At 37.0% G+C, this 72089-nt stretch overlaps 1 protein-coding gene and 1 long non-coding RNA gene across 4 annotated transcripts; one reads left to right on the top strand and one right to left on the bottom strand.

The window, feature by feature from the left end:
• Positions 1-15414: 15414 nt before the first annotated feature.
• Positions 15415-17792, bottom strand: LOC140015675 (uncharacterized). The gene is made up of 2 exons (XR_011822306.1): positions 17339-17792; positions 15415-17179 (listed from the first exon to the last, which is right to left on the bottom strand). It is a non-coding gene; the product is annotated as an uncharacterized lncRNA (long non-coding RNA).
• A 30854-nt stretch (positions 17793-48646) lies between these two features.
• LOC113713833 (probable ubiquitin-like-specific protease 2B) lies at positions 48647-70292 on the top strand. Of its 3 annotated transcripts, none has more exons than XM_027237632.2 (16): positions 48647-48864; positions 49110-49327; positions 49415-49493; positions 49583-49629; positions 49918-50115; positions 50228-50300; positions 55671-55779; positions 57631-57702; positions 59177-59305; positions 59831-60031; positions 60125-60180; positions 60323-60416; positions 61087-61177; positions 67217-67336; positions 68802-69221; positions 69533-70292. In XM_027237632.2, exons 2-16 carry the CDS (start codon positions 49133-49135, stop codon positions 70097-70099), a joined length of 2451 nt encoding a protein of 816 aa, XP_027093433.2. In that variant the 5' UTR covers positions 48647-48864; positions 49110-49132; the 3' UTR covers positions 70100-70292. The 3 variants fall into 3 exon arrangements, with proteins under 3 accessions (XP_027093433.2, XP_027093431.2, XP_027093432.2); XM_027237630.2 differs by having other exon boundaries at positions 48691-48864; positions 69524-70292; XM_027237631.2 differs by having other exon boundaries at positions 48737-48872; positions 69524-70292.
• Positions 70293-72089: the final 1797 nt, after the last annotated feature.

The following is a 72089-nucleotide window of genomic DNA, read 5'->3' as shown; positions in this document are numbered from 1 at the left end:
CAAGTACAGGGTTGTCTAAGCCCTCGGTCACGGTCCCCTTTTCTCGTTCCTGCTACCCTACTTAAGAAAAGTCTATAAGCACAGGAAAAGGCATAACTAAGCATAAAGAGCACATTGCGTATACAAGTTGCAAACACATTTAAAATCAGGTCATGATTCATTACATGTATCAAAAGTTATAGCACGGTTAGAAGTTACAAAACAAGACCAATATGTCCAATATTGCACATAGGCAATTAAGTGCCACAAAAGTATAGAAGTACATACAAGCAGGATACAAAAGGCCTCACAGCGTGCACTACCCCTTTCTAGGTCCATAGTTAAACCAAAGGGGTCCAGACATCACTAATTTCAATCAGATCACACGCCTTTACGAAATTAGATCCAATAAAGCCATAACGCAAGCTAAAACCAAGATTATCCATTCGGAGTTCAAAATCTTTAATAACCAGCCACCAGTCGGAACACCATTATCTCCAAAAATAACCAGTCTTAGGGTTTTGTAATTAAAGTTTCAAGCTCCAAATTCAAACCCAAGAATAAGTACAACTTGCTACCTTACGTGTCAAATGGAAACCAAATCAATTCACACTAACTTGTACTCTTGAATGCAGTTGCTCTATATCTCAAAGTTGCCTCAGTCCGTACATTTAAAATTGGCTCACTCTTCTTGAAAGTCAAGAATTTTAAAACATAAGAAGAGTATTTCAAGTAATCAGAAATCTTATCAAGTTCAGGATTCACATTATTAAACATAAGCTTGCCATTCTTTCGAAAACTCAGGATATATTTATATATATATTTTTCTTCGTGTAAAGCATGGACAAATTCAAGTGTGAGATTACACCAATATACAATCAAGGGAAAAACTTAGTTTAGAAAATGTAAATCTTGTATTAACCCATCATATACAAAGTTCAACAACTCATTAGTCATTCACAAATTTTCAAATTTGAAATTCAAGTAAAACTCACCTTTTTACCAAAATCGGAAAATTACACATATTTAAAGCATATATATCTTATTTCCACTCATCGCTTACAAATAAAACTAGTACATCCTAGTTTTTCTTTAAATTTTCAAAGCAGAATTTCTTTAGAAGATATGTGGGCGGAAAATGCATTTTATTCCTTTGTACTTTTATCTTGGTTCAAAATCATCACACATGGAGTTTGACTATCAAATCTCGGTCTCTTATCCTCCATAGCCAGTACTAATAATTATCTCAATTCTTTCCACACTTACAAATATAATGATAATTCAAATTCATCCAATCTTTCACTTCAAATCTCTCTTCCCATATCTTCCTTCAATATAACATCACCTAATTCCTCAGTTTCTTCTGCAAGTCCCAAATAAGAACTCCCGAATAATCAATTTCTTTAACCCCTAAGATACAATAGATCCTTGTTCACATAATATCCAAATTAATCCCACAGTCAAGCATCCTAAACTTTAAGCCTAGGATACGCTACAGAGATCTGAAGCCTAAGCTCTGATACCAACTGTGACGCCCCACATCTCCCTAAGGCGGACCAAAGGGTATCCGCGGACGCCTGCCCAGCTCACGCCAGGACTCAAGCAATTCCATTCAATTTCAAACCGAACTAAACACTTCGATGAGAGCAACATGAATACAATAATGCGGAAGCGTTCAAACTTAACAAGTCATTTAATGTATCACCAGTACATCGGTAGTCATGAAACGACTTAAATTCAAAGTACACATCAGGCCCCAAACTTTTCAAGTTTACAATTTCCAAAAGTACAACCCAAACCAGGGCCTAGTCAAAATGTATAACAGGAGTCTTAGCAAAATTTCAACGGATAGTTTCTCCATATTTCTCCAAGAGTCGGTCCTGTTAAGGAAAACAAAACTATAGGGTGAGCTAACGCTCGTGAGGCCAAGAACACACATGCAAGCACTTAGTCAAATAACAATCCCAAATTTAATAAATAAAGCCATGTCTTTTCAATAATCAATCAATCAAACATGAAAGGTAATCAGAAACAATTCAAGGATATAGTAGCTCTCAGGAGCTAAGTTCCACTCGATCTGCCGTTGTCATTCGTATACCTTCCCGCATTGACCCTCCTGTCAACCGGGTCGGTATTTCCATTTCCGTAGATCACCACTTACTTTCCTCCGTCCACCGTACACCCCAAGGGCCCACAAGTCTATTATTGGGCGATACTCTACGAGTATGCCAAGCAAGACCTCTTATTAGGTCGAGCTTATGTGTATCTCATGGCTCGTCCAAATCCCCGACCAAGCCCATTGCTGGCTCGAGTCTAAGGACGGCCTATGAGTTTGGGCGTCCCCCCATTCATTTGAAGGTCGAGGAGGTTCACTCCAACGACACAAGCATTCATGACATATCATTGCATTTCATTCATTCATTCAATACATTTCATTCATTCATTTGAAATTAGAACGAGTGCGATAAAGTACGCACCCGCCCTTATTTTTAAAACTTCCAACAATTACCACAAATAAGCAAGTATCAAATTCATACACTTGACACTCACCGAGCAATTCAATAAGAATTATTTTCTGGGAGTTCAAGTGTCCACTGTGAGATCCTCTTGAAGGTCTCCTTGTGCGCCTGGCAATTAACAGTGGATAATCACACAATTAATCCACTTATCAAGAAGATTGTACACTAGTACAATCTAAGGATTATTTCGCAAAAAGAAAGCTCAATTACACGTAAATCGAGGTTCAACTTGCCTTTTATTATGTACAATATTATTTGAGTTTTTATCATGAAAATCGTAAGCAAAACGTTTAAGAATATCAAAAGAATAAGGAGTTTTTGAAAAACTCTATTTCTTTGAAATTGAAAAATTTTCCAGTTTTATGATGAATCTTTGAAAAATCGTAACTCGCTCGGTATAAGTCGAGAATTGGAAAACTTTATACCGTTGGAAACCTCTTAGAGAGTACTATAAGTTCCTAGAGGACACTTTTCCATGAATCGAAGTGAAAAGTGGTAAAAAATGAGCTTGAAGACGCAGGATTGGTTTTCATGGCAAAATTAAGTTGGATTTCGGCCAACTTTGAAAATTCGGCACGATTCACACGTTGCAAACCGGCCTCTGAAATTTGCAGCTCAATTAGTGTTGCAAGTGAAGTTTATAACAAAACAAGCGGATCAAGAATCGGAGTTTCGAGTACCAAGATACGGTAGCTCAAAGTTGAGCAAATTCAAGACTGGATGAGAATTTTCCAGATTTGAACCTCTAACTTTAGTAATTTAATTGGGTATCGAAACGAACTTGAATTGGCACCAAAATTGGCAGTATTTCAATACTATATGGAAAGTATCTCTCTATCGAATTTCGGGGAAAAATACCTTCGGCAAGGTAGTTAACTAGCCAACCAAAGTTCAAGAAAAATCCTAAGGCAATCTGCCTTTGACTTTCATTTTCCAAATTTCCAATCGTTTAACCAAGAAAGTTATCCAACCATGGTTCATTTGTGAAATAAGGGTCTAAGATACATCCATGATACCTTTGGTAAGTGTTTAATATCAAGAACATCAACTAACAAGTTCACTCCCAAAATTTTGTTCCAAACCAGTCCAAACATTAGGGTTTTTCAAAACAGAGCAGTCCACTTGTTTCAGTCACAAATCAGTCAATATAGCTCGAAATCGAGCATGGCTTATGCCGTTGGAAAATACATTCATAGAGTTAAAATATCACAGAAGAAATCGTTTCCAAATTCGGCACCCATCTGGTTCAAATTCGGGCATCAAGTTACTGCCTGAACACCTCATTCCAGATGAACAGAGTAACAGGACAGCGAACTTAAAACATTTCGTTCGGCTTGCTCACAAAGAATCAGAACGTGCATTATATACCAAATTAAAGCTAGGAATGTCTAGTTTCAAACGCCACTGACGGCACATGATTTCGACATCCGAGGACAGAGTTATAGCCAAAATACTACTGCTGGTCAGAGCATACGCGAATCAGTTTTCCAGATTTGCTGGTTTAAAAAAAAAAATTCATTTGCCCATTCAAACCTCATTATTTTTAAATGAAATTTTCCACACCTCTAATACATCATATAAGCATCCAGTTCAAGCCATTAGTTCATTAAAAACTGGCCTTAAAATGGCCGAATAAAACAGGGGTAGAATCGGAAGTTTTTGCTTCTTGCACCCAATGAAGTTCCTACTAATTACCCACCACTAATGCATCATTATAATCACTAAACCAACAATATAATCACCATTAATTATCACATCAGCAACAACAACCCAAGTGTGGGAATTCCAAGAGCCCACAATCACATTTTTACACCATAATCAAGTAACTAAGTGCATGCATGAGCTTAATCTTGCCATATAATCTCCAAAAGATAAGAATCCATGGGTTGATCATTACCTACTCCTTTGGTTTGCAAGGTCAGAATTTTCGGCCCTCTTGAAGCTCCAAGAAACCGTGATTTCCAGCCCTTGTTTGCAGCTCAAGATGATCCTCAAGTGTCAAGCTAGGTGTGGTGCAAGTTTGGTTAAATTTGGAGATGATTTGGGGTGGTTTTGAGTGAGATTAGTGAGCAGAATTTTTGAAGCAATTGTGTTAGAGAGAGGAGGGAGTTTGGTCGGCTGTGAGGAGAGAGAAAATGGAGGGAAATCTGACTTCCTTTAGCTTCCAAGAGAAGGTGAAATAAGTGGTGGTAATTCACCCAAAAGTCAACTCTCATTAGGGGCCGTTTGGTGCGATTACGGCTCGATTTTCTCGCGCGTTTGGTTCACTAGTGCACTAAACCTCCAAGGCATATATATTCATGTAAATATTATTCACTCTTAATTGTCCCGAAATAAGGGTCTAAAGTCCCTCAATTGAAGTCGCGCGCGTGAAAATGCGTACCGTCAAATTTAACGCTATAACGCGAAACTTTCGGAAAATTCTTATAACGATTGCACTACTAACTATCACTTGAATATTTATTCATTAAATTACCTATTTTAGGACCATAGTACAAGTCTCCAATATTCCAAGCTTATCGTGCTACTACGCGGATAAAATCTCCAAGTACTATTCACTATTTTTACTAAACGCGCTCTAGGAAATTAATTTTCGAGACGAATCATTCTAAAAATATAACGAAGTTATATTACCATGTATTTAGGTCTAATAAGACTACAAAATATTCCTTGGAAATAAAACCCAATTAAATAATTTATTAAGCCATAAATTAGGCATAAAATAATAGTTTTTGCGAGTTCTCACAATGAGTAATGTCAACCCCATACCCAAGCAATTCAGAAATACAGCTAAAATTTTCGGTTTCAGAAATTTTCTTGACAGGGCCATTGCAAAGAACGGAAGTCAGGACTTTCGGCTTTTGTAATGAGGTCAGGTGGGGTGCTTAGAAAAGTTAAGGCTTGAAAGCGGATTTCAAAAGTGGTTTGAAGAATCTGAGATCGCATTGTTGCACCAACCCTATTTTAGGGTTAAATCAGAATTTGCCCCAGAGTTTATGCTCAATTGAGGCTTGTCTCTTTCATTTTGTTTTTCCCTCGGCCTTTTGCCATTCCTTTGAAATTTTTCAAAAATTTGCCCCAGTTTATTTTGAACTGAGGTTCTCTTTTCTTTTGCTTTTGTTGTTGCCTTAGCACTTTTCACCTCTTGGGACTTTTCTTTTCTTTTCCAACTCAAAGTTACCCCAGTGTGGGGTTTGCGATTCTCAGGGGTTGCCAAACGAAGTAATTTATTCTGAAAGCTCAAAAGGGATAATTAGGGATAGAATGTTCGATTGGAAAAGAAGAGGGCCTGACTTTTAATCCGTTCCTTACATTAACTCTGAAAGGAAACTTTCGTGAATGCGAAATTTCTTGCCTGTATCTGAATTAATTGACTGAGGAAGACGTTCATGATCCGCCGGGCAAAACTCTTCTTTTTCTTCCTTTTTTTTCTTTCAAAATTGAAGCTCAAGTAGAATCAAATTCCTCCGATTTATGATTCCCTCTTTTCCCTTTTTAATTTTAGCATTTTTGCTTTTTCTCCTTTTGGAAAATTCTCCAATCTCCTTCCCCAATGTGGGGTGCGATCATTAGTGCTTTGAAAAGAACCACCGATTTTAGCTCAAATGAGGATGCAATGGATAAATTGTGTTTAGATTGTAGAAACGATGGCCAAAGTATCATTCTTACACTCCATGACAACCAAAGTAACGAATTGCTCATTGAAAATTCATTCCCTTTTTTGATATTTGAAAAATTTTCCCGTGTAGGGTAGTGATCATTAAGGCTCTTATTTGAAACGAAATTATTCTTTCAAAGGCTCAAATGGGAGAGCAAACGATAAAATGTGTATAGGTAGAGAAAAGAATACTCGAGGTATCATTCCAAATTTTCAAAACAAACAAGAATAACGCACATTTTTGCTTTCACTTAGATGTGAATTGAATCGGTTACCCAATGGACATTTTCAGGCAAAGATGGCCCCAATTTGCAATTTATCAATCAATGTGACTGATTTTATTTTGGGGTTAAGTGAAGGAGAAAAGGTATCTCATTGGGCCTTTCGAGTGACCTCTTACTTTTTTCCTGAGCACTCTTATTGTATAACTCGGATCACCAATCGAGTGTAAGGATCTTAGGAAGCATTCACTTGTGAACTTTCAGGCTGGAGATTAAAAATATCTCAATTTGGTCTTATTTCTCAAAATTCATCATGAAATCTCCAATGAGTAAGAATAAAGAATGAAATGTACATAAATATATACAAAACAATAATTGCCCAAAAATTTTATTGCTGAAAAACAATTTGAAACAAAATTTCTCGTTCAATTATGATACAAATGAGAAGAGAGAAACTTGTAAAGAGCTCCACATATACACTTTTTGTCTCCTTTTCTTTTGAAACAAAATGTATTAACAAATCAAATAAACAGAATTTCCCTTTGGAAAACAATTACGACATCTCTCAGAGGCTTTAGCGTAGAACTTCCAGATAGATCATTTATGTTTTCATTGTAGGATCTGCCCAAAAATCAAATAACACTTGTAATCTTCAAACTTTATTGGATTAAAATTAGCATCAGATATAGAAGAATATTTTCGTCTTATTGAAACATTTTTATGAATGCAGAAGAGGGGGAAAACAAAAGAAAAATACCCAAAGTTAGTAGGCAAAACTGCAAAATCGGTATGCATGTCCTATGGGGGGAGCCCTTTTTGTGCCAAGGGTAGGCCTAGCATGAAAATGCAATCCTCTGAGGTAGGCACTATACCATACCTGATGGATCTGATCAACTCATTGAGTGAAAATAATTTTTGAAAAATTTGGTCAATCGGAGTGACGAGAGTCACTTGTCAAAACGAGGACCTCGTCCGGAGGGATTGATCACTTTTGATTGATACAAGAATTTGCAAAAACGCACAGGTTTGACCTTGACGAACTTCCTATCGAAGAGATTGGAATTCGCTGACAAATTTTCTCAATGAAGCGCGGATCAAAATTCCAACTGATCAAATAGCTAGATGCAATGGATGTTTTTCTCAAAATTGATTAGGTTTCTCAATTCGAAATCCGACATTGAAACCCTAATTGGTCAAATGAAATTGACAATTTATTAAAAATCGACCGGATTACCCTAAAAAGGGAAACGGGTCAAATGAATTGAGTGAAATTTAAAACTTACTCAAAATTGACCGAATCATCCTAAAAAAGGAACTTGATCGGATGAACTGAATGAAATTGAGAATTTTATTCAAAATTGACCGGATCGTCCTAAAAAAAAAGAACTTGGTCAAATGAATTGAATGAAATTGAGAATTTATTCAAAATTGACCAGATCGCCCTAAAAGGGTAAATTGATCAAATGAATGAAATTGAATTAGTGATTTATTCAAAAATTGGCCGAATGACCCTAAAAAGGGTAAATTGGTCAAATGAATGAATTGGTCAAATGATGAATGAATTGACGATTTATTCAAAATCGACCAGGTGACCCTAAAAAGGGTAAATTGGTCAAAATAAATGGATGATTTTTCAAAAATCGACCTGATGACCCTAAAAAGGGTAAATTGGTCAAATGAATGAATTGGTCAAATGATGAATGAATTGACAAAATGGATTGGATAAAATGGATGATTTATTCAAAAATCGACCGAATCGCCTTCAAAAAGGGTAAAATGGTCAAATGCATTTATTCAAAATTGAATGGATAACCCTAAGAATGAATTAAACTAATCAAATGAATTGAATGAAGTCAATTGATCAAACAGATCGAGTGAAATGATGATTTGACCAACTCGCCCTAAAACTAGGCAAATCGGTCCAATGGATCGAATGATTGATTCAAAATTGACTAGATCACCCTAAAAAGGGTAAACTAGTCAAATAAAATCGGATGACTTATTCAAAATTGATTGAATTGACCTAAGAAATGAGTAAATTGGTCCAATGAATAAAATGGAGATTGATGATTTATGCAAAAATCGACCAAATCACCCTAAAAGGGTAAATTGGTCAAATGAATTGATTTATTCAAAATTGATTAGGAATTGACAAAATGGATCGATTGAATCGTTCGGCCATTGATGGTTTCAAAAAATTAGTCTATGAGCCTTCTAAAATCACGATTTGGCCTCAGTTTATTAACTGTCTCAATGATAAGGAATTATTTGTGAATTTCTTCAAATTAATGTCCTTTACGCAAGGAATTTTTACCAACTTTGATAAAAGGGCCAAAAAGTGATTATTAGACGTTCATATTCCAAAAATCACTCTATGAAAATGATTGGATCCTACCTTACCTTGTGCACTACCCCTTTGGATGGTACAAAATGTAAACGTGCAAGTCTCATTGGATTAAGTATCCGAGACACAAGGTGGCTTATCCCCTAGCACGGGATCGCCTAAATGGCATTCCCTTTCTAGGGTTTAATGCATGATGCCAGTTATTAAAACAGGAAAAAAATGCAATTCGAAATGAAACGTGACCTAAGGAACCCTTTATCTGCCAGGGTAGGCCTAGAATGATATGCAATCATTAATCTATGAATGCAATATACAAAAATCTTTAAACGTGCAATAGCCTATCTACAAGGGTAGGTTCTAAAAGAAAGTCATGCCAGACCTCTTATTTGCTAGGGTTTGTGAATGTAAAAGACAAGAGACAAGGAAACGTGAGTTCAACACATAACACATAACACATTTGGACAATTAGATAATATAAAGAGCAACAGAGACAGATAAGGAAAAAAGGATGGGACCCCTCCCCTCGTGAATAGTGTTTCCTAATTTAGGGTAAGGTCGACTCTACCCTAGGCAATTCTAATATGGATGCATGAGGTTGGGGTTCGCTAATGCATCTAGACTCGATAATCTTAGGTCCCCGAGCCTTCAGACTTAGAAACCAAGGGTCATCAATCCCAAGGTTCTTTGTCGGTGGCTCGAGCGATTCCCCAAACACCGCTACGCACACATCGTGTCGCGACTACGTGTTTGAGTGAATCTATCAAAATCCTCAACCTTCGACTAAAAGCTAAAGGCTATCAACCCATAGCTTAAAGCGGAAGATTGAGTGACCCATTGGATCATGCTACACACACATCGTGTCGTGATCACATGTCCAAGTGGATCACCTAAAATCCTAATAGGGTGGAGTGGCGTGACAAGCCACTAAGAGAAAAATAAATGAGGGGTAAAAATAATTAAAGCGTATGCACGTATGCTAGTGCTCGTTTGGAGGGGAGGGATCAAGAACCAACGTGAGGCTCTAAGGTGATGTCCCCCACCCAAATGCAATGCAAGCGCGAGATAAGCAAGTAAACATACATCCAATCAACCAAACATACATTCGCGAGCGAGGGAGTAGTTGGATACGCGTGAAATGCAAAAATCCTAAAAAATGGAAAAATGCAATCCTAAACACCCGAATGTGATATATGAAAAGATTAAAAGAAGAAAAAGATTGATTAAATCAAATTTGCTCGGACTCTCGAATATCCCCAGTGGAGTCGCCAACTGTCGCGCCCCATTTTTGATAAGAAAAATAAATGGTTTGAAAATGTGTTTTTTGATTGGAAGATGAATCGTGATTTAAAGAAAAATGGGTCTAAATGGGGTTTTGAGAATGCGACGATTTGACCCAAAATTATAGTTTAAAAAGGGTTTTTGAAATCAAAATTGGAGTCGCCACTTGGTAATGAGTTAAGGTGTACCAAGTCACCTAAAATGAATTTTTTAAAGGAAAAATAGGAAAAAGTAATAAGAAACCCCTTTTAAACGACTCCTAGTCCACGTAAACCAAAGAAAAAGGTTCGGGAGTCACATTTGACAAAGGGGAAGGCAAGGATAAAATCCAAGGCACCCCTTTGACCTAGCCAAGGCTAGTTGCATGATTTAATCAAAGATTTTCTTGTTTCAACCAAATAATTTATTACATTTGGATGCACTACATGAATGCAAACCCTAGACCTAGGGGGATTGGGGAAAATTTCCCTTCAAAGGTTGAGTGGTGCCAATCACATTAATCGTGAAAGCCCAATAATGATCTTTTAAAGAAGTCACGAATAATGCGAGTGCGATGTAAATGAATGGAATGCATGTATGCAATGTGAGGACATGAGTTTGAAAAAATAATAAAAGACAAGAATGTGTAAATGAAAACGTGCACGTGAGTGAGCAAGGTACGGTATGTGAAATGTGAAGTGTATGTGTGCAAGTGATGATAAAAGTGTTCGTGTGCAAGTGAACATATAAAGGTGTACGTGTGCAAAATGGGAGGAAAAAGTGTTAGTGTAGTGATAGAGTGGACTTAGGATGCATGAACCTAGGGAATTCATGCATATTGGGTACGGGGAGACCTAAATCGTGACTCAATTTGCCCTTTTATAGAGGGAATACAAGCGTGCTAAAGCTTATAAAAAGCCACACTCGTCTATATCCCATATTTAAGGGGACTCTCAAGCAAATGAACCCTATAACTAGTATGAAATGCAAAACCTAAAGTGAGAGGGAAGGGATTAGAGGGACATGCGAAATGATAAAACTAAAAAGAATGCATAACATGTAATGAATCATGCAAACATGTACTAACGAAAAGGGGAAATGGCTTATTGGGTCTAGCATTGGACTAGCCCTTTCTATGAATTTCTACTAGCATTGGACTAGTGAAAACGGAACAATGAACCACAACTAGCGTTGGACTAGTGTGGTGACGGGAAAGGGGGCCACAACTAGCATTGGACTAGTGTGGTGACGTCCATTCATCCATCACATTCATTCATGACTATAAAAAGCGAGTAGACATGCGAATCACTTATAAACACGTAGCACATAACACTTAGCATGCTTGACTAGATGCAAGGACCTAATAAAGCGATTAAACACGTAGCAACGAAAGCAAGCAATGAACTTATTGCATTTGCTAACTAAAACAAAGGGGGGAAAGGGAAATTGGACAAGAAAGCTCGCCAAGCCCTATCTATTACAAGCCAAGAGGTGTACACATACCCCATAAAGAATAACTTAAATAAAAAGCAAAAGTAAATGACATAAATAAAAGAAATTAAGGAAAGGCTAAGAAAGCAAAGTAGACATGTATTTCTCACGTAGCACGTTGATTCACATAGGAGAGACACAAAAAGATAAAAGAAATTATACCTCCCTTGAAATGAAGCTCTAATGGAGTGAAATCAACTTATTTATCCTCCAAAATAAAAGAAATGGTCAAGGTACCAGTTTATTTGGCAAATAATCACAAAGGATAAAAAAAATAAACATGAATTTGAATCAATTAAATCATGTCAACAACCCACATTTAAGAAGTCAAAAGAAGAAAGGACTTGATTGCAAAGATTGACAAAATTTTGGGGCCAAATTTAAAGAAAAAATAAAGTTCAAGGACTTATTTGCAATTAAAGTAAGGACCCAATTGAAAGAGGTTGAAAATATCCAGGGCCATATTACAATTAAAGAGAAATTCAGGGACTGATTCGCAAATCCAATTATCAGATTTTTAATCAAACAAACTGTTGGGCCATTTTAATTATTTCTTGGGCCAAAACCACTTGGCCCAATCTGAAGTTCAAAACAAAAAAGAATGGGCCATTTTTATTTGTTTGGGTCAGACTCACTTGGCCCAACAGAAATCCAAGCAAAACAAATGGGCTAGTCTAATATTCTGATCCTAAGAATGATCCAATTAAATCACAAACCCAATTCTAAAACCCAACCAAAAGTGTTGGGCTCTATCTTCCTAAACCCACGTCAGAAACCCAACAAAATAAACTAAAACCACTTGCTTGAGCCCAAACAAAAAAGTCCAAACCAAATCAAATTTTATTTTTATGAAAAGTCCAACAAGATAAAACCCAACTAAAAATCGCTAACCTCTGATTATGCATTAAACCCCAAAATTAATCTATCCAAAGTCACATAAAATCGCATCAAAGAAGGAAACATTTAAAAGGACAAAAATTGGTTAATTATCTAATTTTCTGGGCCAATGCAGAACAAAGGGCAACTTGAGGGGTTTAGATGTAACAAGAACAGGGACCCAATTGAATGAATTATAGCAGCTTGGGGGGCAAAATTCTGAAGTTCTGGAACTCTGGGGCGAAAACACAACACGAAACCAAAATGGAAGGATTGAAATCACAATTTTGACAAGTAATTGTCTTCTCCGCCGAGCTAACATCAATTAACATTCTGCAACCAGAAATCTGGTTTCAATTTCTAACCATTTCAACAAACAATGAGACTCTCAATGCTCCTTCTCATAACATCAATTCGAATTCAGCATAGAGGTATGAGACTAAAACATGAAAACTACAACGAATCAACACAGCTTTCTTCCATAAAAAAAATTAATCATCTTCAAGCAGAAGGTTCATTCGGGCATTTTAACTAACAGCAAATGGGCATGAAAAAACTCAACAGATTTCTGCTCAAATTACATTACAACCGGCCCCAAAATCATCAGAAAAACAAGGAATTCAATCCAACACACACACAGAAAACATATGCGAACAAAAAATTACAGACCCTCAACAGAAAAAAAAATCATGATGACAGACCCACGGCAGCCATGCTCTGAGAGCTTCCAGAACCCGTACTTGAAGGAAGACTGAAATGTAAAAGAGAAAGAAAAACTTACCTTGGCCTCTCACGGTGGTTTCTCCAATACAGATTGAGTGGTTTTGAGCAGCAGAGGTAGCGGTCGGAGCGCTAGGAAACGTCTGGTGGGCAGCAACCACCTGCCGCTGCCGCTAGACTAGGAGGTCGATGATGGCATGGTCGGTAGCAGCCGACAGCGGTGACTTTATTGACCTGAGCATCGGAGGATTTGGGTTGGGGCGATTGGCGGCCGGTGGTGAAGAAGCGGTCGGCGATGGCGATTGCAATTTCTCAGATTTTCCTAAGTCGACCTCTTTCCACTCTCTCTCTTTTCCGGATTTTCTTTCTCTATTTCTTGTTTCTTCCTTCCCCTTTTCACTTGCTTGCCCGACAGCTTTTCCTTTCTAATCACGGTCCGAACTCCAGAAACACCCCCTAGTTCTTCCTGCCGCCCCCTCTCTTTTTGTTTGTCCCTCTCGCTGTGTTTGTTTTCTTTTTCTTTTCCTTTCCAGATTTGCGGCCCCAACCTCTCCCTCAGCTTTCTCCGTAGCTTTTCTTTTCCTTTGCTGTTGTCGACCTTCACTCCCCCAGCTCTCTCTCTCTCCTCCTTTGCGGCTGTCCACCCTTTTTTATTTATATGGAAACCTCACAACCCTAAACACTCCCAGCCCTCTTCTGTATTTGCAGCCAAAGGAGCCGTCCCAAACTTTCCTTGCAAGCTGCTACAAATGCAGCTTGCCGCGGCTATCCTTCCCTTTTTTTCTTTTTTTTTTTTTTTAAAACAACTTGATAATTACAAAAATGATAAAATAAAAATAAAAATAATAAATTGACAAAAACCAGGTAATAATAATAATAATGAAAATAATTTAAAAACTAAACAACTAGAAACAACAAAAATGGCCATTTTTCCATCTTTTCCTACATTTTTCTTTTCCATAGTTTTTTCATTTTTCACCTTTTCTCTTTTTCCTTTTTCTCTAAAAATTCTACGCTAAACTTACAAAATAAAAACTACAAAAACAACTAAAAACTAAAAAGGGAATAAAACTAAAATAAAATAAACCTAAAAGGGCTAGACAAACAAATAATGAACTAAAACGCAACACAAAGCATTAATTCAAAATTTGGTGTCTACACAATGTGATAAATAAAAAGGTTTAAAAGAAGAAAAAGATTGATTAAATCAAATTTGCTCGGACTCTCGAATGTCCCCAGTGGAGTCGCCAACTGTCGCGCCCCATTTTTTGATAAATAAATAAATGGTTTGAAAAAATGTATTTTGTGATTGGAAAATGAATCGTGATTTAAAAGAAAAATGGGTCTAAATGGGGTTTTGAGAATGCGACGATTTGACCCAAAATTATAGTTTAAAAAGGATTTTTAAAACTAAATACGGAGTCGCCACTTGGTAATGAGTTAAGGTGTACCAAGTCACCTAAAAAATGTATTTTTTAAGAAAAATAGGAAAAAGTAGTGAGAAACCCTTTTTAAACGACTCCTAGTCTACGTAAACCAAAGAAAAAGGTTCGGGAGTCACATTTGACAAAGGGGAAGGCAAGGATAAAATCCAAGGCACCCATTTGACCTAGCCAAGGCTAGTTGCATGATTTAATCAAAGATTTTCTTGTTTTAACCAAAGAATTTATTACGTTTGGATGCACTACATGAATGCAAAATGAAGGAAAAATGCAAACCTAAATTCTAAAATGTCTCTTGTAAGGTTTTTGGTCCCAACCACATGAATTGTGGCGGCCAATAAAGGAAAACCTTATAGAGGTCGATTAATGCAAATGATGGCTAAAGTGCAAGTGTGCAAGTGTATAAAAAGGTGAACGTGTGAAATTGTATGAAAAATCCAAGTGTTTGTGTGCAAGTGTATGAAAATAGAATAATAGATATATAAGGTAAAGTGGAATTCCATTTGTGAGGTGAAAATGAGCGCGTGATAGGTAAAATGTAGTAAAAAGTATGGTTTGAGAAATGTGCAAAATTGTGGTTAAAAGTGTATGGATGTGATAAAATGAAAGTATGACCCTAGAGGAATGCAACAAATCGGGTACGGGAAGGACTCCTAACTTTTCGACTTCGATTTTCCCTTTGATTAGAAGGCAAAACTAGCGTGCTAAGGCTATCGAGTGGCCACACTCGCTCGTTTCCCTTATCGGAAGGGGACTCTTCAGGCAAATGAACCCTAACTAGCATGAAATGCAAAAATCCTAAAATGGAGGGAAAAGGGGTTCGAGGGGCATGCAAAATGATAAAACTAAGAAAAATGCATGATATGTGGTGAACAAGCAAATGATGCACTAATGAAAAGAAAGGAAAAAGCCTATTGGGTCTAGCGTTGGACTAGCCCATTCTATGAATTCCGACTAGCGTTGGACTAGTGGAAACGATAAAAGAAGCCACAACTAGCGTTGGACTAGTGTGGTGACGTACATTCATCCATTCCATTCATCCACACTATGGAAAGCAAGTAGACATACCAAATACTCATAAACACGTAGCACGTAACATTTAGCATGCTCGACTAGATGCAAGGCCCTAATAAAGCAAGTAACAAGTAACACATAGGCATGCAACTAAGCTAATGAACTTATTACATTCACTAACTAAAACAAAAGGGAAAGGGAAAATGGATCAAATTGCTCGCCACAGCCCTATCTATTACAAGCCAAGAGGTGTACACATACCCCATTAAAAGAATAATTTAATGAAAACAAAAAGTAAATGATATAAGTAAAAGGAATTAAAGAAAAGCTAGGAAAGCAAAGTAGACATGCAATGCACTTAGCACGTTGGGTCACATAGGAAAAACACAAAGAGGGATAAAAGAAATTATACCTCCCTTGAAATGAAGCTCTAATGGAGTGAAATCAACTTATTTACCCTCCAAAATAAAAGAAATGGTCAAGGTACCAATTTATTTGGCAAATAATCACAAAAGATAAAAATAAACATGAATTTGAATCAATTAAATCATGTCAACAACCCACATTTAAGAAGTCAAAAGAAGAAAGGACTTGATTGCAAAGATTGACAAAATTTTGGGGCCAAATTTAAAGAAAGAATAAAGTTCAAGGACTTATTTGCAATTAAAGTAAGGACCCAATTGAAAGAGGTTGAAAATATCCAGAGCCATAGTACAATTAAAGAGAAATTCAGGGAATGATTCGCAAATCCAGTTATCAAATTTTTAATCAAACAAACTGTTGGGCCATTTTAATTATTTCTTGGGCCAAAACCACTTGGCCCAATCTGAAGTTCAAAACAAAAAAAGAATGGGCCATTTTTATTTGTTTGGGCCAAAACTTCCTTAAGCCCGATCAAAAAATCAAAGAAACAGATGGGCTGGCCTTCACTTTCCAGCAAAGCAAATCCAACCAAAAGATTGGGCTTTACCTATTAAGCCCAAACCAGAAATCCAAACAAAAGAAATTAAGCCCACTTTTCAAACCCAACCAAATATTAATACCCAAAAAACCCGAATCATAAAACTAAACCCAACAAGATTAGCAAATCAAATAAAATTATCAAGCCATAATTATGATCTAAAATCAAGAATTAATCCACCCAAAAGACTACTTAAAAAATGAAAGGATAATTAAAGTCTAAGAAGGGAAAAATTGGTTTAATTACCAAAGGTTTTAGGCCATATCAGAATAAGGGGAAGCTTGAGGGGTTCAAATGCAATGAAAATAGGGACTTAATTGAAGGAATTTTGAAAGTTTTGGGGTCCAATTATAAAGTCTTAAAATCATGGAATTTGATCGTCTTCCCCAATTGATAGAAGCTCCAGACGACTGCTTCTGTCACATAATGAAGCTCGAATTCATACGAACAGGAAAGGTAAGACAAAAGAAAACCCGCGCATCAAAACGCCTCAAAAATCTCACTTCCTGGAAAATTAACAATCATCTTCCGACAAGCGTTGTACTTGCTGGAATTTCACTTTCCTCATATGCACAAGCATAAATCATTCGTTTTCTTTAATTTTGTTTGAGCATTTTGTCGAACAGATGAGATGCATCCGAAGGTTGAAGGAAATTCCTCCTTCTTTTTGTCGGATAAGGGCCCAGAATTTTTATCTCTACAAATTGCAGTCCAATGAACATCAACAGCATACACAATCATGAAATCACATATGAATACACAGGCAACTAAAAAACAATCTCAGAAAAATAAACAATAAAAGCTTCAACAATCCAACACTGAAACTCGAAATTTAGAGAAGGAAAAGAAAGTTTACAGTGCTAATCATCGGTGAATTCGCAGGTGATGGTGGTGGATTCAGGTGCTGACTAGAAGACTCAACTCCTTTGCCCAAGCTCTTCTTCTTTTTCCTTTCCTTATTGCCCGAAATTCCTTCTCCAAGTTCCAGATTTCAGCCGCAGCTTCCTTCTCGATTTTCCTTGTTCCGCTTCAGTTTTCTGGCCATCAGCCGCCAATCGTCACCCTTTTTCCTCTCTATTTCTCTTAGCTCTTCCGCAGCTTCCTCTTTTCTTTCCCTTGTTCCAGCTGAAACCTTCAATTTTTCCCTTGGCCGCCGTTCTCATTTCCCCGTTTCTGTTTTAGCCGCCCTAATCCCTTCTGTCGGTTCTCTTGTTCTTTTCTTTGCTACTTGTTCCTTAGTCCCCCACCGAGAGCCTCCCTCTCTGTTTTTTTCTTCCCTTCCAGTGTCTACCTTCCCCGATGACCTTTTTCATCCACTTGCCCTTTCTTTTCTTTCATTTTGCAGCCGCCTCCTAGATTTCTATTTCTTTTTTGATTTCGTTTTCTCTTCTTCTTCTTTTTTTAGTTTTTAGCCCTCACAAAATTCTGTTTTGACCCCCAAAAATTTCTTAACTTCCCAAATGTCCCTAACACCTCACCCCTTAGGTGCTTAGTTGTCTAAAACATAGAAAAGACACTTGTCCAAGTGCATGCAGTCCCACTTGTCATTTTCACTTTTTCTTTCTTTTTCCTTTTCTCTTTTTCTTTTGTTTTTCCTGAAATTTAATGTGAAGCCAAAAAATACACTAGAACAAAAATAAAATAAATAACAATAATAAAAATAAAAATAAAATAATAATAATAATAATAATAATAATAATAATAATAATAATAATAAAATAATAATAATAAGAAATGAAAAACCTAAAATTGAAACAAATAAAGCTAAGATGAAATTAATTAAACAAAGAAAGTTAAAAAATCAAAAATTTGGTGTCTACATGACAAACTATTTGCTTTCACTAAAATATGATGTTGACTGGATTACAAACCATTGGAGCACAAGAATAAGACAGATCTTAACCTCCCATTTTCCTTAGTCACCTCAAAGAGCAGAAATAACACCCACTTGATTGGTCCTGAAAGATGAGCTAACAAGAGGTGGTGACCCATTACCCTAAGCATCAATGTTCAAAGTAAGGAAGAAATCTTTTTGAATTTGGTGTTACTCTGAGGGATTCATTATAAATTTTCTGCATGAGTTCAAACTCGACGTCTAAGTTTCTTCACATTGTATATATGACTATTTTCTAAATTTTAGAAGTGCGGTTTCTCTTTGTTCAAATAAATGGGGAATTATCTGAACAAATTTTTTACAATCAAGGGAGCCCATACTGGAGCAAATTTTTATTTGTGAGATTTCACGAAATAAGCCCACACTGGGGCAAATTTTCGTAACACATTTGAGGACTTTGCCCAAGAGTCAAGTAATATACTTTTAATTACAATAACACTGCTTTTTCATGAGGATTAGTTGCATGTTGTACTTTGGTAAGCCCCCTGCGCAGGCGTTTACAACTGAAAATTGATGAAGAAGCGCGAGAGTGCTACTTATGAACTTCACCCCTGGCACAAAGAAGTGTCACAAGATTCCCAAGATCTTCAAAATATCAGTATGGAGGACATTAGGTGGGCTAAAGCAGCAAATCGACTTGTTGACAAGGTCGAAGATGATGTGAGATTGATGATGGATCGCTGATGTTTAACACCAAAAGAAGGCTTGTCTTGACAACACAGCTTATGAAAAATTGCCTCGCCTTCCACCAGCAGCAATACTGTCTGTGAATGCTAATTTAGAATATGGGAGTGTGGGTTGCTCTGATTAGCATTAGAGGATAACATCAGGAAGCAATAAGGATCAGCTTCTGTTGAAAGTCATGGATGATCTCACAGCAAGAGCAAGAAAGCTTGGAGATAAGTTTGACGGTTGGACAAGAGAGTATCAGTTTGGACTTGGTAATGGAATATCAAAAATCTAGAAAAGTTTTCGGTGATCAATCATTTTGCTAAATTCCATGATCAAAGGCAGGTTCAGGATTCATCCCACTGACCCAAATAAAGACAGGCTCGGGTATTCATCCAAATGATCAAATCAAAAGAGCATTTGGATCTGTTCATCCCTAGAAAAGTATGATGAAACAACGAATAGTTAACCATCTTGATTCCAGACAGAGAGGTTTATCTCAATGGAATGCTAGAAGAAAGTCTCAAAGGGGCTTGATGTCAAAACAGCTTGCCGAACAAAAATGGACATCACAGATGATAAGATTTGGAAAGGTCACATGAAGACTCATGTTTACACGATTTTCGAAGGAAAGTTTCAAGTGAAAATGACAACACACCACACTGGGGCAAAATTTTTTGTAACCCATTTAAGGATTTCGTCCAAGAGTCAAGCAAGATGTTTTTAAATCAATCATACTGCTCTTTTCATGAGTAGTAGATGCATCAAGAAATTTAAGTGCATGTTGTACTTGGATAAGCCCCTTGTGCAGGAATCCATGGCTTGAAATCGATGAAGAAGCATAAGTCAGAATCTTGCGAATTGAGACCTTAATGAGGAGCAACCATGCCGTAATGCAAATCAAAGGATCGGCTACACAATAATTGGTAGAAACTGGCGCAAATTATTTTTGGAAAGATTCTCAAAAAAAAAAATTCAAAAAAAATCAAAAAAAAAATAAAAAATCAAAATAAAAAATCAAATCAAGTTTTATCACGGCAGACTCGGGTTTAATCCCACTGACTGATGGTCAAGGCTTTACACTGCCACTAGCCTCGGGTCAGTCCCGATTTTAAATTTCTGTTGGGGTCAGTCCCGAATTTAAATTTCATGTTGGGGTCAGTCCCTTCGGGTCAGTCCCAATTTTAAATTTCTGTTGGGGTCAGTCCCGATTTTAAATTTCATGTTGGGGTCAGTCCCGATTTTAAATTTCTGTTGGGGTCAGTTCTCTCGGGTCAGTCCCGAATTTAAATTTCATGTTGAGGTCAGTCCCCTCGAGTCAGTCCCGATTTTAAATTTCAAGTTGGGGTCAGTCCCCTCGAGTCAGTTCCGATTCTAAATTTTTGTTCGGGTCAGTTCCGTCTTAAAGTTTTCGTTTGGGTCAGTCCCATTTTAAAGTTTTCTTTAAAGAGGTCAGTCCTCATTTTCAAAAACGGCAGTCGTTCGAATAGTTTGCAGCCGAATAATACAGGAAAGTATTCGGTGTCTAATTCTTTGTCTCAAATTTTTTTTTCAATACTCAGACAAAGAGGGGCAAACTGTAGACACCAAATTTTTAAATAATTTGTATGCTTTTTATTTCTGTTTTAGTGATAATTCCTATCTATTTTTATTTGTTAATTTCATGATTTTTGTTTTAGACTGTTTGCATTTGTATAGCATTTTAGATCATTATTATCTATTATTTTATTTTAATTTTTAATTTTTGTATTTGTTTTTGCCCTTTTAGCTGTTTATTTTTATTTTTAGACTTTTTAGCACAAAAATTTGTCAAAAGAAAAATTAGGCATGAAAAATGTGTTTTATTTCTTTTATTGTTTATTAATTGAAAAAAGAAAAAAATCATTAATCAGGCGCGGGAAAAATCTTAGTTTGGTTTTATCTTTCGTTACTAGTTTTGTGTTTTTATTTAAATTTAAATTATCATTTTTGTATTGCTGTTCACTTAAGTTAAAAAAAAAAAAAGAAAAAAAAGGGGGAAAAGTCCACATTTTGGTTTCGGCTGCAGCAAAAAAGGATTTGCAACTACATTTCTCGGCTATTTTTTTGGCCTGGGGTTGGCTCCGTTCGATGGATATAGTACACACCATCTGGCTTCATCCAGACCATCGTGGATAGGGTTCAGTTTTTGGGTTCCCATATAAAAACAAGGAGAGACGGCAAGAAACGGGGAGAAAGTCTGATGACGGCTGGGGGTGGGTTTTGGCAGAAGGAGAGCAAGACTGACTAAAAGAGAGAGAGCTAGAGAGGTGACGGTTGAGAAAAGGCGAGGGAAACAGAAAACTCTGAAGAAAAGAGCAAGGAGTGGGCAGCTGAGAGAGGAGCGACTAGGGTTTTAGAAGAAAAAGAACGCAGCTTGGGCTAGGGAAGAAAGAAACCAGAGAGAGGAAAAAATAGAGGTCCTGGCGGCTGGAGTTTGAGAGAGAATCAGAGAAGGGGGGTTGACGGCAGAAGCTTGAACATGTCTGGCAAGGGATAGGAAAAATGCCATGGGCAGTGAAGATTTGTGGGAGAAACGAAGCAAAGAGGCAACTGAGCAAGTTTCGGCCGAGAGAAAAGGCTGAGAAGAAAGAAGAACGCTGAAAAACTTAAGCTTTCTCCAGATCAGGTTCTCCCTTTCTTTTTGATCTTGCCATTTCAGTTCCTTGTTCCTGTTTCAGTCCGCCACTTCTGTTTGTCTTTACAGCCTGTTTTACGTTTCATTGTGTCTCTTTAGTGCGTGAGCATAGGATGTTGTTTTACTGAACTTTGTTCTGTGTAGCCTTTGGAGAATGTTAAGCTACGGAAGCTGCAGAAAGTAGCATTGAAATTGTAGAAAAGCTTCTAACTTTTGATTGTTCTTTATTCAGATTTTTTTTTTTGGCATATATAGATCTAGATTTGGGTTTTGTTCGTACTTGGTTTTGGGGGGGGGCAGGCATGGCTGTCTTCTATAGAGTTGTATCATGGCTTCTTGCTTGAATTTATTGGCTGATGTTTGTGTTTGAATAAGCAAACCCAGAAAATGACATAAAACTTCAGGCAGTGTTTCTTTCTTGCTGTTTACTTGTGATAGTGTTTAGTGGTTCTTGTTTTTTTTACTATTTCTGTTCTTATTATCTTGTTTGTGTCAAGGTCCGAGCTTTTGCATGTTTTCTTGAATGTTTGGTTTGGCATTTCAAAGCAAGAGTTAAAGATTTTTACTGCAATTTTCGTTCTGCTGTTATGGAAAACCACTGCTGCACTTTGTGTTGCTAGCAATCACCAACCCAGATTTTTCTGACTCGATCTTGCAAACAAAAAGTGTAATATTTGGCTTGGTTGATGAGTGGAGGTGTGTCTTATGGTTGTTTATTTTAAAAGCTGATTGTTTATGGGGGATGTGTTCGGGTGGATAGTAAACTGGAGAAGACAACAGGTTATATTGCAGAAACTTCCATCGTAGCCTTGCATGAATAGATTGCAGAAAATTTATTTTTTCGTAGCTTGCATGGAGTTGACATAGAAATCTTTCCCTATGCTGGTTTTCGTTGTCTTGTATGCAATGAGGCAAAGGGAGGGGTTTAGTGAGAACTTGGGTTTGGTTCTGGTTTGTTGCATGTGTGTTAAATTTTGCCGTGCATGTAGTTGCTGAAATCTCAAGGTGTTCGAAAGTAGTAGGAACTGTCAAGGTTTGCATGCTCTTTTTGTCCGACTTCTTGTGCTTGAATCTAAGGTTTTGTGTTGCAAAGTGAGGGGATTAGTTGGTAGGTTTGTTGCTTAATTTAAAGGTTGGATGTTTGGTTGAAAGAGTTTGGATCAAAGTTGCGTGTTTGGATCTGCAATATGTGTTTAAAAAATGAAATTTTGCAGCATGGAATGTAGGAATGAATTCGAGTTTGCCAGTTTTTCTCATCTTCCCTTGGTTTGCATGTCTAAGCTAATGTTTTATGATGGTTTTGGAATCTAATATGAGCTCCCTGAATAGCTAATGAAGTTGTAAAATCACAGAGAAATGAGAAAATTTTTTTGCTGCACTTTTGTTTTTGCTGTTATAAAACTCTTGCTGCACTTTGTGTTGTTAGCGGTCACCAATCCGGATTCTTCTGATTTGATCTTGCAATGAAAGTGAATTATTTGGCTTGATTGATGATTGGGGGAGTGTCTTATGATCGTTTGATTCAAAAGTTGATGTTTTGTTGATAATGTTTGGGTCGGTTGATAAAGCACAACAGAAAATGTTGCAGAAACAGGTTTTCCTACGTGGGTTGCATGCTTTTGCATGAAAAATGTCCAAGAGAATTGCACTTTACTCCCCTTAGCTTCTGTCTATGCTATAAAGGCCCAATCATGTTCTCATTTCTTGCAATTGGGTCCTAAAGTAATTGCAATTTCAACCGTTACTTGACCCTTTCTTTACTCTTGGACCCTTGAAGTTCTTAAAACGTTTTAATTGGGTTTGAATGCTTAATTAATGTTTGCAATTGGGTCCTTGGTGGGTCCCTTTCTTGGAAACTATGCGTTATTTGATTTCATTTAAGTTGCAATTAGGAGGGATTTGGTGATTTTGTTTTACTTCACTATTTAATTGGTGCATTGACCCTTTTATTGTTTTGAAACTAATATTTCCTTCATTTCATTACCATTGCAAGGGAGGTAACCTCTATCTCTTTGAGTTTATTTCTCCTACGTGCCCTTACGTGTTATATGTGAACATGCATGCTTTAATTCGCTTTTCATTTTATGTTTAATTGCCTATTTCATTTTTCTTTTTATTTCGTCTTTTTAATGAGCAAGTCATTTGAAGGCAATTGAATGCCAAATTTGTAATAGTTAGGTATTTATTTTATTTATTTTGTTCCGTTTCCCCTTTTTAGATTGTAGTAGGGCTCCCCTAATGTAATAGATAGGGCTTTCTTTGCTTTATTTGCCCTGTGAGATTTGCATGCTTACGTGCTACATGTTACTTGCTTTCTTAGGGCCTTGCATCTAGATACCATGCTTATGTGTTATGTGTTACATGTGATTTATGTGTTTATTTTGCTTTATTAGCTTTTACATGATTTATTTGATTTGCAATGAATGTGCGACGTCACCACACTAGTCCAACGCTAGTTGCGGCCCCCTTTCCCGAATCCACACTAGTCCAATGCTAGTTATGACCCTTCTTGTTCCGATTTCCCACTAGTCCAATGCTAGTGAGGATCCATAGACATGGGCTAGTCCAATACTAGACCCTTAGGGACCTCTCTCGCTAGATAATGTTTGTGTGATTACATTACACTTCATGCATATTTCTTCATTTTTTAGGACCTTTATCATTTTCACATAATATTTCCCCTAATAAAATACCCCTTTACCCCCTATGTATGTAACATTCAGATTTGCATCTCATTTAGGAAATTATGGGGTAGATTAGTGCATTTTGCCTGATTAGACTAGGCAAACCCCTTGGATATGGGATATGGACGAGTTTGGCTTTTCTATCCTTAGCACGCTTGTATTCCCTCTATTAAAGGGAACATTGAAAGTCATGAGTATAAGTCCCCCGCGTCCATTATGATGCATTCCTTTAGGTCATACACATTTGGATATTATTATTTTCTTTACTTTTTCTTTCTTTCGAGTCTCATGACTTGCATTATTCGTGACTTCTTCGAAGAGTCTTTATTGGGCGTCACAATTAAGGTGATTAGTACCATATAAGCTTTGAAGATACATTTTGACTCTTCGACACTCTCTTAGGTCTAGGGTTTGCATTCATATAGTACATCCAGATGTGATAAATTTTAAGGTTAAAACAAGAAAATCTTTGACTAAATCACGCAACTAGCCTTGGCTAGGTCAAAGGGGTGCCTTGGATTTTTATCCTTGCCTTCCCCTTCGTCAAATGTGACTCCCGAACCTTTTTCGTTGGTTTACGTAGACTAGGAGTCGTTTAAAAGGGGTTTCTTTCTATCTTTTCCTTTAAAAAATTCATTTTAGGTAACTTGGTACACCTTAACTCTATATCAAGTGGCGACACCGATTTTTATTTCAAAAAACCCTTTTTAAACTATATTTTGGGTCAAATCGTCGCATTTTCATGTCCCATTTAGACCCATGTTTTTCTTCATTTTCCCTTGTAAATCAAAATTCATTTTCTAAAACAAAAATTCACCTTTTAAAACCATTTCTTTATTTTTTTAAAAATGGGGCGCGACAATGTGTTTATGAAGCAAGCGAAAGATTATTTGAAAAAATCTGCTATCCAAACACTCCCATTGTTTGTTTTTCACTCATGTTTATTTCCTTTTACTCGAAAATTGAAAAAAAAAACAGAGAAAACATTTAACCCTAAACATTATCAAGTATTTATATCGAATTAAATTTGGACAGAAAAATAAATAAAGGAAAAGTATGACAAAAAAAGTAAATGATTGACACTTTCAAATTTTAAAACAATCACATGGCAAGAAATTCAACCGTTGGTCTTAAAGGTGGTGAGTAAAAATTTCAAATTTAAATTGCAATTTGTTAGCATAATTATAGAATTCAAATTAGGACCGATTAATTAGATGGCCTTATTATACAACTCAATAAATGAATTATTACCAAAAGAGAAAAGATTACAAATATTGAATAAATCCACATGTTAAAATCAAATAAATAAATATATATATATCAAAGCCAGCAGGGTTTAAAACAAAATTGTTATATATATATATTTGTTTAAACAAAATTGTTACATTTAAACTCATGTATATTGTGAGGACTCGTAAAAAAATATTATTTTTCGACTCCTATTTTTGCTCATTTAATTATTTATTCGAATATTTGCCTCGGTTATTATTTTCTATCCTTATTAGACTTAAATACATGGAGTTATGATTTTATTATATTTTTAAGGTGACTCGTTTCAAAAAAATTAATTTTTTGGAAGCTCGATTAATGTAAATAGTGAAAACGTGTCTGAAACCTTTAGCCAATTGGAGTACAATAAGCTCGGAAACTTGGAGACATGTACAATGGTCCTAAAATAGGTAATTTTAGGTTTAAATACTCAAGTGATAGTTAGTGGTACGATCGTTATAAGAATTTCTTGAAGGTTTCACTTTATCACGCATAAATTGGAAATAAGCGTTTTCACGCGCGCGCTTAATTGAGGGACTTTAGACCATTATTTTGGGACAATTAAGAGTGAATAATATTTGTATGAATATAAGTGCATTAGAGGTTTAGTGTACTAGTGAAACAAATGCGAGAGAAATCGAGCCCAAACGCGCCCTACGCGCACTATTGAGAGTTGACTTTGGAGTGATTTTGCACCACACATTGTATCTTACTTAGGAAGCTAAAATTGGACCAAACACACTCTCTCCTAGTCTCTCTCTTGGCCGAACCATCAGCTGCAACAAAACAACTCCAAGTTTTGCAAATTTCATCTCCAAATCTTGCTGAAACCTTCACCAAATTCAACCAAAATTTAACTACACTTAGCTTGTTACTTGGAGAGTTCATCAAGCTACCAAAGGAGCTCACTTTCCACGGTTTTCTTGGAGTTTCAAGGAACCGAAAATTCTGCTCTTGTACACCCACCAAAGTAGGTAATGATCCAATACTCTAATCTTGATTTATGGAGGTAGTTCAACACCTTTAAGCTCTTGTATTCATATGGATGGTTGTTATTGTTGAAAATTTTTAAATGTGGGCTCTATGAACTCCCACTCTTGGATGATGGCTGATGTGATGATTGATGATGGTTTTAATGTTGGTTTAATGCTCAAAATGGTAGATTAATGGTGTATTAGTAGTATGAACTTCAAGAAATGCATGAGGGAAAAAGTTTCAATTCTGCCCCTGCTTTGAACGTACCTATTTCTGCCGAATTTTAAGGTTGTAATGACTTATATATGATGTTTATATATTGTATAGATAGTGTATAAAATTTCATTGAAAAATATTGAGGTTTGGTTGGTCAAATGAATTGATTTCACAAAACTAGTAAATCTGGAACTGTTCCCATAATGCTCTGACTAGCTTTCGTGTTTTGGCCATAACTCTGTACTCTAACGTCGAAATCAAGTGCCGTCAGTGGCATTTGACATTCGACATTCCTACCTTTCCGACGGTATAAAATGCACATTCTAGTTCCATGTATGTGCGCCGAACCAACCATTTAAAGTCGGCTATTCTGTTTCTCTGTTTTCCTGGAACGAAATGCTGAGGCTGCAACTTGTGGCTCGAATTCGAGCTAGTTGTGTGCCGAATTTCAAAATGATTTCTTCTGTGAAATTATAGCTCTATGAATGTGTTTTCCAATTCCATAAACCATGATCAATTCTGAGTTAAGTTGAGTGATTTGTGATCAAAATACGGAACCTGCCATGCTCTTGAAAACTCTAACTTTTGGACAGATTTGATGCAAGGCTTGGTGTAGACTTGCTAACTGAATTTTTTTGGTGCTAAACACTTACAAAATGTACCATGAATGTTCCTTAGGCTTTGCCTACACTAATGAGCCATGTTTGAGGAATTTTTCCATGACCAAATATTTGGAATAGAAAACAAAAGGCTCAAGGCAGTTTTGTTTTAGGATTTTCAAAACTTTTGTGGTTTGATTGACTACCTTCCCGAAGGTAATTTTTCATGAAATTTGATATAGGGATACTCTTTATATAGGAGTATTATCCTGCCAAATTTTGTATCAATCCAATTCCATTTCGATACCTAACTAAAGTCCCAAGGTTGGAAGCTCAAATCTGGAAATTTGTTCACCAGTTTTGAAATTTTCCCTAACTTTGAGCTACCGTATCTCGGTACTCGAAACTCCGATTTTTGATCCGTTTTTTCTGTTAAAAACCATACTTGCAACTCTAATTGAGTTACAAAATTTCAGAGGCTAGCTCACAACGTGTAAATTTTACCGAATTTCTAAAGTTAGCGAAAAACCAAGCTCAACACAACCTTAAGTACTCTGAAACAGTAACTTTGAGCCCATTTTTGAATATTTTTCATTTAGAATCATGGAAAAGTGTCTTCTAAGAACTTTTAGTACTTTCAAAGAGGTTTTCCAACGGTACCAAGTTTTCCAATTTTTAACATGTAGAATGTGAGATACGATTTTTCAAAAAAAATCGTATCAAAACTGAAAATTTTTCGAATTACAAAGGAAGGGAGTTTTCATTCACTCCTTATCCCTTCGATATTACTTGAACGTTTTATACTTGATTTCCCAAAATGAAAACTCGATCACTCTTGTACTTTAAGAAACTCTAATTGAACCTCGATTTACGAGTAATTGAGATTCGTTTTCGTGAAATTTTCTTAAATTGTACTAACATACAATTTTCTTTGATAATTGGGGCACGTGAATGATAATACATTATTATTTACTCAGGCGCACACGAGGACCTTCAAGAGGATCCTACAGTAAACAGTTGAACTTCCAGAAAATATTTCTTCTTGATTTGCTCGGTGAGTGTCAAGTGTATGGCTATTTGAACTCTATGGACTTGATTCATGTTTGGCTTACCTGATTACATGCTTAGCCTACTTGATTTTGAAAAATGGAGTCGAGTGTGTACTTTATCGCATTCGTTCTCATTTGAAACAAATGACTCATACTTAACATGGTTTGCTTGGTTTACATAACCTGAAATATATGTTTAAACCTGTCAAAATTTGAATACATGACATGGTATGTTATGGCTGCATACGTCGTTGGAGTGAATCTTCTCGACACTTACATGATACATAGGGACGCCCAAACTCATAGGCCGACCTTGGGACTCGAACCGGCATGGGTTTGGTCGGGAAGCTTGGGGAGTCATGAGAATCACATGATGAACTTGATCTATTTGAGAGATCTCGCTTGGCATACTCGTGGAGTATAGCCTTATAAATGTCGTGCGGGCCCGAAGCGGTGTAGGATGGACGGATGAGAAGTAAGTGGTGATCTATGGTTTGAAAATATCAACCCCGTTGACGGAAAGTCATCGCGGGAAGATATACGAATGAACTAGCAAAGCAAGTGGAACTTAGCTCTTGAGAGCTATCATATCCTTGAATTGTTTCTGTTTACATTTCGTTGGCTTTATAAATTACTTGTAATTTATCACTTGAACTGTTATTTGGGCTTGTTATCTGAACTATGTGCCTGCATGTGTGTTCTTGGCCTCACGAGCGTTTTTGCTCACCCTGTAGATTTGTTTTCTTTAACAGGTTTGAACTCGGAGATGTACTGGAGAAACCCTCTTGATGTGCTTTTGTTTAGGATTTCTATTATATTTTGGCTATGCCCTTGATTTTGGGTTGTACTTTTGGAATTGAAATGTAACTTTTGGGGCGTGTTGTATATTTGGGAATTATGATGTACTTTAAATACTCGACGTGCAGGCTGGATAATGGATGACTATTGTTAAGCTTGAACGCTTCCGCATTTACTGTATTTAAGTTATTTACTTGTGTTATGTAGATCGATAATAAGTTTGAATGAAATTGCTTGAGTCCTGACGAGAGTTATGCAGGCGTCCCGCGAATACCCTTTGGTTCGTCTTAGGGAGAAGTGGGGGCATCACAGTTGGTATCAGAGCGCTAGGTTAGAGATCTATATGGCAAACATATTAGATACTCTACCCTTAATACCTGAGACCGGATAATTAAGTTATACCTTAAGAGGTATTTGGGGCATACTAGTGATTGGGTTAGGCATGCATAAACGACATCCGAACTAGATAGTGATTTAAATTTCGAACCCGAAAAGTGTTATTATTTTGCAGGGATGGAAAACGGAAATGGAGTTCCGGCAGCTGACGGGAATGGCCACGCGAATGGTCATATAGTGCCTCCTACACCTATCTACTACCGAGATTTAGGTGGGGAAGCTCGTGTACGCTACTCGCTTGCTACTCGATACCCTCGATGTGTTTGTAGGGTGGCCTTTGCTTACCCAAACCACGTTATACTGACCTTGGACGACGAGCGTCATCAGTTGGTGAATGCCAATTTGGGCTTACAGGCAGAGGTGGATGAGTTTAGACAGATGGTTAGCGCTCAGGGCGAGAGAATCACCGAACTCGAGGAGGCGATTGAGAGTAAGATAGCTACATCTGCTGTTGTTAATGAGGAGTTCCGGAGTACTAGGGCTCAGCTTACTAAGTTGAGGGAGGAGATTCGTGATAGGGCTTCCGGGATCCTAACTGATGCCACTAGGCTAGTGGATAAGGCGATGGATGTAGCTCAGGACTCTAAGGAGGAGGATCCTGAGGAGGAGATTCCTCTGGATAGTCCTACTATGAACTAGGTCTAGGCAGTTTGACCTCTCTTTTGACTCTTTTGACTAGTATAGCTAGAATTAGTTGGGATGACGCTAAGTGCTGAGGCCATTGTATTTTGCATGACTGTGTGGCTTATTTTTTAAGCACTCGCTTTTACTTTAGTCTTCTGTGACTAAAAATACTCTTGTGGCACCTGTGTGCTATATTTTTGTGACTACCCCGTGACTTGCTAATTGTACGAACTTGATATGCTAATGAATGTAAATTATTGCTATTTTTGATATTTTCTTGATTGGTTCTTGCTCTCTACTTTGCACCGCATAATTTATTTATTTATTTCTTGCACTAGGCATGTCTAGATTATGGAAGAACTAAGAGGTGGTCGAGATAGTGGGCGAGGGACTAGACAGGCCCAACCTCAAAGGGATGACCAGGGATCGACAATTGGACCGACCCAAGGTCAGGAAAATATTGAGGGTAATCAAGTGGCTACTGCCATTAATAGAATGACTGATATCCTAGAGCGCTTAGCTGATAGATAAGGGTCTGGACCGTTCAACCAACCTGGGGGTCAAGAAAGAGGAGAGTATAGAGCCTTAGAGAGGTTCTTGAAATTTAACCCGTCTAAGTTCCTTGGCGAACCTGATCCTGAGGTAGCGGAGAATTGGTTAGAAATGATGACCAACATATTCGCTGCTTTAAACTACACTGAAGATAGGCGAGTGAATTTCGCTGCTTTCCAATTTGAGAGAGTAGCCCGTGCTTGGTGGGATCTAATAAAAGAAAAATGGGAGAGAACTCAAACCCCTTGGATTTGGGAGAATTTCACAAGGGAATTTAATGAAAAGTTTCTTCCGCCCTTAATCCAAGAAAAGAGGGAGGATGAATTTATCAAACTGAAACAGGGAACTCTTAGTGTAGTTGAGTATGAAGAAAAATTTACTAAACTTTCAAAGTACGCTCCCGAACTGGTGACCAATGAGCGAAAAAGGATTAGACGGTTTGTTTAGGGACTTAATGTGGAGATACAAGAGGTCTTGGCCACAGCCCAAATCTCTACATTTACTGAAACTTTAGAAAAGGCATAAAGGGTTGAAAGTGCAAGATTTCAAGTGAGAGACTTCCACAATAGAAAAAGAAACTTTTCTAGCCATACCTCTGGACAAATTAGTAAAAGTGCACAGCCTTCCAAAATGGGAAGAGGAGCGGGAGGACCGATAACTGCTGGAACTTCGAGAGGAGCTTTATCTAGAGAAAGCCGTAGTGGACTGACACCGGTTAGGAGAGCGCCTTCCAGTGGATCAGCAGTGACCCCTCAAGTTATATGTGGGTACTGCGGAAAATCCAACCATTCTCAAAATGACTGTTTGAGGAAGTCTAGGAAGTGTTTGACCTGCGACAGTACCGAGCATCAGCTCGCGAACTGTCCAAACAAAATGAAGACGGGAGGTGATATCCAAAGACCGGAAAAGTCAGCCTCTAAGCAAACCAGTGCCAAAGGGAGCTGACCGAAAGTACCGGCCAAGGTTTATGCATTGGATTATCAACAAGTTTCTGAGGCAACTGAGGTGGTAGAAGGTACAATCCCAATTTTTCACTTTTTAACTAGGGTTTTAATTGATCCAGGTGCTACATATTCTTTTGTAAACCCTAACTTCATGAGTGGGATAGACTTGAAACCAATTAAGTTACCATATGATCTAGAGGTTAAAACGCCTACTGGAGATCAAAATCTAATTGCTAACTTGGTGTATCAAGATTGTGAAGTTTGGATTGGGGAACGAAAATTATTGGCTGATTTGATGGGATTGACGATTAAGGGATACGATATAATCTTGGGGATGAATTGGTTAGTCCGTTCTAATGCTCAGTTAAACTGTAGGACGAAAATTGTAGAGTTTCGTCTTCCAGGAGAAGCAACACTGAAACTGGATATAAGGGGTAAATTAGTTTCGTCTGCACTTATTTCACGAATTCGGGTTAGAAAATTATTAAGTAAAGAAGCTCAAGGGTATTTGGCTTTTCTTATTAACACCCCTAGTGATAAGGTGAATTTGGAGGACATGCCTGTAGTGAAAGACTTTCCTGATGTTTTTCCTGAGGAATTGGAGACCTTACCTCAGGAACGGGAAATAGCCTTTAAGATCGATGTAATTTCGGGAGTAGCCCCTATTTTTAAGACGCCATATCGAATGGCCTCAACCGAATTGAAGGAGTTGAAATTGCAACTACAAGACTTGTTAGAACGGAATCTTATACGGGAAAATGATTCGTCGTGGGAAGCCCTAGTTTTGTTTGTTAAGAAGAAGGACGGAAGTCTGAGACTGTGTATAGACTACCAAGACTTGAATGATGTTATAATTAAGAATAAGTACCATTTACCTCATATTGATGAATTATTTGATCAATTGCAAGGGGCTGTAGTATTCTCGAAATTGGATTTGAGACAGGGTTATTATCAGTTGAGGATTTTGGAGAAGGATATACCCAAAACTGCTTTTAACTCGAGATATGGGCATTTTGAATTTGCCGTGATGCCGTTTGGGTTAACGAATGCACCTGCTGCTTTTATGGATTTAATGCATAGGGTCTTTAAATTTTATCTAGATCAATTTGTGGTGGTCTTTATTAATAACATATTGGTGTATTCTAAAAATGTGAAGGATTATGAGAAGCATTTGAGAATCATTTTGCAAACTTTGAGGGAACATCAATTATATACTAAGTTTAGCAAGTGTGAGTTCTGGTTAAAAGAAATGACTTTCTTGGGACACATAATTTCTAAGGATGGGATTAAGGTAGATCCAGCTAAAGTTGAAGCTGTTTCAAAGTGGAAAAAATTGAAAAATTCAACGGAAGTTCGAAGTTTTATAGGATTAGCAGGGTATTATCGGAGATTCATCCAAGATTTTTTGAAAATTACTGGACCCATGACTGAATTGATCAAGAAAAATGGGAAGTTTCTATGGAATCCTAAGTGTGAAGAAAGTTTTCAAGAGTTGAAAAAACGGTTGACAAGGGCGCCTGTGTTAGCTTTGTCAAACGGAAAGGATAGTTTTGTAATTTACACAGATGCATCTAAGGAAGATTTGGGATGTGTTTTGATGCAAAATGACAAAATGATAGCATATACCTCTAGGAAATTGAAACCGCATGGAGGGAATTACCCGACTCATGATTTGGAGTTAGCAACTGTGGTCTTTGCTTTGAAGAAATGGAGGCATTATCTGTACGGAATGACATTTGAGGTTTTTACAGACCACAAAAGACTTAAGTACTTATTTTCTCAAAAGGAGCTGAATTTGAGACAACGTAAATTGATGAAATTTCTAGAAAACTATGACTGTACCATTAAGTACCATCTAGAGAAAACTAATGTAGTGGCTGATGCTTTGAGTCGTCAAGTACAAATGGCTGGATTGATGATTAAGCAATTTCAATTGTTGGAAGAAATTAGTTATTGGAATTCTCGACTGGAACCGAGAAAAGCAATTTTGGGGAATATTGTATTGAATTCCACTTTGATGGAACGTATCAAGAAATGTCAAGGAAAGGACACTGAAGTGCAGAAATGATTGGAAAAAGTTAAAAGGGGAGACAAGTCGGACTTTAACTTGGGATCGAATGGTGTATTGAGATTTCGGAATCGGATAGTTGTGCCAAAGGATGAAGGGCTTAAAAATGAAATCTTAGAAGAGACACACCGATCAAAGTTTACAATACATCCAGAAGGGAATAAAATGTACCAAGACTTAAAAAGTCTGTATTGGTGGGAGAACATGAAGAAGGAGATTGCTAAATTTGTTCAAACATGCTTAATTTATCAACAGGTTAAAGCCGAACATCAGAAACCATCAGGACTTTTGCAAGCTCTAGAAATACCTGAGTGAAAATGGGAAAATATCATCATGAATTTTGTATCGGGATTACCAAGAACACAGAGAGGCCATGATGCGATTTGGCTAATAGTGGATAGATTAACAAAATCGACCCATTTTCTACCGATTAATATGAAATACCCGTTAGAAAAATTGGGCAGGTTGTATTTGGATGAGATCATTAGGTTGGATGGAATACCTGTAAATATCATGTCCGACAGGGATCCGAAATTTATTTCGAAATTCTGGAAGAAGATGCAAAAGGTATTAGGGACTAAGTTGAACTTTAGTACCACTTATTATCCCCAAACTAATGGACAGTCGGAGAGGACAATTCAAACTCTTGAGGACATGTTAAGGACTTGTGTTTTGGACTTTGGAGAGAATTGGAGTAAGTTTTTGACCTTAGTAGAATTTGCCTATAATAATAGTTTCCACTCTTCTATTCAGATGACCCTATATGAGACACTTTATGGTCGAAAATGTAGGTTTTCAATTTGTTGGGACGAAATAGGTGAATGAAAAATCTTAGACCCGACCACAGTATCTTGGATTGAAGAAACTAGTTAGAAACTAAGGTTGGTATGCCAAAGAATTCAGACCGCCCAGAGCCGCCGAAAGAGTTATGCCGATAATCGAAGAAAGAATTTGGAGTTTACTGTTGGAGATTTGGTATTTCTGAAGATTACACATTTGAAAGCGAGCTTGATGTCTGGAAAAGGAAAGAAGTTACAGCCAAGGTTTGTAGGGCCTTACAAGATTATCCAACGTGTGGGGAGTGTAGCCTATAAGTTGGAATTACCGCCGAGTTTATCTCGAATCCATAATGTGTTTCATATATCTATGTTTAAGAAATACCATCCGGACCCTTCTCACGTCTTACGACCGGAAAATGTTGAAATTGATGAGACTTTGACTTATGAGGAAAAACCGGTTAAGCTTCTGGATAGGAAGGTGAAGGAATTGAGAAATAAACAGATACCATTAGTAAAATTCCTCTGGAAGAACCATGGGTTGGAGGAAGCAATTTGGGAGGTCGAAGAAGCAATTCGAGAAAAGCATCCAGGCTTGTTCATCAATCAAGGTAAATTTCAAGGACGAAATTTTCTTAAGGGGGAGAAGATGTGAGGACTCGTAAAAAATTATTATTTTTCGACTCCTATTTTTGCTTATTTAATTATTTATGCAAATATTTGTCTCGATTATTATTTTCTAACCTTATTAGACTTAAATACATGGAGTTATGACTTCATTATATTTTTAAGATGACTCATTTCAAAAAAATTAATTTTTTGGAAGCTCGATTAATGTAAATAGTGAAAGCGTGTCTGAAAACATTAGTCAATTGGGAGTACAATAAGCTCGAAAATTTGGAGACATGTACAATGGTTCTAAAATAAGTAATTTTAGGTTTAAGTACTCAAGTGATAGTTAGTGGTACGATCGTTATAAGAATTTTTTGAAGGTTTCACTTTATCACGCCTAAATTGGAAATACGCGTTTTCACGCACGCTCTTAATTGAGGGACTTTAGACCATTGTTTTGGGACAATTAAGAGTGAATAATATTTGTATGAATATAAGTGCATTAGAGGCTTAGTGCACTAGTGAAACAAATGCAAGAGAAATCGAGCCCAAACGCGTCCTACGCGCACTATTGAGAGTTGAGTTTGGAGTGATTTTGCACCACACAATGTATCTTCTTTAGGAAGCTAAAATTGGACCAAACACACTCTCTCCTAGTCTCTCTCTTGGCCGAACCATCAGCTGCAACAAAACAACTCCAAGTTTTGCAAATTTCATCTCCAAATCTTGCTCAAACCTTCATCAAATTCAACCAAAATTTAACTACACTTAGCTTGTTACTTGGAGAGTTCGTCTAGCTATCAAAGGAGCTCACTTTCCACGGTTTTCTTGGAGGTTCAAGGGACCAAAAATTCTGCTCTTGTACACCCATCAAAGTAGGTAATGATCCAACACTCTAATCTTGATTTATGGAGGTTGTTCAACACCTTTAAGCTCTTGTATTCATATGGGTGGTTGTTATTATTGGAAAATTTTGAATATGAGCTCTATGAACTCTCACTCTTGGATGATGGCTGATGTGATGATTGATGATGGGTTTAATATTGGTTTAGTGCTCAAAATGGTAGATTAATGGTGTATTAGTAGTATGAACTTCAAGAAATGCATGAGGGAAAAAGTTTCAATTCTGTCCCTGCTTTGAACGTACCTATTTCTGCTAAATTTTGAGGTTGTAATGACTTATATATGATGTTTATATATTGTATAGATGGTGTATAAAATTTCATTGAAAAATATTGAGGTTTGGTGGGTCAAATGAATTGATTTCACAAATCTAGTAAATCTGGAACTGTTCCCGTAATGCTCTGACCAGCTTTCATGTTTTGGCCATAACTCTGTATTCCGATGTCGAAATCAAGTGTCATCAATGGCATTTGAAACTAGACATTCCTACCTTTCCGACGGTATAAAATGCACATTCTGGTTCCATGTATGTGCACCGAACCAACCATTTAAAGTCAGCTGTTCTCTTTCTCTATTTTTCTGGAACGAAATGCTGAGGCTGCAACTTGTGGCTCTAATTCGAGCTAGTTGTATGCCGAATTTCAAAATGATTTCTTCTGTGAAATTATAGCTCTATGAATGTGTTTTCCAATGCCATAAACCATACTCGATTCTGAGTCAAGTTGAGTGATTTGTGATCAAAATATGGAACCTGCCCTGCTCTTGAAAACCCTAACTTTTGGACAGATTTGATGCAAGGCTTGGTGTAGACTTACTAACTGAAATTTTTTTGGTACTAAACACTTACGAAATGTACCATGAATGTTCCTTAGGCTTTGCCTACACTAATGAGCCATGTTCAAAGCAGTTTTGTTTTAGGATTTTCTAAATTTTGGTTGTTTGATTGACTACCTTCCCGAATGTATTTTTTCATGAAATTTGATAGAGGGATACTCTTATATAGAAGTATTATCCTGCCAAATTTTGTACCTGTGAGAACCCGTACTTTTTTCATTTTCTAGGGTTTTATTTATTTAATGGTTTGTTTTCTGCATTTTCTTTAGTAGAAAAATTTTCTAGATATTTTTAATGAGCAGATATAGTTTTTAGATGATTTTTCTAGTATTGGATAGTTTTTAAAAAATTAAGGATATATAACGGACGTGGGACCCGTTAGTGCGAAAAGTTCGGAAAAATTCGGCCAAGGAGGTTAAGTTCCGGATATTGAGTGAAATTTATCGGGTGTTAAGAGATAAGTAGAGGTTGAGATGTGATTGATGTGAGAGGGAACTAATGGATAGAGATGCTTTAAACGGAGTGACACTTGTCACCATAAGAGTGGTTACACTTGTATGACAACTATTCACCTTTTTGACTTATTTGACCAATTGATTAAATATCTCAAAAATCACCAAAAATTCACTCTTGTCTTCTCCATTGTGGCCGGCCCTCTCTAGCAAAGGAAGGAAGAAAACTCTTCAAAATTTTGATATCCATCTAGTTCAAATCCTCCAAAGCAATCACTTAAACTTGTTTCTACTCCATAAAACCTCTTCATTAGGTGCTATTTAGTGGTTTGGTGAAGTGTTTGGAGAAGCTAAGGTGCCAAGGAACTCTTCCTCTCTTGTTTACTAGGGCGTGACGGTGGTTCACGACGTACTTTTGACGACGGTGCATGAAACATCATTTACTTGATTGGTGAGTGTACTACTCACATGAATGTTTACAATGTGGCTTTGATATATGTGATTGTGATGCCGTGAAGGCTTACTTGGCCATCGGAAGTGGTTAAGGTGAGGGTGTACTTGACCGCCCTCACCCCTTTTGATACTGTTAATGACTGTTTACCGTTTCACTGTAATACTGAACTTGATATATAAGTTATTGAATTCCATTTCATGGAAACCTGATTTGGTGTCGTTTGGACGAATATCCAACGGCCTTACTGTATTACTGAGCTCAACCCCGTTGGTAGTCAATTGAATCGAACCGGCGAGGGTTTGGTCGTGAAAATTGACATGCCTCGGGGACTGTACTGGGGAATCTTGTAGTAATGAGACTCTTGATTCCGGTAAACTCGAGTATTACCAAAAGCTACTGATTGGAATGCGGGCCCGGTTGGGGTATGTTGGGTGGAAGGAATGAAAGTGAAGTGAAGTCTACGGTCGGGTATTCTTAAACATTGACGGAGGGTCAATGAGGTTGGATCAAGAATGTAAACGTGGAAATGGGCTCTTGAGAGCCGTACGTATCCTTTTACCGACTTGTTTTACTTCTTAATTGTGTACTTGAAATGAAAGATTATACTTATGTGATCTTTGTTGCTTATGTGATAGTCGCTCACTGGGCGTAAGCTCACTCCATTCCATTTGTTTTCCTTACAGGAATGTAATTACTTTTGGGATTGGACTGGATAGTCGATTGCCAAGTTGAGCTAGTGTAAATGTCTTTTGTATAGCTCTTTAAATGAAACCCTAATGTGTATTGGGTTCATTTTCTTTTGATTGGCAAACCGAACATGTATATCCTTGATGAATAGTTTTTGGCATGCCACTTTGGTTGTAACTGTTGAATTTCAATGTATATATATGTTGGATTGATGTTTGGTTGAACTCCGGATTCTGACGTGGCCGGTACTGTTCATTATCGGCTTCGATTTTCGTTTTTTTTATTTAGTGATTTTGACTTGTTTGCGCGCGTTGGTGTGTTCCGGAACGTATTAGATCGACGTCAACTGATCTGTAGTCCTGGCGAGAGTTGGGCAGGCAATCCGCTAACCCCTTTGGTTCGCCTTAGGGGAAGGTGGGGCTGTTACAAGTGGTATCAGAGCCAATTCGCGTGGTCTCTGCGCCGAGTGAGACTAGGCCAAGTGGTGTTGTGGTCCTAATTTCATGAATATGTCTAAGTGCTCGTTTGAGTATAAGTTATGAACCGGGCATGTGATAAGTGTACGAATCATTATCAGGGGACTCGAGGAAGCTAGGTATGTATGTCGGGTAGGAATCTTTAATAAGGATGGTTTACTCTTGGGACTGGCCGGCTCGAGTTATGAATTGTCTTAGATGGGATTCTTGCGCCCGGATACGAAAGATATGAGGGCCTAGGTTAGAAAGGATTTGGTGAACTAGAAAGGCCATTTCTCGGTGGATCGTTTATGTTTGTACTTGACTTAATTGGCTGTATATATGTGTGTGGCTTAATTTTGACCGGTTTGTATATATATGTTTTGATCTTATTTGGAATGTATAGATGTGTGTTATTATAAAAGTTTTGAGTGTTACTCACATGCATCGTGTTTATTTTGATTTAGTATTATTGCCTAGACCAAGTAAAACTCATGGAAGGTACACGGAGTGGTCGGGGACGTGGGCGCGGAACTAGACAACCCACACCGGTTAGGGGTATGGGGGAAACCTCTACTGGACCCAATCTGGAACCGCAAGTAAACCCTAATGTGCAAATAGCTGCTGCTATGCAGCAAATGACAGACTTGCTAGCACAAGTGGTGCAGCAACAGGGTCAAAACCCAAACCCTAACCCCGAAAACCCTGGTAACCATATCGAGAGCGAAGATAGAGCTCTCGAACGCTTTCAAAAGTTCGCTCCGCCAAAGTTTGTTGGGGGACCCGACCCAGACGTTGCCGAAAGATGACTTGAAAAGATGGTGGACATATTTGCAGCCCTACACTACCCTGACGAACGGCAGGTGACTTTTGCCATGTTCTAACTTGAGGGGGCAGCCCGTTTCTGGTGAAACGTAATTCGGCAGAAGTGGGAACGAGAACAGACACCTAGGACTTGGGTGAACTTCATCAGAGAGTTCAATGCGAAGTTTTTCCCTCCTCTAGTTCAGGAGAGGAAGGAAGACGAGTTCATTCGACTCCGCCAAGGAGCTCAAACTGTGGCGGAATATGAGAGCCAATTCACCCGCCTATTCAAATTTGCGCCCGAACTCATCATGACCGAGCAACGAAGAATACGGCGATTTGTCCAGGGCCTGAACGTAGAAATCCAGAAGGACCTCGCGGCAGCCCAAATTAACGCCTTCAGCGAAGCAGTGGAGAAGGCACAACGAGTAGAGAATGCTAGACTCCAAGTGAAAAACTTCCAGGTCAAAAAGAGAGGATTTCCTGAAAGTAGTTCGGGGCAGGGGGATGAAAGTACCCCTCCCAAGTTTGGGCGGGGAACGGGAGGAGTAAGGATGCCGGGAGTGTCACAAGAGAGCCCGTCAAGAGGAGGCTTGGCTTCTGCAGCACGCGGACCCTGCGGGTATTGCGGAAAATTAAACCACTCGGAGGACAATTGCTGGAAGAAAGGAGGAAAATGCTTGCGCTGTGGAAGTGCCGAACATCAGATTGCTAACTGTCCAGCTCGCCTGCTTGAGCGGAGAAGGACTCTGCCACCAACCACGACCCACCCTGACCAGTCGAAGGGGGACAAGGATGGATCGAAAGTGTCCTTTCGGATGTACTCTTTAGAACAACATCAAGTTTTTGACCCATTAGAGGACGTGGAAGGTAAGAATTTAATGAACCTGGCCAGTGAAGGGGTACAGATCTGTTAGCTAAGTATGATGCTCAATTTAATCAGGAGAAGGAAGTATTAAAATTTTTGTATCCCGGAGTAGCCTATGATAAGGAATTTCGAGGACGAAATTCTTTTAAGGGGGAGAGAGTGTGAGAACCCGTACTTTTCCCATTTTCTAGGGTTTTATTTATTTAATGGTTTGTTTTCTGCATTTTCTTTAGTAGAAAAATTTTCTAGATATTTTTAATGAGCAGATATAGTTTTTAGATGATTTTTCTAGTATTGGATAGTTTTTGAAAAATTAAGGATATATAACGGACGTGGGACCCGTTAGTGCGAAAAGTTCGGAAAACATGCGGCCAAGGAGGTTAAGTTCCGGATACTGAGTGAAATTTATCGGGTGTTAAGAGATAAGTAGAGGTTGAGATGTGATTGATGTGAGAGGGAATTAATGGATAGAGATGCTTTAAATGGAGTGACACTTGTCACCATAAGAGTGGTTACACTTGTATGACAACTATTCACCTTTTTGACTTATTTGACCAATTGATTAAATATCTCAAAAATCACCAAAAATTCACTCTTGTCTTCTCCATTGTGGCCGGCCCTCTCTAGCAAAGGAAGGAAGAAAACTCTTCAAAATTTTGATATCCATCTATCTCAAATCCTCCAAAGCAATCACTTAAACTTGTTTCTACTCCATAAAACCTCTTCATTAGGTGCTATTTAGTGGTTTGGTGAAGTGTTTGGAGAAACTAAGGTGCCAAGCAACTCTTCCTCTCTTGTTTACTAGGGCGTGACGGTGGTTCACGACGTACTTTTGACGACGGTGCATGAAACATCATTTACTTGATTGGTGAGTGTACTACTCACATGAATGTTTACAATGTGACTTTGATATATGTGATTGTGATGCCGTGAAGGCTTACTTGGCCATCGGAAGTGGTTAAGGTGAAGGTGTACTTGACCGCCCCCACCCCTTTTGATACTGTTAATGACTGTTTACCGTTTCACTGTAATACTGAACTTTATATATGAGTTATTGAATTCCATTTCATGGAAACCTGATTTGGTGTCGTTTGGACGAATATCCAACGGCCTTACTGTATTACTGAGCTCAACCCCGTTGGTAGTCAATTGAATCGAGCCGGCGAGGGTTTGGTCGTGAAAATTGACATGCCTCGGGGACTGTACTGGGGAATCTTGTAGTAATGAGACTCTTGATTCCGGTAAACTCGAGTATTACCAAAAACTACTAATTGGAGTGTGGGCCCGGTTGGGGTATGTTGGGTGGAAGGAATGGAAGTGAAATGAAGTCTACGGTCGGGTATTCTTAAACATTGACGGAGGGTCAATGAGGTTGGATCAAGAATGTAAGCGTGGAAATGGGCTCTTGAGAGCCGTCCGTATCCTTTTACCGACTTGTTTTACTTCTTAATTGTGTACTTGAAATGAAAGATTATACTTATGTGATCTTTGTTGCTTATGTGATAGTCGCTCACTGGGCGTAAGCTCACTCCGTTCCATTTGTTTTCCTTAGAGGAATGTAATTACTTTTGGGATTGGACTGGATAGTCGATTGCCAAGTTGAGCTAGTGTAAATGTCTTTTGTATAGCTCTTTAAATGAAACCCTAATGTGTATTGGGTTCATTTTTTTTTGATTGGCAAACCGAACATGTATATCCTTGATGAATAGTTTTTGGCATGCAACTTTGGTTGTAACTGTTGAATTTCAATGTATATATATGTTGGATTGATGTTTGGTTGAACTCCGGATTCTGACGTGGCCGGTACTGATCATCATCGGTTTCGATTTTCATTTTTTTTTATTTAGTGATTTTGACTTGTTTGCGCGCGTTAGTGTGTTCCGGAACGTATTAGATCGACGTCAACTGATCTGTAGTCCTGGCGAGAGCTGGGCAGGCAGTCCGCTAACCCCTTTGGTTCGCCTTAGGGGAAGGTGGGGCTGTTACAGTACCAATCCAAGTCCATTTCGATACCTAACTAAAGTTCCAAGGTTGGAAGCTCAAATCTGGAAATTTGTTCACCATTTTTTAATTTTTCCCTAATTTTGAGCTACCGTATCTCAGTGCTCGATACTCCGATTCTTGATCCGTTTTTTCTGTTAAAAACCTTACTTGCAACTCTAATTAAGTTACAAATTTCAAATGCTAGCTCGCAATGTGTGAATTTTACCGAATTTCCAAAGTTAGCGAAAAACCAAACTCAACACAACCTTAAGTACTTTGAAACAGTAACTTTGAGCCCATTTTTGAATATTTTCCATTTAGAATCATGGACAAGTGTCTTCTAAGATTTTTTAGTAATTTCAAAGAGGTTTCCAATGGTACCAATGGTACACAATAGTGTCTATATTGTGTATATAATAATGTAATGGAAAATTGTTCATTTGTAGTTATTGCATGTTTTATATTGTAATTGAAGATTGTTCATTTATTCTTTGGCTACAGTGGTGTATTATGCCTTAACCTATGAAATGTACAAAAACGTTTGTCCCATACTTTTGCCTTTAGGGATAATTATATGGAAAAAACTTGTCTAGCATATAGGTGCATAGATAGACACTAATGCTGATGTTCCTGTAAGTGAAAAAAGTTAGATTAAAATGGAATGGGCAATGATAAAAGAAAAAAAATCTATGATATATTTTTGGAGAATATGGTAATTGTTGCTAATATTTAACCGTATGAAGTGGGTTTTTGCAGTACCACTCAAGAATGCTTCTACCATTTTATTAACAAAACTATGTGTTTATTTATGTAGGAAACAGAATCGGCCATCCTTGAAGCATTATCAAGATCAAAGCCGGGAAGCATATGACCCTGGATACTAGATTTTACACTAACAGTAGCTAGATGATCTCTGTATTACCTGCTATAAATGTATATCAGCTCTTGATGCATTATATCTCACGTCGATGGTGTTATCATGATAGTTTTGTTTGGTTTAAAATCTTGTGTAACTTGCTAAGTTATTTTGTGCCAAGAGTTTGACCATCCCTTTTGCTACCGATGTATTGAGAGGATAGAATTATGGCCTATATTAATAATTCTTCTCCTTTTTTGGTCAAATGCAATTTATTCCACTAAGGTTGATATGTAAGCACAATTTCTTTTCATTGGATTTCTTGAAGTTACAAGCTAATCAAAAAACCCTTTTGGTTATTGTACTACAAAGTAATGTGTTTTCGGTCTATGGGTTAACTTTGAAGTGTAAGATTCTAATAACAAGGAAAAGCTTTGATGCAATACTACACAGTGCATTTCTTTTTTCTTATTTTTTCTTTTTTTCCTTTTTGAGCTGGAACAGGTTTGATATGTAATGAGAACCTCTGGAATGCATGTGATACCCAAACTTTTAGGATACTAATGTTGTTTAGTCTCCAAGAGGATATTACGGTTTCTTTAGTATATTTTTATTTTAAGACATTATTTTGTTTTAAAGAAGATACAAAAGTTATTTTTTTGGGTTTGATTTAAAACCTTGTTTTGTTTTAAAAGACTAGAAACTCTAATAGTTTAATCCAAAACCCTAGTTTTACTTGTAACTAACCGATTTTTTAAATTTCTCATATTTCAATCGAAACCCCAAATTTCATTTATGGACTTGTAAAATTTCTCATATTTTTTTAAACTTCCTTTGACGGTGTGATCACTTGGTGAGATGTGTGCACTAAATTTAGTGATTAAGAGTAAGTTTTAGATGATATTAAATGTGTGATTGGAAGTGAGAATAATATATGAGAGAATTATAAGTGAAAACCCTAGTACGCGCGATTTAAGAAAAATCGGGTTGAACCGATGGGTACCGTTTGTTACCGATTGAATGCACCACTTGACCATCGTTTTCTTACCATAAAATAACCTTGATATTAGTGCAAAATATCAGCCCTTAATCCAGCTTAAGATGGCCAAAAATATTGACCAAGAAAAGGAAAAAAAAAAGGAAATTGAGGTTGAATCTTGTGATGACACTTGGCGGTCATCCACCTAACTTTGACCCAAACCAATTACCATCTTATAAACCTTCTTGAAGCTTCATTTTCTCCTCCATTCCAGCCTCTTGGTCATGATTTTGAGAGAAATAAAGGAGAGGAAGACAAGCTAGCAACTTCACCTTGAATCCAACTTAGTTGAGTGAAAATCCAAAATCCAAATCGATTAAACTTTCATTTTAGTGCTTAGATAGTTGTGTGTGGTAAAAGTTTGAGAAGAAAGTGTTTAGTTTCTCACCTACAATGAGCTTTTGGAAGGTACCATGGCTGCCTATCCCTTTACTCTTCATTAATCTTGTTTAAATTTGGATAGAAACTCATATTCTTGATTTATGACGGTAAATTTGCTAATTTGGAATGATATGTGGAATATGGAGCTAGGGTTTACATTTTCAGCCTTGCTTATGGTTATTCATCTAGTAATGGATGTGATAGTGTTAGAAATTGTTGGTTTTGATGCTTGAATGCTTACTAGATATAAAATTCTAGAGGAACAACTCAAATTCCAGGTTTAAGTTTTCATATTCTCCTGTTCTATCTGGTTCTAGTTCACTATGATAGAAGCCGAATCAGGTTTGGCATAAAACATGAAAGTTGTAGAGAATGATGTTTTATATATGTTCGCAAAATTTCATCCCAATCCGAGTACTGTATCATATGAAAAGACAAAATTACCCTGAAACTGCCCTAGGTAGAGTCCAACAGACAGTTTTGACATTGCCTCACGTTGGCTGCATTTTTTCACTTTGTTCCATATCAAACCAATCTTTGCCCAAAACATGAAATTTTAGCCCTATGTTTCAGTTTTTCAACGCCCCTGAAAAAGTTTTAATCGGACTTCGGTAGCCTGAGTTATTGTTGTTTACGCATAGTGCGGTTAACTAACCCGAATGTGAGATTTTGATTCTGTAATTTGAAGTTTTGACCTGGATACACTGCGAACTAGACTGAGTGGTCTTCATCAAAGTTATAGGTCTTTGTCTTAGCTTCGAAACGGTATCTCGTACACTTTAAACCAATGACCACAGCTTCTGTTATAATTAAAACCGTAAAAGGTGTCAAAACTGTGAAATGTTCGTTTGCGCCTTTGGGTGCGGACGTGCGACCGCTTTCATTTCCGCGCACGCGTACGTGCACTTCTCAACTGTTTTTTACCGTTTAGGACTATTTTTGTTATTTTGTTACCATTCCGGCTGTTTCGCCCAATTTTGATAATTGTTTGGCCTTAACGTCGCTTTTGACCGTTTTTTATTATTTTTTACTGTTTTCAACCATTTTCAATCGTTTAAGTTATAAACCGCTATTGTATGGCTGTTTCACTTATGTGTGTATATAATCTGTCAATACAGACTGTGAGGTTTTTGATGGTGACGGTCAAGCTCAGTGAATTGTATCATTTTTCGTGCCAAGCATTATCAAGTGAGTAATTGGGTTGTTTATTGATGCAAAATTGTTAAAGTGCTTTGTATATGTTAAATGGGTACTTAGGCGAGATGTACTTTATCTCACTCGACCTAAACCCATCCTTTGTTTTTATTTAAAATGTGAGAATACATGTTTTGTGCTGAGTAACACCTTTTTGCTGTGTGCTGATGGGGGTGATTACGTGACTTAAATTGAACCCCATTCGCTGTGTGCTGCTTGGGAAAAGTACTTTGTTGAGAGATACCATCTATTGAGAGATCGGATATCTCAGGACTTGGTTCCAACCCGGTTCCAAGGATAGACGAACTATTCGAGCCAGCCGGAGTTTGGTCGAAGATAGTTCCATGCTAATCTTGGGATTTAGTTTTGTTAAAGTTTTGATGAAAGCTAAATTCTTGTTTCGCTCGAACTGCTGTGTGCTGTTGACTGGCCAGCGGAGGTAAATAAGGTGAATGGGGAAAGTTAAGTGGAGTCTACGGACCATGAGTACTTTGGTTGACGGAGTGTCAACAGGTGTTCAAACTCGAGGAATTGAACTGGGTTTGGAGCCACCCGTATCCTACCATTGTGAGGTTACATTTCTATATTGACGTGAAATATTTGGATTTGTATATTTATCTGAATGTGTTTTTACATTTTACCCCAATTATTCACTAAACATATAACTTACCCCGTTCCATTTATTTTCCTTAGTAGGGGGTCGACACGGGAGTCGCTCGGGAAGGTGTATAGACTTTTGGTTATAAAATAGTTGACTTTGTACCTGTTATAAGTTGACTAATAAGATGTATATAGTTGTCAGTTTTTCTAGGGTTTACTTTCTGATACTCGTGATATGTAATTCTTGGAGAATTGAATGTAATATTTGAGATTTATCTTGTAATTCATTTGAGAACTGTAATGAGTGAGTGAGTCCCGGTAAGAGTTGGACAGGCGACCCGCCGAAGCCTGGGATACATCCTAGGGGGAGGTGGGGCCGTCACAATGCAGTGTATTGGTCTTAAGTTTCATAAATGTAGACTTTTACATTATCTAATGCACTTGTCTTTCTTTTTATGGGATTCTAGCTGTTGACATGTATCAAATGATCATGGGTAGAAGTGCATCAAGGCCAATGCAGCTCCCTTTTTTTTTGTGTGTGTGTGTGTTAAGTAGTTGACCATCCCCTATGCTATTGATGTAATGAGAGGATACACCCTGAATTAGTAATCCTCCTTCGTTACTGGTCAATTGCAATTTATCTCACTATGGTTGATATATAAGCATAGTTTCTTTTCCTCTGATTTCTTGAAGTTACAAGCTAATGAAGCCATTTTGGTTATTGTACTACAAAGTAATGGGTCTTTCTTTGCGGTCTTTGGGTTAGTTTGATGCAATTACGAAAACAGTGGATTGGTAGTATCAGATTCTAATAATAAGGCCAAGCCTTGATGCAATACTATATTGTGCTCTCTTTTTTACCTTTTTGAGCGAGAAAGTCGTAGGTTTTGGTGTACATAAAAAATGTAAGACAACATTACATGGCAATATATTATTTTCAAACTAATGACATTGCCATTGCTGTCTAATTAATTAGTAAAACAAAAAAATGACTCTGTCATTTAGCAAGCAGAATGAAATTGTGGCTTCTTTTCATTACTTAATAAAATTACAAAAAATAATCACAAAGATTTTGATGCACCTTTATATAACTCTTTATATTAAATGTTGCAATTTGAATAATTAAATATTTCTGGGTGAGTTTGAAAATTACATTGCACGCGGTGTACTCCTCCAAGCAGCAGGAAAGAAAGGGAAAATGAAATAGGAATATAACAAAGTTAAGTTGAAAACCAAGTTCTACTAACACTCTTCAACTAATCACTTCTTGCCACATCACCAACATAACACCCCCTTAAGTCATGGCATTCCCCCTTTAACATTTATGTAAGCCTTGATGCAATACTATATTGTGCTCTTTTTTACCTTTTTGAGCGAGAAAGTCGTAGGTTTTGGTGTACATAAAAAATGTAAGACAACATTACATGGCGATATATTATTTTCAAACTAATGACATTGCTATTGCTGTCCAATTAATTAGTAAAACAAAAAAATGACTCTGTCATTTAGCAAGCAGAATGAAATTGTGGCTTCTTTTCATTACTTAATAAAATTACAAAAAATAATCACAAAGATTTTGATGCACCTTTATATAACTCTTTATATTTAATGTTGCAATTTGAATAATTAAGTACTTCTGGGTGAGTTTGAAAATTACATTGCATGCGGTGTACTCCTCCAAGCAGCAGGAAAGAAAGAGAAAATGAAATAGGAATATAACAAAGCTAAGTTGAAAACCAAATTCTACTAACACTCTCCAACTAATCACTTCTCGCCACATCACCAACATAACACCCCTTGAGCCATGACATTCCCCCTTTAATATTTATGTCATTATTAATAATACATAGAATAAAATTTCTTTTTTTAGAACGGATCACTAATCATTAATTACTTACCGTACGATCTGAATGGCCCGACGGTCCAAAACATCCGGATGTATTTCACGAAAAATCCAACTGGTCTTCACTCCCTCCCCAAAACCCCTTCCCCCTTGTCTGATCGACCATCGAAAATCGTTCTCCGTGTTTTGGAGACTTTCGTCTCCGGCTGACTTCATCGTCTCCGACGCCTGTAATCACCTCAGCGCAGGTTCTTCCGTAATTCCTCTCTGTATCGCTCCTGCTTAAATTCTGCTACAACCCTAATTTTTACTGTTTTGTCTTGCGTTTGCAGCCCTAACAGTCCTTTTCTTCTAATTCGATTGTTAAACTTCCATTTTCGAGTATAATTTTTTCCTGCAATTGATTTGCTTATATATGTATGTTTCGTGTTCTGGAAACATATATTGAGCGCTGGTGCTCTTGCTCATAAAAATTCTGGGTTCAAATTTGCAGAGGTTTAATTTCTTATTTATAAAATGACTGGGTTGGATGAAGACAATCCGCTGATTGGTTTAATTAGTGAAGAACAGTACCTTGAGGAGAATAATGTTGAAAATGGGGATTTGCTCTGTAATTCGAAAGACAGCAGCTCAAGCCCGGAAACTGAAACCGCCTCACCTAAAGAAGAGGATGATCTAAATGAAGATGACCGCTTGCAGTCCTCATCCAGTGTAATTGCACCTTTGTCTAGGTTCATTTGAACTTCCATCAACATCTTTTCACCGAAGAGTGTTTTGAGTGTATGAATATTTGTGTAGTATGAATCTGTTGGTGCTGCTTCTGATGCGGATGAAAGTGTTACTGAGACATCTTCGCCAGATTCGTCGACTAGGATGGGTGAGGATGGTACATTCTGTTGTATTTTGTAGTTTGTACAATTTATCTAGTGTAACTTGACCTTCTGACAAGACTTGTATTTGTTTCAGCTTTGGTTGGAGGAGTGTCATCAGACCAGTGCTACAATGGATGGATGGTAACTGCTGGTGCAATGTTTCTTTTTCCCTTTTCCCTCCAGTTGTTAGTTTTGCGGAACGATAAGTCGTTCAAATGATTTTTGTCTTTAGAGAAGAGTGAGACTGTTATATGGTGGTTGAATTTCTGTTCCAGTAATTATTGTTGTCTTAATAAAGGTAATTATTCGTTATTCGTGAAAGGTTAATTGGAAAGGATGTTAACGATTAGAGGTATCTGCTTATTTTTGGTTTTACCATTTCCCAAAGCCTTTTTCTGTCTTTTGACTGTTCTTTCTGTTTACTTTCAGGCTGCTGGAGTACATGAGATTTTATTTGAACCAGATTTTGTAGCTTATCAGAAAGTTTATTCTACAGTCTGTGAGTTGATATTTTCAGCCAGTTGCATTGAAGCGAAAGGTGTAGCTGCACATGGTGACAGAGAAAATTTCCACATTTACTTGAAAATAGATGATATCGTTGAAATTGAATCTCAATGGCTTGGAAGGGTAATATTGCATTTTGTGTATTTTAACTTTGAATTGTACCCAGTTGTGTAATTTTCAAATTTTCTAAGTTTTCCACTCACAATTTGAGAGTATATTTTACACTTCTGTTCAGTTTCAGACAGCTAGGGTGAAAGTTCATGCGGTTTCAGAACGTTTAGGGGCTGAAAATAATAATATTTATTCAGGTTAGCTAGACATATTTGCACTCGTATCCCAGGCTTTTCTGATGCCTTTGTGTTTCAATGCTAATTGCAATGCTTGTTGTCTGCTATAGCTATGTATCTCTGATACCTGTTTATTTTAATTCCTTTATTTTTTTTCTATTTCATGGTTTTATTTTGCTGTCAAATACATTGGAAGCAAATACTAAGAAGATCCATGAAGTAATCTACCATGCCAGAGTAAAGAACTTTTAAAAGGTTTAAAAGCTTATAGAAACGATTGTGTTTGTTAAAGTCGAACTTAATCCACAGGGTGGAGGAAGTTGGTGTGAGCTTCGAGAGTTCTGGCTTTAGAAACTAACTTATGTTGTTTCAGATTCAATTAGATTAAGTTTATCGGGCATTCAGTTGTACTCCAATTAATACATCTTAGATCTTGTGTATTATTTTTATATTAGCTAGATGCTTTTTAAGGATATATGTTTATCTTTGAATTAATTAGAATTTAGGGATATATGTTTTTGTTTGAATTTGAATTTGGAACATTGGATGATCCAAAAGTCTTATACTATAGAAGTATGATATCGGAAGGAAAATTTTGGACCAGTTGATACCGTATGCATTAGAGTAGATTTATGTCCCAAGGGAACATAAAATTAAGCAGATTCAGAAGTTAAAATGAGCTTAAATTTCAGCTTGTGGAAAAAGAGGATGCATAGGTTTCCCAGGCAAGAAAACTGCAATTCTAAGAGCTTGTTCAAGGGCTTATTTTCCTTTGTTAGGCAAAACAATTTATGTTTTGCACCATTGTGCTTTGATTGGTATGATTGATGGTCAAAGTCCAAAGTTCACCTGAGTCAACAGATAATGATGAGTTAATCCTTTGACCTACTTTTTAAGCATTGTCGTTACTTAGTCTGTGTCTTTTAATTTGTTATTCCTTTTTTTCTTCTCTTTATTTTTTCCTATCCTCCCATGTCTGTTACCCCCTCAACCTACAGTATTCTCAACAGTCCTGTACCATTTGTCTCCACAAGTATCAAATGGCACTTACATCTGTCTACTTTCTTGAATCTTGCCTGCTTTCTTCCGGCACCCATTCCCAACCTCAGCCGATATTCTAGCATGTTGCATGAGCCACTACTTTCTTTGCTCTGCACTTCTTTACTGTTCTACTGCCCTGTTACACGTGTCTCCATTTCTTGTCTCAATCACTACCAACCAATTGTCCAATAGTTCTCCTTATCCAATTATGGCATATTCAATGAACCACTTGGCTGCACTACCAAATTTAAGGTGTTATTATTTTTATGTTATGGACCAATATTTTGGAGATTGGAAATTTCACGGCATAAGGAACATTTTGGGGTGAAAAAGTTGTGTTCTGGTATACTTTTGTCCATATGTAGCTAGATGAATTTCTTAATTGTCTGGGTCCAGCCCTTATGCCTACCACAACTTCTGGTTTTTAAGAGAAATTTGGCATCAAATATGTGAAATTTGCTTTGACATGGAGGTGCTTCGAGGTTTTTTGTTTACTTTTGTGGCGAACTTGACTCTACAAATAGCATGTACAACTTAAATGGAGTATTTTGATATATAAAGCCAGGATTGCCTCATAGCTAACATCATCTCTTCCCCTCCCCCCCCCCCCCCTCTAAAAGTAAAAAAAAAAAGAGAAGAAGAGTGGCCTTCTAGCTGACATTGATGGGAGAAGAAGGGGAATGTAATTGGAAAAAGGAAATTTAATAAATGGAAAACAATAGAAAATCTTGTTCCAAAGTTAATGTTGTTGCTTTATCAAGGAAATCTTAATGTCTTTACCTTTTGGTAAAAGCACAAGTGGAAGGGTACATATTTAGATGGTAAGGAGGCTATGAGCCAGAAAGCTAAACTGTGGTCTAAAAATCCCACAAATCAACTGCAGACTTCAAAAATAATGATTATTTAACTTATCATGCTGCTCAAATGAATATCGTCTACCATCTGGATGCAATTGAAAACAATGTTGCCGCAACTTATCTATATAGAAAACTTACATAGGTTTGAAGAAGCATTCTTTAGTACTTGTAGGGGTCAAAATTTTGATATAGCTTGCATTATCATAAGCCTGATGAATTTTATTACGAAAATGTTATTGTTGATGCCTAAGGACACATTTGTAATGCTACATGATGAAAACCATTAGGTTTGATGGTGAAATACCTAAGTACCTTCTAGCCCACAAATATAGTTGGGCATGAAGGTAAGATTGAATACCATTTGGAAGGCTATTAGTAAATTGTTAAATCACAAGGTTCTAATTGATTTTTACACTATATTAGATGCCATTCATTGTGTGTTGCAATAGAGAGAGAAAAATAGTCGAGGAGCATCAGATGTCTCTGCAAGTGTAAAAACGAAATCTTTGTGGAATTATTTTGGTGAAAACTAATTTTAGAAATTCAGATTGTTCCCAAGATACCAGCGTAGCTGCTGACGACATTAACCAGGTGATCTTGAGGTCCCTGGTTCAACTCTCAAGCCGTTTCGTTTCCCCTATCCTGTTTTAAGGCTTGGAGTCTCCCCTGAACTGGGAAAAAAAACGTAGTTTTAGAACATTGAAGCTAGGTAACCAAACACGGTCTATCCAAACATACTCTACAGAAATTATTATGAATTGGTACCCAGAAGGTTATGTATATGTGATTTGTTTTTCTTCAAAATATATGAATAGATGGGTGATTATTTTGGTAATTACAAACAGAATTTAGTGTTTGGAAGTTTAAGAACAAAGATAAAAGGGGAGAGACATCATTGACCAACTGGTGTTCTTCCTTTAAAGGTAACTTTTCTCTCTCTAATATATGGGTAGCTCATCATTAATCAATTCTGTGAGCAAGATTTTGAATGTGTATACTTTTTCTTTTTTTGTTTAAATGAAGGTTTTCCTCTGTCTTTTTGATAGTGTTATATTTTTTGACTTTTAACAACATTGGAAATAAAGTTGTGGTGCTTAGCTGTATTGGATATAACCAGTTGGACCACTTGACTTATGCCCCGACCCTTTGTGGATGAATTTGAAAACATTTTATCAGCTGCTTACTTCCTGATTCTTAGTTCTCTTGCTGTCGCTAAGAGTTATTAATTGTTTCAACATAAGTATTCTTTCATTTTTCTGTTGCTTCCTAAAGCTCCTCGGTCACAATCAGTTTCTTTCGATCGTTACGGCATTATTTCTTAATTTGATCTCGTTCAGTTAGAGAAGAGGTTTGGTAGAAAGTCTTACAATGTAATTACTTCCTTAATGCATTTGCCAATTGAACATGATTGAATCTGATGGGCTTGGATGTATATCAAGTTGGGGTGTAGATAAACACTTGAGAGAAATTTAGTTTCTTCAATGTAGGATACATGAAGTTAAGGACAGCCTAATCATTAACACATCTAGTGAAAGTAGATAGTATTTGGACAGATTGAAGGAAATATAAGTAGGGTGAAGGAAATATAAGTAGGGTGAAGGAAATATAAATTTTCACCTTGATTGAGTGGATGTAACAATTGGTTTTGCTTGAACTTAAGAGCAGCTAATTGGTGACATACTTCAATTGCAAAAAGTAGATTTCATATGGACTGCTGAAGGAAATATAAATGTTCACCCCGGGTGAGAGGGAGGAAACCATAACTGGTTTTGGGAGGGAAGCACAGAAACAGTATCTTCATGAATGCATATATTGCTGTACGCAGTGGATTAATCACTGAAGTGGAGGTAGTACACAATCGTAGATTTTGTAGTGATGATAAAAATGGGCAATAGTACTACATGGCCTAGTCTGGACCTTTTGCAGCAAGGGGAACAGTAGATCTATTAGTGGTGCTTTGTTGATTGTTATGAGGAGCTAGAAGGGTTATTTTTTCCCCCTCGTTGGCAGATTTCAATCAGCAACTATAACTAAAAATAAAATCCTATTGTGATTAGGACTTCTATTTGCTATCCTAAACTTGATATCAGATTACATTTATGACTTTCTAAATCAACTATGACTAGTTTTGTAGCATAATGATGTTAGTTAAGGAATGTGGCTGCTGGGAGATTGTTGCCAATGAGGAAAAGATCAAAGTTTTTTTGACTCCTCAAAGTCTAGAAAGTACTGAACTAAAACTCTGAGAATTTAATTCGTGATATGTTTATACTTGGATATAGAGACTTAGTCAACACATTCCACCTCCTGACAGGCTGCTTGTTTCGGAACTGTGCACTTGAAGCTTGGGAAAAATTATGGAATCTTGAATTGTATGTTTCGTTAGCTCTCTGATGACTATGTCATCGCTGATGTAGGACAAGATAGTGATAAACTCGCAGGGCACAAGTGGGAGGGTGCAAGGATTTTGGGGTTGTTTCAGGGGCTGTGAAAAGGACCCTTGAACAGTATTAAGATGAAAATTTCAATAAAAATAAGTTTAAAGTACTCTTGACTCCTAAAGAATCTAAAAGAACTATGCGAATTAAATTCCAAACTAAGGTGCCACTTGAATAAAGATGCTTAGTTGTCACACCTCCTGATACGCAGCTTATTGTTATGTATTGCCTACTTGAGCAATATTATAGGAACTTTTTGTTCTAAATTTTTGTGACCCTTTGATGACTGCATCAAACTGGCTTTTTGCTCTATACGTTCACTTGGAGTAGGCAAATTATTTCAACATGCACAGCTCACCTTCAGCTGTGACTTTATACCTCTTGTACATGGTGAAGACCCTTGTCGAGTAATACCCAAATGGGATTTAATAAAAAATAAGTACTTGTCTTTTTGATTCTCCTTATCTGATGTACACCAATTAATCTTGTTACAACTGGTGTAATGCCCTAATGGGTTTTTAATAAAAAAATAACAACTTGTCTTTTAGATTCTCGTTGTCTGGTGTACACCAATTAATCTACAGGAAGAATCCTACTAAATGACAGCGGAGAAAGCATTAGTTAATTTTGCTCAAAGTCTACGAATGAGAAGTAATAGTTCGACATTAAAACCTTGATTAAATGAGGATGTGAAGAAGGATTCTTTTTTTTCTTTTTGCAAGCAACAATTATGAAATCAATATGTTAAAGTGTTTTGTGCTACGAGTGATCTACTGAAGCATGGTTTTCTTTTCTTCCTTGGTCAACCTTTTTGATGTTAGAATTTTCTGGGCGGACAGACCAATTAAAGAATTATAGCAATTGAAGTTTGTTTTTGAGAAGAGTATTAAGATTTTATGATGCCATTTTTCTCATGCAGCAGCCTTCTTCCATGCATGATGAAAGAAAATCTCTTTTATGTTTTCCATTAATTTGGTTGAGGTATGTTTTAATCTTTGTATCTCGCTTGAATAGCTAATAGTTTGATCTTTCCTACCTGCATTGATGACATTCAGGAATTAAGAAGTTGGAGTTTGCAGTTACTGACGTTTGCTGGTATCAGAAATGTGAGGCAATTCGATCTTTGGATCTGAGATATAATGCTTTATGGAAGGTCGTAGTCGAGTGAGTGATTGCTGTCTGTCTTATTTGCAACAAATACTTTGTATTCATAGTGTTGTGTCTGATCCACGAGAATTGATGGGTTGCTATTTTACTTATCTGAATAGAGCTGATTATGAATTTTACATGTGGGTGCCATTGATTGTTACATGCCTTATTTATTTGTTTGTTTATTTTCGAGGCTTCTTTCTACTGGTTAGTTCCCTAATTTTCTCTGTCGGATTTGTTCATTATTGGATGTGAATTTGAACAGCTGGTGAGCTGCCTATTGTTAATAAAATCAGAGTAATATACTTGGCAAACAATATGGTTAATTGTGGTAATTGCTTGTCCAACGGTTACAAATTCTATAAGGTACCAGAAGGCTTACATAATGATGGTGGATTAATGAAGATAACCCCGTGCTGCTTATGAAGCCAGAGGGTGAAGGAATCATTTTACTCAATTTCATGACAATGACCATGTCAAGTATCGCTTACCTATGATTCGCAGAATCTCCATTATGATAAAAAAAACGGAATGCACACCTACTGCTGGTTCTGAGGTTTTCTTGTAGTATGAATGCAAGCTGGGTTTTATGCATTCATCTATATTTGATCTTGTTGATTGCAATACAATCTTATTGACATCTTATTGTTGCTTTACAAACTTACAGAATTACATTATATCTCGACCTTTCCTCTTTTGCTTTGGCTAGAGCCATCCTGATTTATACACTATCATGGATTTTCATAATTCATTTCAGGGACATCCCTTGTTTTTATCCTTTTGCATTGCCAATTCCTTTGCGAACAATCAGAAATACTGCTTTCTATTTGTCTCTACTTAGTGCTATATCTTATTCAAACCTATCGACTGTTGTGGAGGTGGGTGCCAACTCCCCTGAATCTTGTTTCCTTCTTGATTAAACGTCCTTTCATTTATTGACAACCTCATTGTAATCTGACCATTCTTCTACAGCTTGGTGAATCGGTGTGTTCACATCTTTTTGTTTTGAGTTGTAATTTCATTCATTCCTTGCCTTGCATATTTTCTGGCATGGTGATAGGGCGATATATTCTTTTCCATTTTTCTTCTTGCTGCTTCTTGGATATTCTACTGTTGTTACCAAAATGTCTGGACTTCTGGATTCCTCCTTACTGGAGTAGTTAGTATTTTCATACAGCTTCAGCTCTTTTACAAAAGAAGAATGCATGTTCTAGAATTTTAATTTCTTCTGCTTCACAACTTTTGCACAATGGATCATATCCCCTAGATCATAAACTTATCATGCCATTTATTAAGAGTATTTTATGTAAAATTTCAAAATGAAATGGGTTTAGATTGAGTTTAATATTCAGACCTGCATAGATTTTCCTAGTATCGGATGTATAAATATGTCTGCTTGTTTCTCCTCCTCTCACCATGAGCTTCCCACAATGTGGGAATTAATCTGGCCCTGGCATAACGTGATTTTACCATCTAACATCACTTAGAATGTATCTCATGCGATTTCTCAATACCCCTGCAAAGACTCCTTGTTCAATGTAATTTACTACCTCTTGGGAAAAGGTGCTGTTAGTCAACTCCAGGTTCCATTTACAAGTTAGAAGTCAGGTAACTAACTTTCACAAACCTGTCTTGAGTTCTGCTAGTTCTTGAATGCGGAGATTAGACTTGAACTGCTTAAGGCAATAATTAAAGATTGTGTTCTCCTTGGTGCACATACATTATGCTTTTGATGACTTGACCTGTTTTTACTTGGAAACCGATCCCCCTGTTCATTTTTGGTTACTTAAATAGACCTCGAGTAATCTATGACTCTAGTCATTTTCTTGATATTTGCAATGATGTAACTTGGTTGTTTTCTTTCAGTACTGAGTTGGAAGAATATGGGGAGACATTGGGACAATTAACTCTGCCATTCCGAAGTAGCTACTTTCCAGAGTGAGTTTCAGACTGCTTCCCAGGAGGCATATTTGCAGCTTATTTCTAACTTTTTCTTTCATATGCGTCATTCCTTTGCATTTATCAACAATTAAGAGAATAATTAGTTTCATTGTAGGTGCTGTTATTAAGGTCAATATTCAAATTAGATTGGAAAAATTCTTAAGTAGCCTTCAGACCATGTGCAGAGTAGATGGTGTTGAGAAAATATTCAACTTAATTGGTTTTAGTTTTTGATTTGTTAATGGCTAGTGTTGGATGCATAATGTTTGAGTTAATTTGAAATGCTATTTTGTTCTTTCAGTTCTTGATATAGATAAGTGGTCTAAGGGAAATTAATTACCTTTAAGCATATACTTTTAGCAGAGGAGAGAGAAGTCAACTCTACTTGATTAACTAAATTATTTCTGTGCAAGCAAATATGTTGGGATTAATCTACAGGATCTGTACATGGTGGTATTTATATACTTCAGTTTTGTTTGTAATTTGATGATGGGTAAATGGAATCATCATTCTTCCATCAGTAGCTATCATGAACTTTATTTAAAATGTTTACTTCTAAGCTTGACACATTTCATGCTAAACCCTCTTTACTTCCAAACCAAAAGTACAAGAATCGACTCAAAACTCTGCAAAAAACAGCAGGTCACATTCTTAAGATTGATGATGTAGCAATTAGTGCAAAAACAGCCAATTGGAAAGCTAGTTTCATACTTCTAATCCTCCAGTCTACCAACAAATGAACGGCTCTCCCAGAAAACAATCTTCTTTTTTTGAGCCCGCTATTAAGGAGCTGGAAACAATAATTATAAAATTGAAAAGGGCATATGAAGCCAAAAATGAGCAGATATCAAACTTGTAAACAACTTGTACAGCAAGATAAACTTTTGTTACTTTGGTGTAGCACATTTATAACATTTTTACATCTTCAGCAACCATCAAACCACCACCATGTCCTTCCATTTCTCTGTCTATACAGATAACCAAAACTGCTGTGATTTACCAATCAACTGCTGCATAGCTATCTAATTTTGGTGCTGGAATCCAAGTCATGTACTTCCTCCCAAATTTAGGAGACTGGTTTAAGGGAGAAACTGTTATTGTTTTCTGCTTGTAGTATGCTGTAGAAATCTTTTAGTTTGTGGTTAATTAGGTGAACTAGAATTGATGTCATCCGAGAAAGCATAAACATTCTTGGTGGTCTTCTATGGTGAATGCTAAGGTTGAAGGGTAAATATTTTACCTGCATGTGAATTTATTTAATTTTTTAAGTGCTGTAATGAGGTATACATGTTCATTTCCTTGGCTGTGGGCTATTAGGACATTCTAACTGGTTATTCATTGGAAAGGGTTGCCCATTTTTTTTAGTTCTTCCATTGTTTACAAGTATTCAGGAATGTGTGCAGTATTGCTTAACTCATCCATGGCTCAACAAGGGTCCTTTTATTTATTTATTTTTATTGTAAACATGCAGTTTCAAGCCTTTTGAAGATTTTATCTACCCAGAAGGGGATGTTGATGCTGTCTCCATTAGTAAAAGGGATGTTGACCTACTACAACCTGATACATTTGTCAACGACACTATAATTGATTTCTACATTAAGTGAGTTTGCATCAAATTCCTTTTTTTCACTTATATGGATCATGATTCTTTTTCTTTCCAAATGGTCCAGGTCACATGATTCTACCCAGAGTGAGTTCTTTCATTATTATGAATTTAGAAGGCACAAGTAGGTCACTGCAACAGCTATTGTTCACATAGTTTCCTGCTCCTGTCCACCCCTAAAGATTTTTCCTTTTTTTTTTTTTGGGGGGGGGGGGCGTGCAAGATTCCATTTTTTTCTATACGTGGAAGAACTGAAGTAGGGAAAATGGGGGAACTCTTTGGGACAAAATAGCCCTGTTTTTAAGATTCTTCTTTCCAAATTTATCGAGTGAGATAATGCTTAAATGTTGTTATTTGGATTCCTTGGGTAATGTGGCAGCCATAGTCTTGATGCTTATGCCTTCAGCATTCCCATTGTCCATTTTGTGACTGAACATTGTTGCTTATAGCAATATGTTGCACAATTGCTCGTCATAGTTCTATGTTGCACAATTACTTATCTGGAATTTTTCACCATGACAGATACTTGAAGGACAAAATGCTGCCTGAGAAGAGGCAAAGATTTCACTTTTTTAATAGCTTCTTCTTTCGGAAACTGGCTGACTTGGACAAATATCCTTCTGGATCTTTTGATGGCAGGGCTGCTTTTCTCCGTGTCCGCAAGTGGACAAGAAAAGTAAACCTATTTGAAAAGGACTTTATATTCATTCCTGTTAATCACAGGTAAGATATATCAATGAACAATTAGGATCTTTTGTAATTTGCTTTCTTAAAGGCTGGGAACTGTGAAGTAGCCTGCCTCTTGTTTGTTAACAGTTATCATTGGAGTCTACTGGTAATATGTCATCCTGGTGAAGTGGCTAGCTTCAGAGGTAAGTTTCACTGCTGTTGTCTGTTGTAGTTGCTTGCTGTATGATGAGCAGATTTTCCTTTCTTGTTGAGCATTGTGTATGGCCTGATATCTTATGAGATTTTGTTCTGAATTTGTCCTAATTCATTTTTGCTGTCTTTAAGATGAAGATGCTCAGAAATTAGCCAGAGTTCCATGCATATTACACATGGATTCGATTAGAGGAACTCACGTGGACCTTAAGGACCGAGTTCAAAGGTACCATCTTCTATTAAGAATCATGCAGTGCTTTGTTAGATTCATTTTGGAAGTATTACATTGTTCATTATCAGACAGCTATGGTTTTCTATCTGGGGTAACACATGCTATGTTGTCAAGTACGTCTCTGATGGAATTTTGCTGCAATTTCTATCCATTGCTTGCATAGGTTCTTAGCTCCCTCCCCCGCCCCTCCCACCCCAAAAGGCAGTGTGTTTTTCTCTTTTGGATTTTTTCGGGTCAGGGTGGTGGTTAGTGGAGGAGTGGTTTTTGCAGTTCCAGTGACATAATTGTTGTCATCAATTCAGATGAGATAAAGCATCTTTAATTTATCCATTCACATCAAGTAACCCGTCAAGAGAGTTGTGAGGGATATGACAATGTAATTATTCGTCTAATTGTGGATTAACGGTTTATGACAGACCTACCTTTTAGAGTGTAGCTAAACACCCATGTGCTGTATCCATACTGAATCTTGAAGAAATGAATGATATACCATAGTTTGGACCTCTTCTGAATGTTGTATCCGAGCAAAAGGTTTTAACATTTTGTCTTCCTCCTTTATTTCTTATGTGCGTGTGCAGCATTGAAAATTTAACCTTCCATACTATTTTAAAAATTACTGAATGTTGAATGATTGATGGAGTACTTGTTGACAAAAAAATTACAGCTACTTATGGGAGGAGTGGAAGGAGAGACAAATGGAAACATCTGAAGATATCTCCTCAAAGTTTTCAAATATGAGATTTGTCTCGCTTGAGGTATTGATCATATTCTTATTTGAATTTAATGTCTCATTTGATGATACATCACCTAAGAATGATTTAAAGAAACACTTTATGAGCATTTTGAGTTGCAACAAATAGTGTCTGAAAGATTTTTATTTTTTAAATGAATATATCTGTTCTTAGACCCCATTTGGATTGCATGTTTTTAGATTGTTTGTAGGAAGATATACTATAGTGATGTTATGTATGTGGGGTAAAAAGGTGATTGGGAAATGTGTGAGGGAATATTTCATAAAATTTTCTTCTAAAAGTGGCTGTCCCAACAAGCGCAGCTTTCTCTTCTTTTTTCTTATGTTAAACTTTTATCATTCCTGGCTTGGTTCAGTGTGTTACTTCGATGGGTACACTATGGTGAATTGGTAACTTGGCATGTGAAATTGCAAGATGATAATCAGTTATTCTTCTCTCATAGCTTTGGAAAAATCTGACTCAAAACACCTCTCTATCAATCTAGCTGAGAGGAAGGTCTACAAAAAAGTGATGGGATCCAACAAAAATTAGTACCTCTATGAGAATCTGAGACAATAGGAGATTGCCAAAGAGGGGTCCTTCATTCAAAATATGAGAGCAACATTTTAGTATCACAATCCATTAGCAGCATTTAATTTTGGTTTTTTCTTTTAAAAGTATTCAGCGCCACATTTATCTGGGTTCTGTGCATCTAAATAGATTTGAAGAATTAAATTTCCTGTAACATTGGAGAACATGTTTGACTCTGGAAAAATTGTTGAGTAAGATGAGCAAATTGTTTTTGTGGGCACAGAAAAAATTACTTTTAACTGTTTGTGATATTTAATTCGACTGATCTGGGTTTAGGAGATCTGTGAGGAAGATTTTGTGTTTCTTGGCTGCATTGTATCATAGTGTAGGAGGATGTTTGTAGATAAGTTAACACCAAGTTTGGTTTGTGGTAGGCTGAATTACCAAGGACCTGGTTCTAATAAAGCTAACCTACCAATAAATGCCCAAAAGTTCAGCCCCCCCCCCCCCAACCCAAACCCACCAAAAAGCTGACCATCTTTTGTCATCTTCTTTTTTTTTTTTCAGTGCAGCTTCTTTTACCTTTTTTTCTCACCCTGTGCATAACCTTGTAGCCAAATGTTGGCTCCCATCCCCCCAGTTTTGTTAGCCCATGTTGCCCCAACCCATCCTTGTGTCCTGCAACCACCTGACCCTGGTTCACCAAAAAAATTGATAAAGCAACAAATACTAAATGTGAGCAAGAGGATTGACAAATTACCACAAGATTTGAAGTTGCACTTTGAGATACATTCTGAATGAAGACACCACCCTAACAATTTCTCCTTAGCGATTCTATGACCACCAGGGGATGTCATTTTGGTGGTTTTAGTTTTGAATGAAGTCAAAAGTGGTTCCAATCATCTTGGGAACCGGGGGAATGGTTCAACATGATCAATTTCAGTTTGAACTGGGCTAATTTTTAGATCCAACATCTATTTCTTTTGTTTTTTCTGAGGCTTGGTGAGTGCAATTTCTAACAAATAATGAAGCCATGCAGTCAATGATTAAAAGCCCAAAGGAGGATTTCTACAATGTGGTGGATTCAGCCAGTAATAACAGATCAATCCATCTTTTTGTTAACTTCTCTCACTTTCTATTAGAAACCAAATGTGGATTTTCACTGGCTAAAGTCAAAACTTGTGACAGATTTGAATAATTAACTATTGACTGCTGATAGAGTCTTATAATAATTTTTCATACCAAATTGGAGTTCCATCAATCGGCTTGAGGCAATATGACAGCAATCCTTTTAACCTAGTGGTAGATGAAGGGGTAATAGACTGGTGAAAAAAGGTTGGTATATGATCTACTCTAAAAATGTACTTTTTAGTGTCCATTTATTACTGTGGACCTATGACATGGACTCATCACTTTGCCCTAGCATAGCCATGTCACATGACACTACAAGGATAGAAATGCGGGTGGTATTGCATGGCTGAAGTTGTCAAAGGTGGTGAAACTGAAGAAGTTGATCTATGGCAAGTAAACGAAGAGAACTCCTCATTTTTTGGGCGGACCACACAAAAAGAATGGTGATAAAATGGTTTTTGGGGGAAGGAATAGGTCATTGGAGCTCTAAGATTTCTCTGCGTTTTTCTTCTGCAAGTTTGGATAATAGACTAAGAATGATCTATGGACATGGAAATACTATACTGATGTACCCTCAAGAATGGTGATAAAATGGTTTTTGTGGGAGGAATAGGTCATTGGAGCTCTCAGATTGTTCTGCGTTTTTCTTCTGGTAGTGTGGATAATAGACTAAGAATGATCGATGGAAATGGAAGTACTATACTGATGTACCCTCAAAACACTTTTGCAAATATTTCCTCAAAAAATGCCCAAACATGTCATCTAAGACACTGATCTGCCCAATATTTAGTACTTTCGTTCTACTTTTACCCACATAAGTCTATATCCTAACTCATCATAGTTTCTAAACTTGAAAACAATAATCACGCTTATTTCATCTTTTTCGGAGACATTTAAATCATTTTATTCTTACATTCTAACCGATTTGCTTGAATTTTCATGCATATCCACTATCAAATATTTAAGTACAATAGCTAGGGGTGGCCACAGTTCCAAAACTGCCAGTTGCGATTCCTTTGAAAGTGGAATTGAATTGGACTTTGAAGGGATGGTTACTGATACAATTCTGAAACCTCCAGTTCCTTCTAATTATGGTTCCGGTTCCTTCCGGATATGGTTCCAGTTGCTTCTAATTACACTTAAATCACTTGTGGTTATAAAATTGATTCTAATATGACAATGAATTTAGAATAAGGTGAAACTAAAGAAAATGAATGTAGAAGAAATATAAGACTTCCAATGTAGTATTAGCTGACAAGGAAAATGAAAAATGAACAAATTCTATGGAAAAGTACCTCACCATTATTGAACGTTTTAAATAAAACAAAAATATAATTTTCTCAATTATCGCAGTGAGAAAATTATATAACTTGAGCCGGAACTGTCAGCCACTGTTTTGACCCTGGTTCTGGTTCCTCGAAGCCTGTTTCGCTTCTGGTTCAACTAAACCACAGCTCGGATCCCGGTCTGGTTTTGGTTTGAACCTGAACCTTGGCCATGTCTAAGTATAGCTATGTCCCCATATTCTGAATGTCAGAGCATTAGATATCCGGCTCTTGGACACATGCCCATGCTCGAAACCCTCTAAATTTCAGAGCATTAGATATCCAACACTTGGACGCATGCCTATGCTCGAAATCCAAACCTGAGTCCATGTAATATGGGTATATAGAAAATTAGGTGATTTCAATTTAGTCAAAAAGATAAGGGAAGAGAGGTAAAAGTGCATTGTGAAAGCATCGTTCAGGAGCAGGTTAACTATAAAAGGGGTTTTCTAGTAATTTGCCCTTTATGATATGGTAGCCTTTACTGGAAAGCACTGTTACTGTAACTTCTATTTGTCCCAATATGAGGTTACTTTTGGTCTAATAATTTCATTCTTGCATCATAAGCAGTTCTCTTTTTCTTCGACTTAAATGGAAGGCTGTGCAAATCGAATCAAATGGTATATATCCATGACAATGTCAACTAAGCTGTCAACGACTAGAATATGCTAACTTTTGGGAGGATGATCCAATTTGAGAACAGCTGTACATCCCATATGTGATACAAGTTGAGGAACTAGAGATCAGTCATAAGAATAGAAAATTACAAATTATAGTATGAATATTATCAGAAGGTTCATTGTTATGATGTGCATTGTGGTGTAGGTCATTTAATGAAGCGGAGGACATTGATATTATCGTTTCTTACTCACTAATAGTATTTATGACTTTTAGTCATTTTATCAACCAGAATAATGTTGAATGTTTTACTGCCCGCTTCTGACAATGCTGTGCGTGGGATTTTATAGAGTTAAAAAGTTTAAAGGTCTATGTGGATGGATGATCTTCAAGATGGTTTTGTGGGTGTACAGTTTGCTATTTCTTGTTTTCTGTTTTCTATTGAGCTGTGTCTACAATTTTATTTGTCCAGCACAAGCTCTGCTTTTGGCTCACTGCAGATCACATATAAGAAGAATCCAGAATTGAGGCTCAAATAGGAGTTTAGATCAGAGATGTATTGAATCCAATTTTATGTGAAATTTATTGCTCTTTTCTACTAATTAAGCTAGATAGTAGAGCTTGGTAATTTGTCCCCTCTATCTGGAAAAGATTCAGAGTTTGGCAAAGTTTGATTTTGGTTAAGTGCAAAGAACTATCTTTCTGCTTTGAACAAGATTTAAACAGGTATACAAGAGTAAACAAAGTAGAGGTTGCTTTTAAAAAACTGCAAATAGCAGTTTCATGTTTAAAGGAATGTTATGTTATGTGGAAGATTCCCTAAAGGAAAGCCCAATTTTTTATGGTTGGGCCTTTATTTGTTTCATCAGTATTATGTGGGATCCTCCTTGCAAATAACTTCATGACCATTTTCTACACTTTTGGGGAGATGATAAAGCTTATTGTCTCCTTTGCTGAGATTGTTAGCAGAATTATATTGGTCCCATGAATTATACAATCCGGGCAGCTTAACATACACCTTCCCAGCGTTTGTCTACTGACCTGAGAGTGCTAGACATCTATTCTGGTTTAGAAGCTGCTTGCTTCAGGACTGGGACGGGTGCCACCTTCAAACTTTAGAGACTTTATTTGCATGTTATACTAGAATAATCTATATGGGAAGTTTGTTTGCATACGTGAAGTTGAAATCAAATTCATAAAAGCAGACTTTGATAATCCACTTTGTATAAAAATCTTGCCAATTGCGTAGTTGAATTGCAAGACTCTTGAGAAGGCGATCGAGTGTTTTCTTGAGGCCTCAAAGTTAAAACGCCTCATTGTTATTTCTCCTCCTTTTCCTTCTTTCTTGTACCTCTCTCCTTGTTTTATTGATGGCCTATTTCATTCTGCTGTGTTTAGTTATCTTATTCAAGTCTCATATCATCATTACAAAGGCATTGAATTATCCTGTGAAACACTTCAAATCAGTAAATGGGATCTATTTTTCGCTTCCTCGTATTGTCATAATGAGCCACTGGAGTCTGGTCATTGTCTTCTTCCTACTAATTGTGGATTTTTTCCCCTTTTAAGCCAAGATTCTATGTAATGCTATTGTCATCTGCTAGGTGGGTATGTTTGAAAGTGCCTGATTTATTTGCACATTTGGTCAAAGCATGGTATCTATTGAGTAATTTGATGGTTTTTGTTTTGAAGGGCTTCGGATTAATCAGTATGAATTCTTAAGTTGATTATCAATGCCATTGAAAGCACACAAGATATCGATACTACAATGGTTTATCCTTTACAATATGCAAAACCTAAAGAAGAACCTAGGCTAGATAGATTATATGGTAGATTTCAAGGTTTAGGTATTTTTGAGATTTTAATAATGAACTTTACATGTATATGGTCTCGAATCATTTTTCAATCCTAATTCAAACGGTGCAAAAAAGCAGCTTTATGTATATTTCTGACACTTAAACCAGGAATGAGCAAGAAATACTTGGATATTGTTTTGGTCATTTGAAGCGGGCAAAAAGGAATACTTTTCTGGTACTTTGCATGATATTCTTGTTTGCTTACTCATATGAAGCCATGATGAAGAGCAGAGAAATGCCGATGTCCCTCTTCAATTTCCTGAAACTCCAACCATAACAGTTTTTTTCGGTACATTTGAATCCAAAAAAATTTAGGAGAGGTGGATTAGGTATATTGTTTTGAGTGAATGTTATGCTACGGAGTTTTCATTGTTTTTGGGATCCTGTTTGGCTGATAAAGTAATCGGTCTTCTTGGTTGTTTTGCTGTTGCTGGTGCTTTGATACCTGGTAGATTGAAGGAAAACTTCCTCCTTGTGTGATGCTTTTACCATTTCTTCTTTAACAAAGTATTAAATGTTTTTTTATCTTTTCACATGTTTTTGGACATTACTTGTTCATGGAGAATTCTTGAACATTTACTTGTTTTCCCTGTTTTTTGCAGCTTCCACAGCAGCAAAATTCATATGATTGTGGTCTCTTCTTGCTCCACTATGTCGAGCAGTTTTTGGAGGAAGACCCAGCTAATATCAGCCCATTCAAGATAACAACACTTTCAGTGTTTGTATGTTGGCTGCTCATCTCTGTTGCTCATGCTGTTCTTCCCATAATTAGAATTGAGTCATGTTTAACATGGACATCCTCAAACTTTTTAGTCACTCATTATTGTGTTTTCTCAGTATATTATCTGTTTCTTCTCATATTTCTGTTGGTTTATGATCTTTATGTGGCAACAAACTTGATTTCATGCTTCTAATTGGTTTTGGTCAAAATCACCTCAAGCAAGAAACTGTCACTAACACATTTGTATGGCAAGTGTTAGTTTGTGTGGTTTTGCTGTGGATACAAAAGCTTTTTATTGCTTAATTGCATATTGATTACAGTTTGTAGTTTCTGAGTATGCAGTGCTTACAAACCTTTCTGTCTAATTATAGTCTTTCAGAGGTTAAATGATATGATAATGCAATCTTTTGCTTTTTCCGTTGTAATTTCTGACGGATCATTTTGTGGAATGATCTCAGTATCTACTTCTTGGCTGATACTGTCAGATTACACCTTACTTAATGGCATACGTGGCATTTTTTCTGCATAATGGCTTTTCACATTTCAAAGTTCGCTGCTTTTGTGCAATTTGATATGCTTCAACATTTGATGTAAGCCAACATATTTGAGTCTCTTGATGCCTCTATAGAGTTAGGCATATGGAATTACAACTTCAAATATCTGTTAGTTACTTTTTAGTGGTTGAGATTTCTCCACTAGAGAAGTTACATGTTTTTATGCTGCTTTTTTTTTCTAAATAGCACTCAGGTTTTCAATTTTTAGTGAGGGAATGGGGGAATTCAAGGGAAGTATCAAATAAAAAATGCCCACGGCTTAGTTTTGTTTGGGAATGAAAGAAAAAAGGTTTCTTATGCTTTTGATTTAAAAATTAATGGTACATCATTGTGGAATTGAGGTTGCAATTGTCCTAAATAAACTTGTCATATTATTTCTCTGTCAACAACCATCTCGAATGAAGTGAAGCTGAATATTCATCTATTCCTGCTTGGTACTAGAATTTTCATCAAGGCATTGAAACATCTGCATGTCATGAGTCCACGTAACTTATTGCCTTGGTTTGGTACTTCATAGGAGCGTATTATATTCTTACACTTGTAGTCTCATATGAGCTGTTATTTAGCTCTGTGAAAAATATCTGAACTTGTTTTGCTGCAACCATTTCCTGAATGAAGTGAAGCTGAGCATCGATATCTAGTCCTGCTTGGCAGTAGAAATTATTCAATCAAAGCGCATGGAGGTATCTCTGTGGGAATGCATCATTATAGCATGTCACCTCAGTTTCTTATTTCATTAAAACCTACTATGTAGTGTCTGAGTTGCTGTTATCTAAAGCATATGGTAGTGCTATTTTGTGTTGTACGTCTATTGGTGCTAATTATTGGATTCTCTGTTCTTCTTGCTCTGAACTTGGATATAGAATGGGACTAAATATTTTCTTGCAAACTTTCTTTTTGGCCTCTCTCCAGCTTGGTGCATATTGGTTCCCATCATCTGAGCCTTCCCTCAAGCGACGTGATATCCAAAAGTTGATTTATGACCTCCTTGAGAATCACTCTGAAGAAAGTTCTCCAGCTAGTAGCGCTGACAAGTGCTATCCTCGTAAAAGTCCCAAGTCTGGAAATGCCACAGAGTTTCTTCCAGAGAGCTCTGGCACTTCAAAGGGTTATAGTGTTAATTTACTCTGTACTCAAGCTCAAAAGGGTGTAGAGATGGCTCTATTCCCAGCTTCTTCTTTAAGGGCTTCTTGTGCAGATGATTCTGGCATGGCTTCAAGGGATGCTTACAACTCTGGATCTGCTGCAGGATCCTTAATTGAGTTGCAGTATCAAGCTTTCGACAGAATGGCATCCTTCAATGAGCTTAAGAGTGCTATGGCTTCGTTACAGGTATTTCAACCATATTCACTCTTGTAACACAGACTAGTATCAAAATATGCATTGCTGCAGATATGAAATGAAGTTGACAATTGTAACTTGTTTTATCTGTGTTCAGTTACTTTCTAAAGTATGGGCAGGATGACTTTGCTTTTCAATGTTTCTTTAAGTTATATTTATGATACTCCTCAATCTTTTTGTGAAGTTTAACTGTTTAAACTGTTGCTAGTTTAACATGTATCTTTACCCTTTGCCTTGAGTTAAAATTTTCTTTTGTCATTGTGATCCTATTCAAACTAGTTGACTTTGTTTAGTGTTGCCAGGAAGATGGCCTTCAGCATCTTGGGGGAATATCAACTGAAGCTTGCAATTACCCATGTCCATCTAGAGACTTCAAAAATGAGGTTTCTTGGGACCAAGAGATCCCTATGCATCAAACTCTGCAGGAGAACCATGATTCAGTGCCAGTAGCATCTATTTGTGGCACTGAGAAATCATTAGATGGAAGAGTTGATGAAAATTTTCAAGTTACCAGAGAACTCAGTTTTGATAATGAAGGGAACCTAACTAATAAATCAACAGAAAATGTTCAGGAATTGACAGATAGGTTAGCATCTGCTCAGAGCAATATGCTGGAAATTGCTGACCCTCGTTCTTCTTTTCAGAGCTTTGATCAACATGATAATTCTGATCCTCTCAAAGCTTGCGCAAAGATTCTTTATGAATCTTTCAATGGAGGAAATGGTGTAGATAGAAATGGGGGCACAACAAGTAATGATGTCGATGATTTGGCATTGGAATCACATGTGGAGCATGCTGCAAAAAAACTGCGTCTTACACCCATTTCCGAAGAAGTTACAAAAGGCCTGCCTGAGGATTTTTGTCTGTAAATTCCCCTTAGCAACTGGACTTCTCATCTTTTGCAGTTTCTTCACTTTCTTGGTAACCAAGAACACTCAAAAAATTCTGGATTAGTTAGCAATGTGAATAGATTAGTGATACTGGCATTTTGTGAGTGATGCTTCGGATGGATGTCAAAACTTTTGGAGAGAAATGATACATTTCATAATGATTCGAAGGGCATTTCAATGCTTTTTTTTGGGGTGCTTATTTCGCTACTAATGTTAGTATCAAAAACTGCAGTTGTGTAGGTGATTTTGTTTTGAAAGGATAGAAGCATCATGAGGTATGCAAAAAATGTCAAACTTGTAAGGAAGTGCGGATAATCTTGAGGTTTTTATTTGTCCTTTATTTCTTAGGTACATGAGGATTTCCAGTCGTCCTTAGAAGAATTTCAACCGTTTTCTTTCCTCAGGAAAAGTTAATAAAACGGTGGTAACAATTAGTGCTCTTGAAAGCAAACATCGACAAGGCTATAGACACTGGCAATGGGAGTACAACTTTTAATTGGGATAAATGGGTCACCTACAAGTTCCAAAACTCTCGAAGGATATGAACTATAATGGCCTCTGAATTGTGTACAAAATATATGTGCTTGTTTCGAACGTATTATACTCATAGGAAATGGATACACTGGCATTTATCTACTAGAAGTATCTGGATCTGTTGTCGTTTGTCTCGTTATTGAGGATAATATGTTTTAGAACGAAACTAAATTAGAGCAAATGGTGAAAAGTGATGAACTGTAACTTTCTAAAAATTGAGTGACAAAGAAAAGATTCTTTTTATTAGATAAGTGACTATTTTGGCTAACTAAAATGTTTAGTAATTAATAAAAGGGGTAATTTCAAAAAGCTCCCTTGAAGTTTCTGACAATTTCACTCAGCTCCCTTCAAATTTAGAAAATTACATTGACCTTCCTATCAAGCTAGAATTATACTTAAGCATCCTAAAATACCTTTATGCAATATCATACATCAAAAAAAATAAAAAAAATGTTTAGTGATCAATTTAATCGAAAAAAAGGTAACAAACACGTTCATCCAGACCTGTTAAACTTCCCAAATAATTGTAAATCCAAAATCTTATCAACTTGTTTAAGCAAATTTCAACTTAATTGCCAAATTCTATCAATTTTGGCATCACTAAAATCCCAAATTTTACCAGAATTGCACTTCTAACTTAATCCCCGAATTATATCAATTTTGGCATCACTAAAATCCCAAAATTTACTAGAATTACTTCTATAGATTGACTATAACCACCACCACCAACTAAAATAGGGCTACGATTCAATCGAGTAACTTGACTCGAGCTCACGAGCAGCTCGGTCAACTGCTTGATTCGAACTCAGTTAATGTTGAGTTCGAGTCGAGCTCGAGCCACTTGATTGAGGTTTTGAGTCAAGCTCGAGTATGTATATCATATACTTGAGAGCTCGTCGAGTATTCAGTGTAATATTTAATTAATATATTATAAATATTTAATTATCTTTTTAGGTTAATTATTTATAATAATTACGATCCTAACCATTTGTCGAGCTCGAGGCTCGCCAACTTCTCGAGCTCTATCGAGTCGAGTTTGAGCTCGAGCCATACTCGAGCTCGATTCAATTCGATATCACCCATAAACTAAAATACCCTCAAAAGTTTTCTGCCCCAAATTAACATTATATTTTGTCTATTGATTGGTTTCACACGTTAAATTATGAATCCAACATCTATCGCCTATCACCTTCCTTGAACAAAAAATGACCTGGCCAATTACTATTGATGCCTATGCCAAGAGCAAACCCCTACTCCAATGGCGTTAGGAACGAAGAAACAAATCTTTGTGACAAACCACCACCAATACTTGTAAATCAAACAAAAACGAAACCAAATGAAGATATTAGTTTCTAGTCCGAACAGACATAATAGTATAACCCAGATTCATCCCTTTTCATTTTCCGACCATAGCCCATTAATTTCATTTTTGCCC

The sequence above is a fragment of the Coffea arabica genome, chromosome 10c (assembly GCF_036785885.1).
Source record: "Coffea arabica cultivar ET-39 chromosome 10c, Coffea Arabica ET-39 HiFi, whole genome shotgun sequence".
Taxonomy (NCBI): Eukaryota; Viridiplantae; Streptophyta; class Magnoliopsida; order Gentianales; family Rubiaceae; genus Coffea; species Coffea arabica.
This window is presented reverse-complemented; position numbering and strand designations above follow the sequence as displayed.

Bases quoted from the DNA above. Each gene is read 5' to 3' on its own strand.
- LOC113713833 (XM_027237630.2), top strand. From the start codon at position 49,133: ATGACTGGGTTGGATGAAGACAATCCGCTGATTGGTTTAATTAGTGAA. The intron at 50,116-50,227 runs GTAATATTGCAT...ACTTCTGTTCAG, and splicing joins AATCTCAATGGCTTGGAAGG to TTTCAGACAGCTAGGGTGAA. The intron at 67,337-68,801 runs GTATGTTGGCTG...GCCTCTCTCCAG, and splicing joins TAACAACACTTTCAGTGTTT to CTTGGTGCATATTGGTTCCC.